Source organism: Plectropomus leopardus, chromosome 10 (assembly GCF_008729295.1).
Source record: "Plectropomus leopardus isolate mb chromosome 10, YSFRI_Pleo_2.0, whole genome shotgun sequence".
Taxonomy (NCBI): Eukaryota; Metazoa; Chordata; class Actinopteri; order Perciformes; family Serranidae; genus Plectropomus; species Plectropomus leopardus.
This window is the reverse complement of record NC_056472.1, coordinates 27,417,376-27,489,464: the sequence shown is the minus strand read 5'-3', so window position 1 is coordinate 27,489,464 and position 72,089 is coordinate 27,417,376. Positions and strand designations below refer to the sequence as shown.

General features: G+C 39.3%; 3 protein-coding genes across 3 annotated transcripts in view; 2 read left to right on the top strand and 1 right to left on the bottom strand.

Moving 5' to 3' along the window:
• Nucleotides 1-15,727: 15,727 nt before the first annotated feature.
• fhip1b (FHF complex subunit HOOK interacting protein 1B) lies at nt 15,728-36,499 on the bottom strand. Its single transcript, XM_042494325.1, has 11 exons — nt 36,209-36,499; nt 31,320-31,724; nt 29,790-30,020; nt 25,128-25,373; nt 23,604-23,771; nt 22,888-22,967; nt 22,104-22,273; nt 20,188-21,570; nt 18,856-19,034; nt 18,234-18,396; nt 15,728-17,505 (listed from the first exon to the last, which is right to left on the bottom strand). Exons 1-11 carry the CDS (start codon nt 36,335-36,337, stop codon nt 17,195-17,197), a joined length of 3,465 nt encoding a protein of 1,154 aa, XP_042350259.1. The 5' UTR covers nt 36,338-36,499; the 3' UTR covers nt 15,728-17,194.
• Nucleotides 36,500-45,792: 9,293 nt separating this feature from the next.
• On the top strand, nt 45,793-50,086 carry cnga4 (cyclic nucleotide gated channel subunit alpha 4). The gene is made up of 7 exons (XM_042494038.1): nt 45,793-45,962; nt 46,049-46,155; nt 47,041-47,624; nt 47,742-47,987; nt 48,106-48,271; nt 48,657-49,202; nt 50,082-50,086. The coding sequence occupies exons 1-7, from the start codon at nt 45,793-45,795 to the stop codon at nt 50,084-50,086; spliced, it is 1,824 nt and encodes a 607-aa protein (XP_042349972.1).
• Nucleotides 50,087-51,111: 1,025 nt separating this feature from the next.
• trappc10 (trafficking protein particle complex subunit 10) overlaps nt 51,112-72,089 on the top strand; it is a 25,242-nt gene continuing 4,264 nt past the window's right edge. The window contains exons 1-16 of the mRNA XM_042495293.1: nt 51,112-51,276; nt 56,444-56,525; nt 57,799-57,934; nt 62,542-62,741; nt 63,204-63,399; nt 64,153-64,264; nt 64,365-64,612; nt 64,770-64,916; nt 65,117-65,231; nt 66,376-66,452; nt 66,669-66,760; nt 68,076-68,216; nt 68,375-68,484; nt 69,191-69,723; nt 69,824-69,965; nt 71,490-71,648. Of these exons, the coding sequence (XP_042351227.1) occupies nt 51,216-51,276; nt 56,444-56,525; nt 57,799-57,934; nt 62,542-62,741; nt 63,204-63,399; nt 64,153-64,264; nt 64,365-64,612; nt 64,770-64,916; nt 65,117-65,231; nt 66,376-66,452; nt 66,669-66,760; nt 68,076-68,216; nt 68,375-68,484; nt 69,191-69,723; nt 69,824-69,965; nt 71,490-71,648 (2,551 nt within the window). The 5' untranslated portion in view covers nt 51,112-51,215. The remainder of the gene's footprint in view (nt 51,277-56,443; nt 56,526-57,798; nt 57,935-62,541; nt 62,742-63,203; nt 63,400-64,152; nt 64,265-64,364; nt 64,613-64,769; nt 64,917-65,116; nt 65,232-66,375; nt 66,453-66,668; nt 66,761-68,075; nt 68,217-68,374; nt 68,485-69,190; nt 69,724-69,823; nt 69,966-71,489; nt 71,649-72,089) is intronic.

Sequence of the window (72,089 nt, the reverse complement as noted above, 5' to 3'; positions counted from 1 at the left end):
CCTTAACTCTTGTTGGAAAGTACCTGCTTTTGTCGCTACACAGTAAAAAATACTTGCTTTTGTTGCTACAAACATGGCTAGAAGTGTCACAAACTCTCATTAAAAAATACCCACTTTGGTCGCTACAAACACTCCAGGGCCAGTCCAGACCTATTTTTAAAAAATGCCAGCTTTTTTAGTGTCAAATAGTGATTCGCTGCTTGGCAGCTGTCACATCAAGGTGTCACACCGTCCACCATCCCCTCTTACCGCTGAGAAACTCGCCTCATATACTTGTACTCTGAATTACTTTATCATGTACAAATCAGTGGTTTGCGGAGACGTACAACGTCAACACTTTATTCTGGGGACTGAGCTGATTATATTTTGATTGGTGTACCTGAGCTAACCACGGTGGTAATATGCAACATTTCACTCCGATGAATCATGAGACAGGATTTTCTTTTCGGGTATTTGTTTGGCAGACTCTTAATCAAAGGATGTACCGAATCTGACACACTGTAATTGAATCTGGCAGAGGTGACTGAGCAACCAGTCCTTTAACAATTTACACAAGATGCATCTTTTTAAAAGAAGCCATTTCTCTGCTGCCAAGTGAACAGATGCTTATGGAGAAGGGATGCAGCCATGAAGGCAGGCCGTAACAGAGACGAGTCAGTGGGCAGAGAGAGCTAGCATAGAGGAGGAAGAAAGTTTTACACTGAGAAATCTATTAGCATTTCAAATGGCGGCAGACAGCCAGAAGCATCCAGAGTGAGGGCGAGAGTGGGAGGTAAAGAGACAGCCCAAGTGTCAACACAACAATACTTCTCAACTCCCCAGTTCTGCAAACAGACTCCGCTTTGATATTTTATTCATGAGGAGAACAAAGTGATGGAGAGAAACGGTCGTGAAAGATGTCTGTCCTTCTCATGTGATGTATTGTGATAATAGTGGAACCCCAGGGAGCCTTCTTACAGGGAATACATTAGGAGGTTTATGGCCCCAAACTATTTTTCATGTATAGGAATGGGTGGGTTGCCACTCCTGAATACTATATAATGGTTTTTTTTTTTCTTTTGCTACTTTATATTTTGAGAAGTATTTCTAAAATGGGAAAAAACAAGCTACTTTTGCAAATTAGAATTTAACACAGCTGTATAACAACTTTGCCTATAATAAATGCAGACTGAAATGAACAAATGTGTGACTCAGCTGCAAAATATCTGTTTTAGTATGCAGTGACGACTTTTGGTTATTTTATAATTTTATTACTCAGTGGTTTGGACACAATTATACACAGTGACCTTCTTCTTATGTTGTAGTTTTGGTTCATCCCATGCTACTGAGGGCTTATGTTTTAGTCTGTATGTTGAAATTTAGAAAGTACTTTCAGGATACAGACAGCTCTGATATAAATGGCTAATACTGAAAGGTAAACAACATATTGTGGTTTATATTTACTTCCTCATAACTGGTGATTGAAGTGTAAATGGTATTGGTGTGATGATAATGCATATAATGAGTTTGATATACTGCTCATTTTGAATACGCAATGAAGATTATAATAAGATTAAAACATATTAGAGCAGTACTCGGGCTATGGTATAGTAATTAAAATCAAAAGCTTTCAACTATTAAATTATAAAAGAATCCAGCTTCTCAGGATGTCAATGTAGAAATGGGCTTGTAAATCCCCAAAGGTACGATTTTTAATACCTTGAAAAATACAGACGTCTCTCTTGATATTAAACTGATATGTAGATGCTGTATTGAGGTGACGGGTTGAGTGCACAGCTTGCACCATCAGAGGTCTGGGGATGATAACAGTTAATCAATCAATTATTTAACTGAACATGTAAAATTTAATCGATAAATTGATAGGCTATGCAAATTATATGCAATATGCTGCTATGAGCTTCGATTAAGGAAAAAACACATTTGTTATTGTTTGAAATAATCAAAGTTTTAATGTTTTTTTTTAGCTCAGCTGCCTGGTCCATCAGTAGAGACGAGGGTTGTAAATTTTAAGCACTTTGACTTAAAATGTAGGGATCATAGTGTGTCTAGAAATTTTATGATGATACCTGATGCATGCAAGTCCATCTAAGGCTTGAGCGTGTTCACTTTCCTCCATTCCCAACGATTCCCGGTGTTTTTCACTTCCTGCCTACCATCTGACTTTCACACATCATCAGGATCGTGTGACTGAAAACAAGCTATTAAATGGCACACCTCCAAAAATACAAACCAATATGTGGTAGCAGTTGTCATTTTGATGGGCCGCCACAAATAAATGAATGCGAGGGAAGAAAACGCTTCTGCCCCTATTTGGAAGTATCGCCACATACTGTTTAACTTTATCTCACAATCACTTCTTCCAACTACAAAAGCAGTTTATTTCCCACATAATTTAAGTCAGCACATCATCTCTGTTCACTGAGATGTAAGTATCCACTGCGGCAACAAGTGTCATCCGGTCCTTCAGTAAGCAGTGAGCTTATTTCCATATATTCATTATTCTGTGCGCTGTACCACTCAAGCCCTTGAAGAAGTACAAAGTGTGGTTTATCTTTAAAATTCAGTGGTACAAAGACAGTTTCCAGTGTCTGGTTATAGATGCAGCAAAGGCTTACTTGATGATTATTTTTCGCTGGCTCCCTTTCACTGACTAAATATGAAACTCTCCTTGAAATGTTGCTAACAGAATAAGCGAGCAGCTCTGCAGGTTAACACATGGATCAGACAGTGTGTGCTTTGTTACATTTGTTTGAGAATTTCTTTGTGTTAGGGTGCACCCTTTTGGCTGAGAACAGAGCACTTGCCCACGCATTAAGCCTTTTTCAACCAAATTGCTTTAAAGAATGAACAACAGGTCTGAGTTACAACAATAGCAATGTTCAGCACAAGTGAAACAATTTGAGCTGAATAAGAAAAAAGAGGAGGAAGTCATTATTTTCTCTGTATGTAAAAATGAAATGAATTCATGGATCCAAAATAATAATGGCACTTTTTAATAAGCTATTAATCCTTAACTTGACCTTATTTTTATTCAGAAATCTAAATGGTAGCTGCACATATTACCAATGTGAACCCTGTCTAATTGTGCAAGAAAGACACTATTGGTTGTCATTTTCCTCTGCTTTATTTCTTGCACTTTTATTGGCCTAACTCCACATGCTGTATATCAAATTAACATTTTGAATTTTTACTTTTCAGTGCTACACATCTTTACCCTGACCACCAGAGTTAATTGCCTGCAGCATTACAGAAAGAGCTATCACTGATTTGGGATAACATGATGTTTGAATGTGCTGCTGTGGAAGTCTCAATGTGGGTGAGTCTGAATTTAATATCTTTTTAGTGTTTGTCCTGATTACCTTGTTGTTCAACCTTCTTTGTAGTTTGATGTTGAGTAGGCGGAAAGGTATTTTAAAGGGGTGTAGCGTCTGGTTAAAGCGTGGGATACCTGCTGAGTTGGATCTTAGCTTGGATACCTGGATCAGGGGGTGTTTCCTGGGAATCAGGATGAGCCATCATCAGCCTCAGGCTCTGCTTGTACAGACTGGAGCTCAGTGTGTTTTTAATAAGCCTTATTTATCTGTTTTCTCTCATCAGATTTACATTTACAAAGAAGCTGTTGGAGTAGCATCTGATGCAGTTTAGGGACTGCATCTGACATATTTGAATGACATTTCTATTACAGGTATTGATAGTTTAAATCGCTCATACTGTAAGAACCAAAAAGGAAATTGCAGCGCATACCAGGATGCTTAAGTTGACACTTCATTTATTGATGGCTTGCATTTAAAGAACAAAAAAGGTAGCAAACTACAGACATTTTGCTTCATCAGATTCCTTCTGTGCTTAATTGCCATCATGTTTGCTTTTTAAATAATCATGCGCTTAGAAAATGATCAAACAGGTGCACCACAAAACGTCAGAGAGCCCGTGTGGTTTATCCTGTACCAGTCTGTACCCAGGAGAGAGGCATGGTTGTGCATATTTACTCTCTGTGGTATAAGTTACTTAAAGAAAGACTCTTTTGACCTTGATAATCTTGTAGTAATAATCAAATATTGTGCCAGCCCTAGCACAAGGTGTGTGAGATTTTGCAAACAGATGTTTTGATATAGTTTTGCTGTTGTTTTTAGATTCTTTGTTACTGGGAGGCATGTAAATAAAGTGTCCTTCATTAATTCAATGTAACACAGGGTGAATAATTCATATACAAATAGTCATTTTGGGTGAGTAAAGTATTCCTTTAACCCATTACTAATTCAGCATTCTCTATTCTTCATGAGTTACTTGTGATTTTGATACTTGAGCACATTTTTGTTTACTTGTATTTGGGTAAAATAATGTCTACACAACTTTAAGATCAACTGTTTTCATCGTGGTGAAGCGACTTGAATTTAAGGTTTCATCCACCACCAGTGCAGTGGAGTTATTTAAAGGTGTATCTGAGGCACAGTGCCAGTCCCTCCTCTTTGTGTCACCAGACCAGGTTTCCACTCAAATTACCAAACTGCATTATAGATGAAGAGGGCCTAGTTTCTCATCGTGTGAGTGCTGTCAAATTAGTAAAACTGTCAATAAGCAAACTAGAGTTAATACTACAAATCTGTCTTAAAAAATAAGACTAAACTTTAGAATTACTCAAAAGACATTCAGGGTTGCCGCAAATTCTTAAAAAGTCTTAAAAGGTCTAAAAATAAAATCTTATTTGGCATTAAAAAGTCTTAAATCAGTCTCTCAAAAATGAAGACATGGGAAGTAGGACATTTTGAATGTTTTTTTCTGATGTTGCATCATAAAATCTCAAAATATTTGGTAATATCTATTTTTTTAAATAATTTACCGAAAGCCTCTCACATTAATGTCACACAGATCAGACTAGAAGAGCCAAAAACGCTCCTTTACATTTATCACATCTGAGCAAATGACAGATAACAAGCTTTTCTTTTCTGATAATATATGTTCATTGTTTTCCATGTGTTACATCCTAGAACGTTTTTTGTTTTTGTTTTTTTCAACATTTGCAATCGATCATCAAACTGTTTAACCACAGTCATGTTTTTTGCTACTATAGACATTTGGGCAAAATTGTCCCTAACAGATGGTTATTAATGTTAGTTCATGTTTTTTTGTCCCATCAGTATTTGTTATTGTTGAGTTGGTCTTAAATATCATTTTGAGTTAAAAATCTAGCTCTCCTGAAGCTGTAGGAACCCTGATTTTTTAAAAATTGTTAATAAAAGCACCTTTTTATGTTTGGATTTTCACCCAAAACAGAGAATTATTACTGAATCAAGCTATATTTTATAACACAACAATTGAGACTGAGTTAATGGTAAACAAACCCCCCCCAAAAAAAACTTTTGTATCTCACCTGTAGTCAGGTACCAGTGCTGCTACGACTCCATACTCTGCTCCTCTTCAACACACCAACCTCTGGTCCTCCCTCTGTGCCGTTTCCTCTCTTGTTGGCTGTTGCTAGGAGACCGCCAAGCCGACTCCAGTTTCCTCTGTATGCAAACTCAGAACATTCATCTTTTCTTGGTCTTCAAGCTGTGGACTTTATGGTTTAGTGGGAATCCAGCTGTTGTGCTTCAGAGAGTACCACTTTTAAAAAAAATACTGATGCAGAGCGAGGAGCACATTTATTGAAAACACAGACCACCTGAGGATCCAACCGTTCTTTTTGTTGTGAAATACATGAAGTGCTTTTTTGTAGACGTGCTGTGGGGATGTTGCATAGAAGTGTTCCTGTTATGGTCGATTGTAGGTGTTTACTTGACCATCTGTATTAAACATTGGTTTCTTGGGGCGGTTGGCACGCTGTGTTAGTGTTCGGCACATATTCAGATCTGGGTTTGAGCCAGGTGTTTCTGCGTTAAATATGCTTTCAGACATGCTTCTTGGATGTTCTGGTGACCAGAGCTGCGCTTACAGTTATCTTTATCATTTGATTTACAGATTATTTTTTAACTGACCGATTATAAGCAATGCCCATCATAAATTACCAGACTTAAGGAAATATTTTGAGACATTACTGAAGATTTTTAGTCAGAAAACCAGCAAATATTTGCATTTGACAGGCTTTAACCAACTATTTTTCGCTTGAAAAGTAGTTGATGGATTAACTGGTGATATGAATTGTTGCAGATGAATTTTTTATTGATTTGACAATGTTATTTACCTCTAATTGTGACCACTCCATGGTGTCTTATTGAGTTTATTTTTTGTGTAAATTGTTATCATGATCACAAGTCTTAGTAAACAAGTTTAAACATTTCCTCTTTGTAACACCTTAAATAGTGCATATTATAGTATTTTGCTTTGTTTTTGTTCTGACCTGCCGAGGGACTGCAGATTTGAATTCGCTCTATACTATGATCTGGTACGATGCATGAAATATGGTAACATTTATGTGCTAAACTGTACACACATAGACAAATAAACATATCCCTGTATATATAATTCTAACATTATAAAAAGGCTACAATGACTGATTATAAGTCAGTAAATCTCCTAATTATTTGCTCCATTAATTGTTTGGTCTGTAAGATTTCTGAAAACAAAGAAAAAAAAACAAAAATATTTATTACATTTATTATATTATATGTAACAAATATATAAAACACAGAAAAGCAGCAAATCCTTGAAAAGAAGCTTGAATATGAAATATCTGGCGGGCCTATAGTGAACGCAATTTTTTTTAATTTCAACTCAGCAGCAGAACATCGTAATTGAATACCATGAGCCAGACAGGTGTACATGTATTTTTGTTTGTTTGCAAATAGTTTATATTTTGTTGTACTTTATCTGAGAATGTGTAGTCCTAAAACTGAAGGAATACACCCTGCCTATAAATTGTTTTTACATTTGGTAAACACACACTGGACTGAAATATCTCCCATTTGTCCAGGACACTGAAATCTTTCAGGTCACGTGGACTGTCACCAGATTTTCCTAATTGAAACCCTGGATGACTCTTTAGCTCTCAACATTATCCAGGTGTCTGATCATATGTGCGTCAGTGCAGGTGTGTTTTCTTTCACTCCTCGACATCCTGTATCATTTCTGTGCTGACTTGAGTTCCTTCAGCAGTCAAAGATGAACTTGCGTTGCTTTACAGTTGCCTGGACACCGCTGCATTAATCACTCTGCTGTTTTCATCTCCATCGCTTCACCAGAAGTGGAAGATGGGAACAAATATGACAAGAATTACCAATTTATCACCACATAACTGTCATGAGACATCATCATGACATTGTGTTATAATTAGATGTTTTGCTTCATTTCACTATGACAAAACCTGATGGAAGATTCCTAAACACACAGAAGGCAGATCAGAAACCTGGTTATGGTCTTACATGACACACTGTGTTTGTTTTCATCAGTAAACCTCATTATAAAAATGGGGCTTCTGGCTTCTCCAGGTTTCTGAATCAAGGATGAGTAAATGTATAAACATGATACTACAAAAACTTGAAATGGAGATGCCTAGTGTGCAGGTTAACATGCTCAATACATAAGATAAGCTCCAGCTCCCCAAATGGATAAATAATAAATGAACACTGCTCACTGTTTGTGCAGTGAGCATGTTAACATGCTTACTAGTTAGGTGTGTTTTCAAGGCTTTTACTACACTGGTACCAAGCATGATTTCAGATTTATTTTCTAGTTGTTGCTGTTTTCACCATAGTGCCAACTATTTAGGCCTTGAAAAAAATTAAATAATTTAAGAAAATTATTAAGAAAATTATTCTTTGGTTGAATTTCTGGCTACATTAAAGGTATAATGTGTAGGATTTAGGAGGAAACATTGGCACAAATGCAATTAGTGTTTTCTTTAGTGTATAGCCACCTAAAAATAATGTATTTTTGTGTTTTCGTTACCTTAGAATGAGCCATTTTTACTCCCTTCTACATAGGGAGCGGGTCCTTGTTTGTAATGTCCGCCACGTTGCACCGCTATGTTTCTACAGCAGCCACCAGAACGGACAGACCAAACACTGGCTTTATAGTGGACCACTTGTGTTTTTTGGTTTGCAACCAAAGTTAGCATACCCTCTGCAACGAGAGCTTTATTGAATTTCTATTATGAAACTGCTTTAATCAGTGTTTTTACTGGTTTTAATCGCCGGGTCAGTTTGTTTTGAAGAGGAGGAGACCTCTTTGGATAATATGGCTCCGAAAAATACGAAGATTCAACAATTTGATTTATTTTCCATATAAAGCTTTGAAGTTTGAACGTGTTCAGCAGGATGTTAAGCGTGACAGCGACATTCACGTCATACAGTAAACAAGCTAACAGCGTGAATGACGGGTCGTAAATGTGCAAATGTTTTTTTTTTTTTTTTTTTTTTTGCTGACACAAGATATCAAACAAAAGCCAGAAACTGTATCTTATTAAGTTGCTGCGAGTTTTAAATTCACCACTTCTATGCAGAAAGTCTCTTCCGTTTCCCCTAGAAGTCGACTGAGGGTCTTCGAATCAGCCCTAAACATTATCAGATGCTGAATGAGCAGCCCATCTTGACATGACAACCAGTATCTGAGAAATACTGATTTGTAAAATGAAACTGCTTTATTCTGTGTTTTTTTTTTTACTGGTTCAAATTACCTTGTTCATTTGTTTTGGCGAGGAAGAGGCCTTTCAGATAATTCAGCTCCGGATAAAAACACCCTGAACAACGAACATTGAGGGAATTCTAACCGGTAAAAGTTTCAGCTGGTGGCAATCTGCAGTCCTCACCACTAGATGCCACTAAATCCCCCTAAATCTTGCACACTGGACCTTTGAAACCCATAATCTGGCATGACAGGTTGTAAGTCTACGTTACTTACTGCACAAGCTAAAAAGGTTGGGAACCAGTGTTATACCAGACTGGAGATAAGATGTTTACCTGGAACATAGATTTGAGTTCAGAGTCACCAGACTACAAAGAAAAGACACCGGGACAAATGCAATATTGCTAGGCAAAGAATTTATAAATTAATAAAAACATTCCCTTTGTAGTGTTCTTCTGACAGCTTTTTCCCACTTTGTATTTTTGTCCTTTTTTTCTAATGATTTCAAAATATAGAAAAATATTTCTGACAACATTCATCATTACATTATTTTTAGCATGATTCTCATTCTGTCCTGTTGGTTATTTCACACACCTCTGCATTTTTGACCCATTGCTTTTTCTTTTTTTCTTTCTTTCTTTTTTTTTTTTTTTTTTTTTTACAGTATTTACACAATAAATCAGTCTACATCATCTTTCAGCCTCAAACGGGGGACACCAGAGCATGTTTTGCATAGATCACAGGGGAGAAATCCATCAGGGGGAAAGTCGAAGTTTTTAAAAAGAATGAAAAGTGAGAAAATACCGTACATCCCGTGATATGCATTACAAATCAACACATTAAAAATCAATTTCAAACGTACATTTTGTGTTAAGAAATCAGCTGTGAAAACAAATTCTAATTGCCATCCGAGTCCCTTCAGATGAGCAATATTTTCAAAGCTAAAAAGCCAAAACTGTTGCAGTTGTTAAAGTAAAACAGTAAAAAATCAATTGTAGAAATAAACTGTAACCGTACATGCATTTGAAACCAAATACGAAAGTGGAAAGCTTGTTGGAGCGATGAAACAGCCGATCACAACCCACACTGAAACAAAAGGGCATGCTGTAATTCCAGTTTAAACTAAAGTTAGTGACAGTTGAACACTTTGGCTTGCTGTTTGCTTTCACCCTTCATAATACAAAACACAACACACTTTTAATTTAACCACAGCTAAAAAAAAAAAAAAAAAAGTGTAAAATTGGAGGATCAAAGATTCTTTTTTTAACTCGTTGACAGATAAATTGTAGTGTTCAAATACGATAAAAAAAAAAAACAGGAAAAAAACAACACAAATTATTCTCAAGCTTAGCTTTTGGTTTACCATTCACCACTATATTTGTCAGTTAACAACTTCAGAAAATCAAAATTCAATCAAGCAAATAAACTTTCTGAGCAGAGCTGAAGTGAGACAAGACAACAGCAACCACCACGGCTGAAACGCCCGTTTATCAACCAACATATTCACAAGAATTTTAAAATTTAACTTTAGCCAGGCTCAGACTACAGGAGGGGTTCTGATACGGGGTTGCATAATGCACAAAAGAAGAAACTTCACAGATTCCCACTAAATCTCTAACACACACACACTGCAGGATTTGAAAATAACTTCATGTCACCCACGACAGGATATTAAGATTAGTAAGATTTGTGCCAGAGGGAGCATGAATGCACCACGTCATGGTGCGACAACTTGCTGTAATGTCAACAGTGCATTGAGAAAAACTAAAGCAGATGACAAAACGAGTCTGGTCTGAAGACAGTGGTCAACATGATTTGTCTATTCTTGAGCAATAACTGGAAGTGACATTTTAACTGTCAGATTTAATATCTGTCAACAGCACTATGCCAACTGACATTAGTCTCAAGGGCTAGAAAGTTTACCGTTACTTTATGTTTGTAATCATCAAGATTTTAAATCCTAAATGTCAAACATGTTTTTTATTATTATCTTGGGCTCCCAATGAGTTGGCGTGCTGTTTGGGAGGTTTAAGCAATGTAATCTTCACACATTGCCAGAAAATCTGGTCTGAACATTGGTACCGACCAATGTCCCACACGTGATTTCTCCTGATTGTTAGGAGGGATGAATCTGCCCAAAACTCCTGCAGTCTGAGCCCCGCTCACTCTTCTTAAGAGAGTTCTTCAATTTGGTTTTCCCCTTCTCTTAATTACAGTTTCTAGTGGTCATTAAAGAAACTGCATTTGGGGATATTTCTGCATTTGCTTCAGCATTCAGCCATGGTTGTTGCTGAATACCCCAACCCCAAAATCCCTTTCCCAAATGTAAATATAAAGAATTTAAATCAGTATTGGTGTTTGTGTGTTTTTAACAGGCTGCCCCCCTATCCACGATCTCTCCTGGTGCCTGAACAGTTGGAGGGCTCACATTTCCACCAGCACTGGAAGCCATTTGCTGCCATTCATTCTTGTGGAGTGTGAAAAACAACTTCCATAAAGCTAGGTAATCCATCACAGTAACCACACAGCCTCCGTTATGTTTGTCAAACTCGAGTTTCTCCATATCAATGCTGCGCTAAAATATTCTCTGCTTACGATCTGTCACTCCAGGAAGAAGTCAAAGTCTCTGGTGGGAAATAATCCCTTATAAAAACGCCTTGTTACAAACTTTGTCAGATCAATGTCTTTGTGTTCTTAAAAATGAAATACAAGTAAATATTGGAAAAAAAAAACACAGACAGCAAGCAGTGAAAAAATGACTGCAGGAAGTGTAGACAGGTGAACGTGGGCTAAAATCCAAAATCTGGAAGTAATTCAGTCACACAGGACCAATGCCAAGTTTTGCATCCCAGGGTAACTGAGCAGCTCCCTTTTTTAAATTGCAGCTGAGTCTCAACAGCTCACCTGTTCAATAAGCTCCCGCTGGTAAATATCAATGGTTTATTACAGCTTTGGTCTTATTTCTACAGGTTTGACAATCAGTTCTATCATCTGACAATGTTGTGGCAACTTGAGAAAATTTTAGCAAAATGTTTGTTTTGTATTGTCCTTGTATTTAACTTTTCCTGCATCTCTCTTGTGTTAGGCACTGGCACCTTTTTAATGGGGTTATTTGAAAGCACTTTCAGCATTTAAGAAGTGCTACATGAATAAAGGCCCTGACACACAAAGCTGAAAGTCGGCCATTGGTGAGCGTCCGTCACCCTTGTTTTGGTGGTGTGTCCCACACTGTTAGCACTAGACAGCCCTTGTAGGCTTTTTATTTTGATGATGATTGCTCAGTTAAAGAAACCAATTTGATTGGCAGCTCAGCTCAGTTCACAAGAACAGAAACAGAAGTGAGGAAAGCAAACAAACTGATGATGTAAGATTTTTTTTTTGCCATAGAGCTCTTTGTGACAAAAAATTTGTAACTGTGTTGGGGAATTTGTTCTTTCAGCATCAGGTTGTATTGTTAGTGTGCTAACTAGCATTTTGAATCCGGTTTTTGAGTTTCCCTTTTTGAATGACAAATACAGTCTACCGCTGCCCGTTGCTATGGAGAGTCATTTCCTCTAACAGGCGTAGAACGCACATGCTAGTTGGCTGTTGGCGGTGTGTTCAAGTGCAACTTTATAGCCGAGACACAGGCGACACAACAGTCAGCCTTTGTTGCCACTTGTTCTCTGATGTCGGCTTGGTGTGTCCGGGCCTTAAAGTTAATTAAAGATTGTGTGCTGTGAAACTGTTAGACTGCTTTAACAGAGAGACTGGGAGTTTCAGTATTGTCGAGAAAAGATTGTCTTTGGTGTCCACTAATATTTAACAGAAATACAGATAACTGAAACTGCTTAGTTACAATGTAACTAACCAGGTAGGTGAAAGCGCTGAGAAAATACGACCTATCTTTAACCGAGCAGTTTATAAAAATAGTTCTTAAAAAAAACACACAATTTTGAGTGTAGAGGAACCTAGTGTGGAATGAGACCCTCTGGCCCTTTTTTCTGTGCGAGGGAAACATTAATCAGACTAGGTGAACAGAAGGATGGACAGATGGCAGTGGGTAAAACACAGAAGTGATTTCTCTACCAATGAAATTAACTGAGAGCAAACATTCAGTGTGAAACGTGTTCTTTGCCGTCCCTGATCTCAGGCACCGGGATGACTCACTAACAACTAAATCCTCCTGCATGGGGGCTAATTTAAGCTCAGCACTATTGCACAAACCAAAGAAAACTTACTCTACACTATTTAATTATCGTTTCATTATAAACCTGGCCTAAATTGGCATGCAGAACCTCTCAACTAATGGTATTAAAACTCTGAGGTGTTACGAAATGTTTCTAGAAATTCCTTATAAAAGTGATTTACAGCAGTGATGAAGCACTACATTTACAAACGTGACGACCATGGATATGGCTTTGACAAGTTGAGAAGGCCTTAACTTGTTCAGATGAAACAGTTTGTCTAAAAATGATGTGGTGTTTAATCTCAAAGATTAAGACTTTGCAGGATGGCAGGCACTCTCAGCAGTTTCTCTACTGCTAAAAGTTGAGAGAAAATGGCTAGTATGTGCAGAAATTATTCACAAAAAGGTGGGTCACAATTTTGCAAGCAGTCGTACAATAAAGCTTCATTCTACAGGTTCTTAATTTCCTAAGAATTCCCTTTTTGTTTTCTGAGGTTTTACAGAAGAGAACATGAAACTTACAGACCTGTAAAATGAAGAATTACCATCTTATGAAACAAACTACCAACACAAAACAATTTAGGCTTTATCCACATGGACACGGGTATTTTTGAAAACAGGGTTTTTCTTCTCTCCTCAAAAAATGTTCCGTCCACACAACTACTGCTATTAAACAATCTCAGTCCAACACGAAACTCAATTGAGGCCATGCCAAACCAACTTGTGATGATAAAACCATAACCCTAAAACCACACAAAGTAGAAGAACACAAAGACGAGAATGAGGATGACGAGAACGAAGATGACAAAAAGAAAATTACAAAGAAGACGACAACAAAAAGAAAAATATCGCCCACAACAATGAAGACAACAAAGAAGGCGACAACAACAAATAAGACGAAACTGAAGAAGACATCTAAGAAAATGACAACAAAGAGAAGACAACAAGATAAGACGACAACAAAGTGAAGATGACAACATGGAGAAGACAACAACAGAGGACCACAACAAAGATGAGAGAACAATAAAAAGAAGACGACAGCAAATAAGATGACAATAAGAAGAAAACGACAACAAAGAAGAGAAGACGACAGCAAAAAGACAACAAAAAATAAGAAAACGATGAAGATGATAATGAAGAAGACGTTCACAAAGGAGATGACAACTAACAATGAGGAAGAAGACAGCAAAGAAGATGACCACACAGAATTAGACAAAAAAGAGGAAGGAGAAAAAGAAGACAAGGATGACGATTTTGGCCAATCAGAAGCCTGAAAAAAGCTATTACCGAAAGGCCAGCTGGAGCAGTGACCTCCGTGGTGCATTCAGACGCCTTTTTTCCTCAATATAGTGGAAGAGTAACTGTACATTTATGTGTAAACACGTAAAAAGTCCTGTAAGCAAGGTTAGATCCAGCACTATTTGGTCACATCCGCCATTGCAGGAAATTTCGCCTCATTTGTGATGCCTCACAAAGGAGATCAAAGGCACACACTCTGAAATCTCAAGCCAAAATCTCAACACTGAAAATGGCAATTCTGAAATTCTTCACCCTGGACGGAGTTTTACAAAAGATCCATTTTCAGTGACTTAAAATGCAGTTTGTGTGTGGACGAAAAGCTAGAAGGCATAGAAAAAGGTATGTTTTCCAATTAACCCATGTACGTGTGGACAAGGCCTCAAAGCTTCGAAAACTTGCCTAATGTTGAGAAAAATAATGTTGAAAGAGAATTTCATCTTGGCAAATGCTGTTAACACTGTGTGGTTGTGACTTCATTCAACCTCAGACACAAGAAAATAAATTAAATGCCGATCGCAACACTGGCCTTGACTCTGGCACACCCTCACATGCACATTTATACTTGGTACCAAACAATGAAATGAGATAGTAGCTATTACACTAATAAAAATGGGTGTTAGTGTTAAAAAGAAAAGAAATAGCAGCATGTTAAGCTCCAAGATGAACAGTTGATTGTTCAGTTTGGCCTGTCTCACCCAAAAGAGACGATGTGAAGCTAACGAAAACAAAAAAAAATGGTAAAAACTGAAATTCGGTTGCTTCTTACAAGCTTCATTTTTAGCTCAAAAAGATCTGTTTAAAGAAAAGTGAGTGAATGCCTCCTCATGAAGACCTTTTTTCAAAATGTCAGTTCAGAGTAAATGGAAATCATGCCAACGCTTCCAAAAAAAAATATCCTTCCCTTCTCGCCTTTTTCTGTCAGACTCTAAGGTCTTTAAGACTACATGACACACAAAAGGTATGAATTGTAAAGCAGTGCTGCCTTTTCAATCCCACAGCCTCTTTTATGGCAACAGGTGAATGGCTTACTGATGGCCTAAAGAATTGGCGTCACCTTTTTGGAAAAGGAGTCATTCATCAAAATAAACCTCACATACAAAATGACACACCTGCTCTCACACGCTGCTGATATGTCTAGAAAATGGTGCAAATGCAAAACACAAACAAAACAAAATATTTTAAAAAATGGCATTCATTACCCAAAGTTTTCCAGTATGTTTGTGTTGGCCGTGCTGATTCACAGGAGATAAAGTGGCGCTCTCTCTCCCCTGTGAGTTCCAGTTTTCATCTCATTCGTTGATGTATGGTCTTTGCAGCCTTTTTAAAATAAAATGGGCGCTTGAGTTTCTCCTAGGAACACTGATTCTCTGTGAGCTTTCTCTATAGGCCAGTCCTTGATAGAGGACGAGAGCAAACATAAGCTCGTCGTACAAAGGCGGCCAAAGCTGATTGGATTACTTTGTAGTTGCCTGCACTTTCAATGTTTTCCTGCCAAACTATTTTTGGTGTTGGTGTTTGTTGGTGTTGGTGCTGTGACAGCTGAAATGCCCGGAGCATGGATGCCACATGTCACGTAGGTGGGGTAAAGCTGGGTGTTTTACCTGCTACACAGACTCTTTTTGTGGCGTGTGGTTGCAGCTTCACTGTGTGCAAATTGAGTTTCACCAAGTGATAGTGCAGTTGGTTATGCAGAATTTAACAGGTATTACATTACATGGATTGTTTTAACTAGAGGATCATTGATTTGATTTATGTTAAGCCCCTTTTAGACTGCCCTTTTAAGGCGAGAATATTGCGCCATTATGCCGCCTCACACTCTGTATAAGAGGTAAGATTGTAGAATGGGGAGACAGTTGTCCCACCTTTAAGCCAGCAGCAGAGGTAGTAACGCCAAATCTGTGTAAAAAAAGAGCCAGAAGGACGGTTGTGATGTTTTGATGAGGTGTTTGGTGTGCGACCCGCCAGAGGGGATTTAAAAAGCAGCTAGAAGTAGTTAGCAGCTAATTAAAACAAGGAGAACAACAGCCCAAAATGTCCACGACTTGGGAAGACAATGAGGGCCAGGAGCTCCTTGCCCTATGAGCAGAGGATGAGATCAGCATAAACTAGCAGATGACAGTTCTGGTAAATGGATGTTGTTGCCATGTTATGCCATTGTTATTGTTCAGGAAGCCCTGCAGATGTGTATGTTATATGGCACAAGAGAGGCTGACACTGTTGTGTTAAATGTCACAACCGCCACGCCTCTTTTGTTTCTGCAATGTCAGCATGCTGTCTAAAATCCCACACTGGAGCAACACAATGCTGCTGTTTTTTGGTTTTGTGTAAAAACGCAAAGGCGGCATAAAGAAGTGACATCGTAGCGGCCCTGTAGATCGATCTCTGTTGAAGGGGGGTTTAATGTGAAATTTAAAAACATCTACGAGGTTGCTTGTGGATGTTCCTCTGTTACGATGAGATATTAATTTCTTTAATTTTTAAACAGATTGTATTCGTTTTTATATTTACTCATATCCACGTAGTTTTTACCTGTTTAAGGGCTGCATGAAGAAAAAAATAAACAAGCCACATAAAAATAAAGATGAGCAGGGGGTTGTCAGTGTAGCAGCTTCAGTTGATTCTAATAGACGCGCTCTGTTACAGCAGACGTGTCGCGCCGCACCCGTGTCCAATGAATCTCGGCCATTATTATTTTGTTGGGGACAAAACCTTCCTCTCCTCTGTGCCGCCTGAAAGCACCCTTTCAACTTAAAATTTAAAGAGACTAGCACCAACATGTGCACCTATTTCTTTTATCTGTGGCTTTACTGTGTCACTTTATACCATGACATGGTACGTGTATGTACAAGCTCCTAAATCTCAAGCGTTTACTGAGATTTTCTGTGTATAGAATGTAAATATAATACATGATATGCACAATATCATATAAGTTTACAGGTGAGGAAAATGCTTCCAGTCCTATAGGTATCCTATAATGATTTTGGTACAAAAATGACACTGTTTTCATCACGCTTTTTGTCTGTGTCATTGCAGACGACCCACTTCAGTGACAGAAAAGTCTCAGTGCTCCAGTCTGTCCTCTGGTGATGGGAGAATCCTATATAACTCGTTTTACAGCCTAATCAAAAAGAAACGGAGGCTAAGAGCTGGATTTGAGGAGTTCAACATCTATTCCTCTGCCTCCTGGCTGTGAGGAAAAGGCAGATTGACGGCGTGCTCTTGAGCCAGCGCAGCCAGCTCTTTGAGGAACTCACAGAAGATAACGGCACAGTAGACGGCGTTCTTCACTCGCAGCGCCTCCGCTTGCTTTTCCAGGCCAGAGGCCCCTCCGCCTCCTCCGCCCCTGAACAGAGCGCTGTGCAGTGATTGGCCGCCATCTCGTACATGTGCAAGAGCCAGCTGAGCAGCGTGTCGAGCCCGGGTCGGGCTGTTGGTGTGTCGAAGGATCAGGTCTCCTAGAGATGGCTTCCGACTCTTCACTGGAACAAAAAAACATTGAGATTACAGGTCAGCTCAGAGCTAACAAGGATACATGAACTTAAGGTCCACATGTTGGGTTTTATCCAGGTTTTTCACAAACTGCTGATGGCTCAGTTAAAAAAAAAAGCTACTTAGCAGACCCTAAGTTCAGATTATTTTCTTTAACTGATCTTTCCACTAATATTCACTCTTAGAACTACTTTTTCCCAATAGTTTTCCCTTTTTTTGACAGAATTTTTTGTCAGAATCTTGAGACAAAACAAAATCAGAAATTAGTATTACAAATATTACATTATAGCCAGAAATTCTTTAAAGATATCTTTATTAGATTAAAGGTAAAACGTGGACACTTTTTTCTTTCTTATACATTTGAATAATTTTATTAATGTGATATCTTTTTTATTTATTTTTTAATCTGTTATTAATTCTTCTGTTTTTAATTGTTGCTGCTGCCATATTGTTAAAAAAATAACAAACCTTTATTACGTCAGTCGCCAGCAAGAGCGTATAATGTTACGGTGCGGCAGAGTGTGTTACTTTAATTGCAGGTTTTCTGAGCAAAAGCCAATGCCACAGCCCTTTTCATTGTTTTTCTCTTGTAATGTTGCACCGATTTCAAAGCATTTGCTTCTATTGCAGACAGTCCAGTTTTACGAAAAGACCGTATTTCCAGCAGGGACATACTTCTTTAACTGAACCTTATCCTGTTTTTTTCTTTCAAGCTCACCTAATGAATCGGAGCGCCGCAGGGTAGGAACTGCTGCAGGTGAGTCAGACCAGTCTACTTTGCCTCGGGCCACCAGGTACTGCTGAGCTTTCCTCAGCATGGCAGGGAAATCTTCATGAGAGGCGGCAAACGCCTCGATACGGTTCTTCACAGAACCTAGAACCTAAAGATGATTCGGGGGAAAAAGGTGTATTCATCTTCAAAGGCAGCTGGTTTGTTGATGACTTAGTAAAATTTCTTATCACTGTGCCCAAACGGAAGTGCTATTTCTTTTTTTCACTGCCCATTACAGTATTAGTCACCCATTTACAGTTTCTTAGAAAATGGACAGAAATGGAATATGAAAAAGAAACTATGCAAATGCATTGTGGGCCTGAAGCTTTTGGAACAAAAGCTAGCACAGAAGTGAGGTGGGCTGAAAGTGGACAACTATGCCTAGAGACAGGAGACTAAAAACTGTCATCACTTCAGGAGGAAATGTTGAAACTGTTACAGTTAACTATTCACCAGTTTGTGCTCAGCCTCTCGTTTCGAAATGAACTGAACTTAAGTTCAGTAGAGAGCAAGACGATCATTGATGGGTCGATCCAGTTTATCACTGGTTTAGCATGACGCAGCATACCTGGATCAGTGACTTGACGCTCGGCTGGAAGACCATGTTGGTGTTGAGCAGGAAGGAGCGTAGGAGCGGCTGAGGATAGCAGGCCAGCTGGGCCACGATGCCTGTGAGCAGGATGTTGACGTACAGCGAGTTTTGGAGCATGTTCTCCAACTTGGTAAACAGAACCACCATGAACGGACCTGCGCAGAGAAAGATTGATGGATCACTGAATGTAAGGATACAACATGCAACTTAAGCTCATCTGCATGCGAAACAACTGGGGACGAAATCAGAGGTGTCTTTACAGCTTTTTTTAATAAGGGACATGGCATAGAGGCTGTCAAACTGTGAGAAACAAGCAGATTTAACAGCATGTAGAAGTTAAATGAGGATAATTAAACGCTCCACTGTGGCAACTAAAAAACTCTGATCTGTCCCCTTTGCATTCAGGAATCTGGTTTGATCTGTTCCTGTAAAGACAGATTATTGCAAAGAAAAAAAAAGTGTCTTGTAGGGGATAGTGCTGCTAGTAATGTTATTCAAGTGCTGTTGGGGCATGAAGTTGGTGCTCAAGATTACCATGTGAATGTAGAAGAAGCAGAAGTAGTCTTAACCTTTTTAATGATTTTTTAAAAAAAATCTGCTTGGGGATAATTTCTATGGAATTTAATATTCAGGGCTCAGTTGCATAAACCACTTTAAGTTAAAAAACTTAATTTTGTCTCTTGTGCAGAATATGTCCCTAAGCTGAGAGGTTGCATAAAATCTCTTAGGTTGTCTCCTTACCCACGTCTAAAGACTAAGACTTTCACGTTAGTTACTGTCATAATTCAGCACATGTGCACCTCAGTTACTGTGATTAGCTTCACTAACATCATCCATAAATGTTACATAACAGCAGTACTGTCAGTGTTAGTTATCTTACAATGTGCATGCTAAATGGCTTAAATTTCCTTTAATATACAGTATTGTTAAATTTAACAGAGAAATATTCAAGGACAACCTTAGTGGTTTTATGCAATCAGGCATAGTATTTGAGATAATATTGGAGGAAATAATTTATCTATTTTAGTCACTTTTATTCATAAAGAAGTAAAAACATTCTAATTGCGACTGAGTTTTGTTATGTAATTGGAGGACAGTCATAAAACATATCTGTATTGTTTTTGGACCTGGAGTGTGTACTCAGATATGTAGTGAATAGTCAGACAGATGCCCACCACTAAAAAAATAATAAAAAACATAGTTATCCAGAAGTGCACAACTAGTCTTTCAAAAAATACAAACAATTAACAGTGCCCCTCCATGAAAACACACCCAGCAACAGAATCGCATCATTAGTGTGAGTCTCACCTGTGTACGGCTGAGAGGAAGGCTGATTCAGTGGTCTTGCAGGACTGCAGAGGCCGACCACAGGCCCGTCTCCCTTCGTGTCACCTGTCAGCTTCGCCTCCAGCTGCTGCTCCTCCTCCTGCCGCTCAGACAACAGCGCCTCTCTGGCAGTTTCCTCCAGCTGGCAGGCCGCTCTGCTGCGCTCCTTCACCCGATCCTCCAGTTCCCTCAGCTCCTGCGTGAAGGCCTCGATGCTGATGCCCTGACCGTTGGAGTCTGTGGGGAGCTGCGGCTCTCCTGGCGCCTGCTCCAGCAGCTCCTGGATGAGACTCTCTACAGATTGTTGATTGGCTTCTGGAAGATCTGAAGACGCACTGTGTGGGTTCGAGGTGTCGCTGGTCAGCAGTTTGGTGTCAGACGTCGGCTGCGTGACGGGACTCTGAGAGGACATCTGATTAGAGCAAAGAGATTTTGCATCATTCATTTCACTGTTGCTAAAAATGGACTGTGGGAGGGCGGTGCAGCTTTGGGAGGGGCAGGTGACGAGGGATCCGTTTTGATTCGCGTTTTCGTCCAAATACTGCTGCTCCCCCAAGTCTCTCTTTACTTTCTTTACCTCCAGTCCTCTGTCTCGATTGTCTGAGCACCCGTCTCCCTGCCCCATGGTTCCGTTATACATGGCCTGGTAGTTAACAGTGATGGCGGAGGCCGGATTGTGAGGAGCCGGGGACGAAGCTGGGTGGGAAGTCGATAAAGGGGTGGCTGAGGAAGAAGAGGAGGAAGGGACGAGATGAGGTACAGGCTTTGGCAGGAGCTCCTCTCTCTGCAGGCTGCGTTTCTTGGAGCGTGGTGTGAGGCTGATGCAGTTGTTTTTGCCGATTGTAACGTCCCACTCTCCGCTGTCCCGCTCTGAACTGCTCCACTCAGACCGCGCTGCAGCCACGATGGCCGCCCTCTGCTGGCCTGGAGGGGTGTTACTGCTGCCCCCCTGCTGGAAGGAGAAGTGCTCAGGGAACATCGTAATGGAGGGGTTGGAGGTCGGGGGAGGTGGGGGTGGAGGAGCAGCATTCGGTGAGGGGTTTTCTCCATCGTAGGGCGCTGACCAGTCACGGCAAGCCCAGGAGCAAAGCTCGATGCCCCGCCGGGCGTCTTTGAGGTACTCCAGGTAACCCGAATCCCAGTCCAGACACTCTGTGCTAGTCTGCTGCTGGTGCATCGGGCTGTCAGGGGACAGCGGGTGGGAGCCAGAAGGACCTGACTGCAGCGACTCCATGCCGGTCGGGGTGGAGGGGCCCCCTCCTCCTGATCCACCTCCGCTGCTCTGTTGGCGGATGAAGAAGGATAAGCGGGACGGGGTGCTGGGTCTGGGTGGGGCTGGAGACTCTGGGCTGGGACTGTTCAGGACTATAGAATGACAAAATGCAAACACTTAAGTTCCTCACACCACTGTTATGTTTAATTCTCATCCCTCAAACTGTTTTTAAATGCCTTCAAAACTTAGCACCTGTGATTTTATATAAATTATCAGCAGGAAAAATAGTGGTAGGAACATCAGGGCCACAGCACGCAGCAACTATAAAATCACACATCGTAAGACGTCCTTGGGGCAGTCAGCTTTTTTTGCATAAAAGTCCTTAAAATGTGGAACACACTACCAGCCAAATCAAATTAACACAAGATATATTTTTAAGAAGTGTTATATGATGATTTATTGGCTTTACAAGGTTTAAAGGTATGTCTTGCTTTGGTAATGCAATAGTGTAGAAATTTGGTCTTTCCATGGGGCCCAGCAGGTCTCATGAGAACATAAAATAAAAATAAAAAAAATTATTTAGCTTTGAGCCTTCAAGTAGATGTAAAAAGTCATTTAGGTGTACACATATTCATAAATCAAACAGTTTGAATTGTTTCTTTTCACACAGGTGTTTGTTGCTGACCTTTGCCCCAGAATGCACTGTCGTCGTCCCGCTCAGCAGAGGACGCCGCATTCAGCCGGCAGCACTCTGGGATCAGAGACAGGAACTTGTCCGCCGACTTCCCGTACAGGTCGGTCTCCCTGATAGCACGACGCTGACTCAGCATTACATGGGTACAGGGCAGTAAATACCTGGAGCAAACCACATACACACATGCACACAAACCATTTATAAATTCAGTCATTTTCAATATCCCGTTTTCTTTGGAAAGGTTGGCTACTTTATCTTGCTTCGAGAGTTGGCAGTTACAAACTTCAGTTAACATGTTAATTTCAATTCTCACTCATCATGTTGATAAAATACCAAAAAGTACAAAGTCACAGGCAGCGGGGCGAGCTGTTTTAGTCCTGAATACAAAAAAAGGCAAAACTGGCCTTGGATGTTCCCAAAATTCTAATAAAAAATAAATGTGAGCACAGTTTGTTCCCTATCTGTGACGAGTAGAGGAAAAAAAAAAACAACTTTTCATTTAATTTTTCAGCATTCTGAAAGGAGGACACACAGGTGTGTTGCTTTAGCAAAATGTTAATGTTTTTCACAGAAAACTAAAAGTATTCATGCAGAGGACCCGAGCAGTGCATCTGAAATATTCTGAGACAGAGACTGACTTTGAGACACTTAGATTAACCTTCAGCTAATCTTAATGAGTATGAAAAAAGTTACTGCTTGATGTATGTTTTGCATATTAAATGAACCTATTAAAAATAAAAAACTTGGGAGAATTTGCTGAGATGTGCTGACGTACCTGAGAACGAGCTGCAGCATGACGTCTTCACAGTTCAGAGACAGAAGAGTCCTGAAGAGACTCAACGATACCATGCAGAGCTGCAACACGGAGATACAGAAACTTTTTAGAAAACAAATGGAGACTACTTAAATGGAGAAATAATATATGTAAATACCAAATTGCATATGATATGATGAAAAATATGGATTTTGTTAAACCACATGGTCTTATTTTTGTAATTTTCACATTTAACTTTTCCTCTCAATTTTCAGGTGTGTTTCGGTAATTAAACAGCGCTCAGCAGGATGTGGGAATCCTGTGTTCACCGTTATTTTTACATGTTACCATGTGAGTAATGGTCATAACTACACAACAAGAAAGCAGTTGTAAAAATCGACAGCTTTTCTTTGTAACAAAAATCTTACTTTCTCCTTTGTTTCCCCCAACAGCAATAACGATTGTGTCAGAGCGACTAAAATTTCAGATGTACACACATTTCTCCGTGGATTGTTTTTCCAACTACAAACAATATACGATACAACAGCTGATAGATGCAGCAGACTTGATGACATTTACTCTCCATGTTTGTTCTGGAAAAAACAGATACTTCTGTATTCTGCCAGACTCACTTTCAATCAATTTTTGTTCTCAGCCCACGCACCACCCACACACCTGAGTTCATATAACGGCCTCGACGCTCCATCACAAAAACACACACAAATATATTTTTATACCCTTGAATTGCTGCTGATGCGTGTGAGCAGCGTGTCCAGGATGGTGTCGTTGTCGTGGCGATGGAGCAGGATGAAGCGCAGGAAGGTTTTGAGGAGGGATGTCTCCGACACGCTGCGCAGGAAAAGGTCCAGGTAGGCGGTGCTGGCTATCATCTCGTCCACCGACGACTACAAAAACACACACACACACACACACACACACACACACACACACGGAGAGAGAAATGTGAATCAAAACTGCGAGAGAGGGCAGTGAGACAACTGTCCTGTGAATAAGACAAAGTCTAAGATTAAAAACAGTCAATAAGACAATTTTCCAAATATTGTGGAGTCTTTTTTTTTTTTTTGCTTTGACTCACACTGAGTTATCTTTTGAAGAAAGTCCCACAAACAAATAAGTTCACACAATTGTTCTTCTGCTTATTCACTTCAGATATGATAAAAAATATCTTCAGTTACTCAAGAGGAGCCATAAACAAATGGTCAACTTCCATCCGTGTGGTCCACCGATCCTGTTTGACTTTCAGGGTAAGTTTACCTAAATTACTAAATACTTTTTTTCCACACTGACAGATATTGCTGGTAGTTATTTGTTTTAATAGAGTTGGGGTTTTTTCAGGATTATTCATCCTGATCCCAGCAGGAAGGTGGATTCAGGGCTGATTTCAGGAACAAAATATAATAAAAACTTTTAAACTGTTCAAATAAATTTACATTTTTTAGACATTTAATTTGTCTTTTAATTTTATCTTTTAACTTATCTTTTTATTCTGTCTTGAACCTGCTTATAATTATTATTAATATTCTGTGTCTACTGCCTTAAGTTTGTTATTGTGTTTTTCTAACATGTTTCTGCCTTTAATCTCCTGTTTAACTTTACCTTAACTCTTGTCTGGCGTGTTTTCTGCATCAAGGACTAACTTCTATTGTTTTACCGCCTCTGAGGTTTCTTGCCTCTGCTTTGCTTTTTTTATCAAAGCACTTTGTACACTGTGTTTTAAAATGTGCTATATAAATAAAAACTATTATATTTTGCACTTGATTTGTTTAACCATCACAATGATAAAGTAGATATTAAGGGATTTTGTCCCTAAATAGCTGTCAATATCAAAAAGAAAAAACTAAATTTTACCTCTCAGTCATTGATTTTTAATAGTTACAATGACATAGTCAAAGGTAGTTTTTAACAAAAGCATCCCCCATGCTGTTTTCTGTCTCTTTAAACATAAAGACTAAAGTGACTCCCCGCTGGCTGTTCTGCCTGTCGTTCTTTACACAGTCAGCCTACATTGTTTTGTTTTATGTAGTTCTAGTCCCATTTAGAGAGCAGGTTATCTGGATTTCGTAATCTTGAAACATCTGTATCAGGATGAGGAAGATCCAATCCGATGCTTTAAAAAACGTGGACACAAGTGCAATGGATTAGCTGATCCTGAACAGTGAAGCGTGGAATCTGTGATTCTTACAGTTTGTGATTATCCAAAGTAACCGTGATCTTCCTTCTGACTGTCACTCCTTTCTTACCTTATGCAGTGCCGGGCCCATGACGGGTACGAGGAAGCCGTTATGGAGGTAGTCCAGGAGCTGCGAGCGGACCAGGGGATGAGCGACCTGCACCACAGCGTTGCAGAACTCCAGCGAGTTCATGAACAGCACGAGTGATGACACGCCCATCCAGTCCTCCCGCCGCAGCGCGTGCCAGTCGTCACCCCGGACCTCAATCTTCCTGGGCAGCGAGGAGTAGAGAGCGCTGAGGCCCGTCGCCAACACCTGAGAGGAGACGGAGAGGCTTCAGGTGAGACAGCTGTGGGTCAGAGGGTGACTGTGCTGCTTGAAAACACTCAGGAAAAATGTGCCGGTATCCTTCAAGCCCAATGTTTTGGGTTTTTTTCCCCCAGCTTTTCACAAACAAATACATTGATTTCTTTTAAACATGAAAAAAAAACAAAAAAAAGACCATTAATCGATAAACAGATTAATGGAAAATTAATCAGCACCTATTGATAATAAATTAATCACTTAAATGAATTATCAAGCAAAATATTTTGGGTTTTGGATGTTTGTTCTGACAAAGATAGCTATTTTAAGGTGTCACCATGGTCCGCGTGTCATCCGTTCATTCATTATTCAGTTCCCTCTGGAAAACTAAAAAATGAGTGAGAATTCGATTTATTAGTTTTTCTGTATATAAAGACACAATAAATTAATCAAGAAAATATCCAGGACTTTACAGTAATAGAAAATTGCAGCTCTATAAGAGATCCTGTAATATATCTTATGGTCTGAAAATAGAACAAAACCCTCCCTGTTTTAATTTCAGAGGTGGCAGGTTTATATTGTACGTTATACTTGGCAGTGTTGTCGTTTCGTAGCTCAAACATGTTGTTTTCATAACACCAGTAATGACTCTACGGATATGTACAGCAGCTCACCTACCTAATGCAGTCTAGAGGAGGGAGTTTGATAAGCAAAATGATTTCACAGTATATAAACACATGAGTGGAAAAGCCTTCATTTAACGTAGTGTTTTGACAACAGCTGATGACATTTATGAAACTGTTTTGCTTGAAAATATATGATAGAGAAATCTGAATCTGTTAGTCCAGCAAAGCAAATGCAAACAATTCACTGATCGAAGTTCATCAAAAAAGAGCTACGCACTGAGGATGTAGGATGAGTGAGTGTGTGATGAGCACTGCTTACAGTACCACACAATAAGAAGGCTGTTACAGCTGTCCCAGAATCTGTCGCTACATCCCAAAAATGTCAAACAAAGCTGATTAGTATGTGTGAGCATGCACAGAGAGAAAATAGCAAGACTCGAGCAGAGGGGAGCATTCGGTCCTTGATGCCACCTCCACTGGTCCTTCTCGCCTGTAAGTAGGTCAGACTGAAGCTGCTGGAAGGAGGGCGAGCAGAAAATAGCTGAGCTGGCTCTTAAACACCAAAGTGAACAGGCAGAGGAGGAGATAACTACTGACCACAGCATTAAAATATGATATACAGACATACTCATCACGCAACACCGTTCACTCTCATTATGCAGTTTGGAAGCTAAAATTCTGCTGTAAATTGTGAGTAGATTTAGTTGAGATCTAGAACGATGGTCCTGACGTTCAAATTAAATCCAGCAAGTTAGTGCACTCTTCTTTAGCAGAAAAACATTATAAAGTGCAATCAGCAACATATGGCTCTGTAATACCAGCTAGTGGCAGCTGGAAGAAACTACAACAACAAAGGCAATCACAGCTCCCTCGTTTTCCACAACAGTCTTTTATAACCTTTTTTTTTTTTTTTTAAATTTATTTATATGTGTCTGCCCTGAAATGGGCAGGAACGTATATTTTGAAGAAATTAGTTAATTGCTATTTTCTAGGCTAAATTAACTGATTTTCTTTCCTTTTTTTTTTTTCAAAATATGACCTTTAGTTTCCACATTACAGTTTATATCTCCCAAGATACATCGCCCATTCAGGGTATAAATTTAACACTTTCCCCTTTATTGAAAAATGAATGTGCCAACTTTGTAAACATTTTATAAACAAATAATTACTTATAACTACTTTCTTTTATGTTTGCATACAAAATTTTTAAAAAGTAAAACAAAATTTTAAAAAAAACTGAGCCATTGTTATTTACATACAGTATGCTTTGAATGCTCAAAACAAGTCAAATCTTTGAGTAAACGAAGTCTATTAAGATTTATAAATAAAACATTAAATCACTGTTTTTATACTATCGTCTTCACTGTGGTGCCGCTACACTATCAATATCCTATCACAGATAGCCGTGGTTAGTGGAGTGGAAAATTTGTCTGGTGCAGTGACACAAATCTGTTCAGCCGCCTCCAAATCTGATGAACCATCAGGAAGAAAAACAATACGAACAACAAATAAATAGCAATCAGTGCTTCACACCTATATTATTGATTATTTGTAGAGAACAGGCCTAAAAACACAGGTACATCTGTGAGTTATTATTGCTGTTTTTTTTACTCTTATCTGGTCAACGTAGCTTCCAGGATTCACACACTGAATGCCTAATTATCAACGTTATGATAAAGCAAATTATTATTTTTCAACAAGAACATTTAAAATCATCCTTATAAAACCTTTTTTTAAACAAAATTGCCCCCAAAATATTCTGAACATAAAAAAAACAACAGCAGGTACCTCATGGCCATCAAATTTGTTCATGTAGGATGACATTTTGAACTTTGATACCAGTGACCAGTACATTTTTGAATGCTGGCATTAAGTCACATGACCTAAGTAGGTGACCCATCTCCCCCCTCAGAGTTTCTCAATGACAGAAAGAGCACCCACTTAATGCTGCTCCCCCCACAGCCTGTCATATGACCGTATCTCACAGGATACATGAACAATTAAAGGGTTAAAATCTCCAATTAATAGAAGATCATTTCTGTTTTCATTGTTTTGTAAACCTGCTACATGAGCTGCTACATTTTATTATGTGGTTTAGTTTCATTTGTTGATTAGACATCCTGGCAGTTTAGTTGTTTTGAGTAAAGCAGCGGCAGCATGAAGGAGTCTGTGTGATGCGGAGGATTTTACAACATCAGAGCGTGATGTCGGCCAAGGCGCGTATTTTTCAAGAGGACTACAGGAAGCCGTCTTAGTTGAGGCAGATCTGATAGGATGTAGATAAGGATGAAGCGTCTGTCAGAGTGCAAAGTCACGTCCTTCCCCTTACACTACCACGCACCATCACTGATGCATGAGAATTACACATCTCTCTGTCACACACACACACACACACACACACACACACACACACACACACACACACACACACGCAAACCACATCTCTTTTTTTAAAAGCTTTGTCATAAGCGGGCAGGGATCCCAGATAACATGCGCTCCTCAGTTATAAATATCAGGCCATGTTCATGTGTATATAATGTTTGTGGCGCTTTTCTGTAAAAGCTAAAAATGACTTTCAATAATATGGATCAGTTTGATAATATTGTTTAGGTATGTGAAAGAGTGGCGTAAAAAGGTTTTTGACCTCATAGTTCAGGGTTACATAAAAGAAAATGAAAGACAGATGTCTGCATTTTTAAATGTTTCTCTTCAGAAGAAACTCAGGTTGATTTTTTATTTTGTGGATGGAAAGTGAAAACTAGACAGAACGCCGAGGAAGTTCAAAAACCATCAAACCCACATGATGGGATTTCTGCCCTACTTTTAGGATTATTAACAATTGAACAGGATAATTAATGTATGCTTGATTATGAGTCGGGACGTTCTACCTCGCTGGCTTTTTAAGAGGTTTAGATTAAAGCTTCATTTTATCCCTGTGAGTTCAGCTCTCAAAGATATGCCAACCAGGATGAAAATAAGGAAACAACAAATCAGGGTAACAGCGGTATGACGGTATATACTGCACGACAGTAAAGTTGTGTCCACTGGTAGAGACTTGGCAATATCATTTCTACTGCAGAAGCTTTTTGTGACAGGCCATGAAGCAAATCAGGGCAGATTTTCTTGTGATTCTTGCATGATTTAGCTGCCTCTTGAGGTAATTTGGGCAGACATGGAGTTAAGTTAAGTTAAAAATATATAAACTTGCAATATTCAATAATTATTGTTCTCAGGATCCCTGAAGCTTCCATTCAAAGAAAAATAATTTTAGTTTTATTGTCCTGAGTCTTTTTTAACTCATGTTTTTTTATGGAAGGTTCAAATGAAAGAAGAAAATAATTATGCGATTAAGTATGTTTTGGTTATTGTATACCATTATTTATTTATTTATTTATTTAAATGACAACCTCTAACCTCATTTTCTGTGGTCACAATATTAAAAATTCTCCTTTAGTTTTACTTTAAGTTTAGAAAACACTAAGTATACTAAAAAAATATATATACTACAAAATATATAACCCACTGTTGTGAAATAAATACAGCCAAGTCCAGTTTTTGTAAAGCCCAATATCACACACACTGTGTCAACAGTCAGAGCCACAAAAGCATTTGTAGCTGAAGATCTCTTAAAGGAAAATCGACAAAATTCCTCTAAGAACCTTAAAACAAAAAAAAACTCAGGACAGGAAGAAAACCTGCTTTACAAGCATCTGTAACCACATCCTTTACTAAAACCCCAGTCAACGTCCAAAGCAAAAACACTTTTCATAACGACATAGATCTTATCTGAACCATCACTCACCGGGCAGAAGTAGGAGTTCTCTGCGATGTAACGTGCGACGGCCTCGTGACTCGCCGACGCCGCCATAACCAGCAGCAGCGCGTCTCGAGCCTGCTGTCCGATGGCTCCGTCCCGGTGGATGAACGGCACGAGGAGGGAGAAGATGAGCAGATTGGTGGAGCCCTGCTGAGCCGGCGCCGCACGGAACAACATCTCGAGAACCACAGGCTGCCGGGCCATAGACACACAGACCTGAAGGGATTTATAGAGTTTAAAAACAGCACTGTAATGTAAGCAGGACAAAATATAACAAAAAAATAATCTTATTTTAAGAAATCTCCAAGTTTCCAAGTTATCAGCCAGGGAAGCCATGAAAGACAGGACAAACATAACGATTGTTGAGCCAAATATATGTAGTTATTTGTTGTCATGTCCGATTATCTCAAGTTGTTCTGAGTCTTATAGGGTCTGTGTGAGTCGGTGATGACTGTGTAGCTATTGGTCTATTGTCTGACACGCCAACAAAAAAGATTCGCTAGGATCCAAAAAATATGTTCAAAAAATGTATTAATGAAAAGGAATCGACTCACTGTGATGGTGACAAACTTAGAATCAAAATAAATACATCGATCAAAAGAAAGGTGCGGTCAACAAAAAATACGGCAACCCACTTCACCCTCTCTCCTGTCAACCTCACACAGGTGAGAAGCAGATACTCATATAGATTATAAATGTCACTGCCCAAATCCATGTGACACAAGTCTCCCAATTACCATAATCATGAATCTAAAAAATAATAATATCCCAAAACACTAACAAAAGGCATGTAACAATACCAAAATATAAACCACCCCAAATCAATATTAATGTAACAAAATTCTCTCCTTTATAAATTATTTCATGGCTCCTACATTAACTGTCGAGACATAAAAGCCACAGTGTGTGGTGTTTAATTATTTTAGTAGTTTGCCTTCTGATCCAGTGGCTACTTTTCACCCTCAGGAATTATTTTAAGTAAGTTTGATTTTAGGACTAGAACTAGGAAAAAGGAAAACTGTCCAAAAATGACACAAAATCTTTAAAACAGTTTGGTTCGCAGCGATTAAGAATTATTTTATAATTCGGTTCATGAGGTTTTAGTGCAGAGCTCATATAAAATTAACAACCAATTCACCATTTCATCCAAATTTAACAATTTCTGTCCTTTTGCCCTTTACATGCATACTGCAGCTGAATTAATAAGGTAAACTTCCTGCAGTGCAAACTTCCCCCTAAAGTGTGCGACTGGAATTTCTGGAGTTGCCTAGCGACACGACTCTAATCATAGTCGAGCTCCATCCTGACTGTCAGGACAAAAAAATCTGTAATGGTGATCAAAATAGTGAAGTGTGTGTTATCTGCTCTTTGTATGCCTCAATAATCATATATGTCTCTTCTCATCTTCCGATTACATTTTGCAAATTTGTCTTGAAGTCCAACTAACAACTTCTCGTGCAGATTGTAGGTAAATAGAGAACATTAGAGAAACATACAGACTGAAGGTGAAAGTACCTGGTTGAGCAGAAGTACCAGGCTGTTCTCCAGAGCTGAAGGACAACCGAGTTCTGGGTCAGCGCAGGCTCCCAGCAGCCTCAGCAGGGGGTGGAGGACGGCTGTGTGCTGCAGCAGAGGCTGCTGGGATTGGCCAATGAGCATCTCAAACAGCTTGAGCAATGCCCCCTGGCTGTCCGGGTCCAAGCCGCGGCGGAGGTGCCACTGAACCAGGCACTCCAGAATATTCTCTGTGACCACTAGCTCCAGTATGGGGCCCATGGGTGTCACACCGGCGCCGCCCTCTGGGCTCTCAGCAGGCCGCTCCTCTGCCAGCAGACATAACATCTGGTCGGTGTGATTCCTCACTGCCGTCAGGTCGTCACTGGAGGACGAAGGCTCGTGCTGCTCTAACACCCAAGAGACCTGAAAAAGGAACAGTGTTTAAGCGCGATGCTTAACTCCTAACAGTTCTGTCTTTGTATGCAGAGCTAAAGAGTAACAAAGTTGGGCCCTCTTAACTACAGGTGGGAATCCCCAGGGGCCCCATGATACCATATTACCGCGATACTTAAATCAAGATACAATATTCTTGTGATTCAAAACATTTTGCCATATGCTAAATATTCTGCTAACATACTTTGTGATTTATTACCTTATGTCAGCTGTAAATTATGAGAAATTTCGAGTAATTTTCTGTAAATTTCGAGATATGATGCCGTATCGATTCCCCCACCACCGCTAACTTTAACTGGATGTTTGATCGGGCCCAAAAAATCCAGCTCAACCCTGCATGACCCCCGCATAGTTTCTGTCTAAGCCCAACCTGAGTCTGAAACACCGAAGCAGTTGTGGGCCTGAGGCTTATCGGGGACCCAAACTTTTACTGTAAAAAAATGTATATTTACAAGCTGAAGCTAACTTAAGTCTTTGCAGTAACATAATTTGTGACACTGGGTGCGATGGTCAATAGTCAGTTTTGTGCCAAAGTCAGTGGATGTGAATTTGTAAATTTGAGCACTGTAATATACCTTTCAGAGGACGTTAAAGTCCATTTTAACCTTGTTAATTCATACAACAACAGGAAAATTGGTGAGAGCCTGATGGCTGGTGTTTGTGTCGGGCCCAATCAGGTGCATTCAGAGAATCAAAGGTCTGTCTCTAACAGGCTTTTCAATCCAGTTCTGCAGTTTGTAATTCAGCATGCATATGACAGCAGAGTCATCGGACTGGTTAAGTTCATTTATTTGGACAGTTTGACATGTCACAGTAGGAACAGCTCAGTAGTAAATAAGGGCATTAATGATGGCTGATTTCCATTTAGCTCCTTCAGTTTCAGGGTATCATCTGCGGCTTATTGTCACAGTGGCTGTGCCCGAAACCACCGTGTTTACTGTCTGCCAGTTTATTTAAGTCTCAAGTGTCTAAGAGTGAAATCAATACTCTGTTGTGCCCTCAACATTTCCAAGAGGAAGGAAAACAGTAACATTATGGCATGTACAATTATTTCTGCTAACATTCCCATAGTGCAATGTGGAACATTTTATTTAAAAAAAGGAAAATTTAGGCTGTGACACTCTGGCTGTCGGTGATGACGCAAAATGACGATTCACAAACACTTAGTTGCTCACTATTGAGTAGTCTAAAAAGTGTAATATAGGGAGAAGTGAATGAGTGAAGAAAGGAGTGATTTCTAACAGTGTCATAGCATACTGGGCCTTGTGATCACAGTTAGTAGTAACGCCCGTGTTTTTCTACTAACAAGCCAAAGTAGCTGCTGCGAAAAAGACCTGCTGTCATGGATAATATGTTAGACTGTCAAATCTGTAAGCCTTTGCCCCTTTTAATGAACAAAAATGCATTAAAAATATGTTTTATATGATCCTTTACTGTTAAAAATCATTATGTGTGATGTGCTAAAATCTAAAATAGGGTGACAAATAGTATAAATGCAATGTTAAGTCATTCCTGGCACCGCAACACTTATTTCTGTAAGATAAAATGTAACAAAATTGCAGAATTGTGGTGTAAAAATACTAGGCTTTGCAACATTTCTCAAGTGGTCTATCAGTCAGCATGACTGCAGCAGTGATGAATCAGTAGATCTGCTTGTGCAGATAGGAGATGTGCTTCTCTGGGTTTCAGCAGCTTGAAGTTTGTGATAAATGTATGAGCTGTGAATTTCTGTGAATGTTGCACAATACAAATTTGTGTTTGTAAAAACACACTAGCCGACAAAACCACTTGTTTTCTTTTTTTATTTTCTCATATCCATTTACATGTAACCAATCTATCAAGATGTAAACCTCTACCCTCCACAGAGAATTTATATTTCAGAAATTTGATAAGGTGCTTCAGTTTTCCATCCACCCCAAACAAATGTAGCGACATGTAGGAGTACTTTTAACATCTTATGAATATGTTGCAAAACAGTTGCAACATATTCAGCTATTAGACTCCCATCTGATTCTTCTACAATGGATTTCTCCTTGAACATTTAGTCAGCCTCAATGCAAAGTGTCTAGACAAACACACACACACACACACACACACACACACACACACACACACACACACACACACACACACACACACACACACACACACACACACACACACACACACACACACACACACACACACACACAGCATGAGCCTCCCACAACAAATAAGTATCAATCAGACGTCTCGTACTGTCCGGCCGCGGTAAGGCTCTTAACCTATAAAACGTTCAGTCAGTGATTGGGCAAAAGCCAGTCACACTTTGTAAAGTACACAGACTGACTGACCACTCTCATCAGCGGCATCGGCGAAGCCAACTGAACGTGTGAACATCCACACTTGCTGTCAGATAATCATTCACTGAAACACAGAAAGAGCCTTGAAAGTCTAACTGGTCTCACTATCATTTACTTTTGTCTCTGCTTCTCAACACAGAACAGAGGACACAACACATGCAGACATTTTTTCAGCCACTCTCAGTGACTTGCAGGATGTAGCAGATTTTGTGCTCAGAAAATAAGTTTAGTTTTTCAGTTTTCTGCTTATAGAATAAATATTTTGGGAATCAGTTAATTAAGACATTTATCAAGCAAAAACTTTTGCTGAGTCTCTTGTATTGTGAAAAATTTCTACTTTCCTCTCTTTTATGAATAACTTAATTTTGAACCAAAAATTAAAACATGTTATAACCAAACAAAAGTACAGTGTCCGGAAAGGAGTAGGTAGAAGTAAATCTTGTACATCTCTACCCTTCTCACTTTCTTTCCCTTTTAACTTGTATATTATTTTATTTACAACTACTGTACAAACAACCATACCCAATTTACTTACCATCCAATTTAAAAAAAATTAATTACTATCCCAGGTTTATTTACTATCCAAATATCCCCCCATGTTACAAAATAAACAGAAAAAGCCCTAACACAGCCTTTCCTCATCCATAAGCCTGTTCTTAAAATTGAGTCTGACCATAAAATAAATGAAATAATTATTCAACACAATAAAAAAAACTGTAAAATAATTAGGTTAACGCAGAGGCTTGCAAAGCTTGAAACTGTGGTCGTGTCTTTTTCATCCCACCAGAGGTAATGATACTCCTGTAGAGTGTCACAGTGAATCTAAACTATGAGTATTATGTCTGTGTGTTTAGGTGTGATGAAGTTGCGATGCAGAGGAGTGAGAAGTGGACAGCTCACTCAGGGGAGGTAAGCGTCACAGTTCAAAATGGACACTCTGTTTTGTAGGAATTGAGTCTTGATGTCACCCTTTTGATCGTTATTTCTAACACTTGCGAAAAAATTTCACTCAGGTCACTGCAGTCTGAAGATGCAGTAATAGTGTCAGCCACAGCTTTGCAATGAAGTAGTTGAGTGATGCAAGCAGTGACACATTTACATAAGCTATTTTTAAAAAAAAGCCCATTTTAACATAATAATCCAAACCACTGAAGTACTTTCAGATAAGTGGGGATGTCTTTAGAAACCTTCCCGATGGCCTGTGTGGTTGCTCTGCACAGTTTATTAGGGATGCTCAGATTGTTACATTCTGGGTCAGTACTGATGTTTAAAACAACAATTAGATTTTTTAAATATATAATAGTTATTTTACATTTACCAAAACAATAAATGCATTTTTAAAAATTAATTTTCTTTATTTTGTTTTTGTTATATATTCATTCTTTTGTGCCAGGGAAGCAAAAACAATTTTTATTATATACTAACCTTACACTATCTTTTAATAAGCACAGAATTCTTCTTACTGTACATATTATGAATCCTTGTCATTTATCTCTTTATATTGCTGTGAAAACATCAACTAATGTTTCCATAAAACCGTATTTATTCATGTTCCTCGCCAAAAAAAGAGTCGATTTTAGAAAACACCATTTGAACACATCATAAAAACCTTATAATTATCCACCACTTAATCATTATTTTTACTGAATAGAGCTTAAAGCCCTTATAATGTAACTAAATGCAGCATTGGACAGCTGTTAGCTCAGGCCACGGACTGCTAACAGCTAACTGAGCTAAAAGCTAAAGTTTAAACTCTCCTCTGCAGATTTCCACACCGTGATGTTGTTTGTAATGTAGCATTATCAGGGGAACAATATGGTGCATCCCCTGACATGTCAGTAGTGAATTTCACTGCATTCTTTTGTCCCAAACATTGTCTCCGGGACAATAGGACAGCGTTATTCTTTGCGTCCTGCTAATTAGCCTGCGCAAAGTTGATGTGACACATCAGAAGAATATCAGCCACTGCCGTCAGTGAATGTCATCTTATGTGCTGATGTCAATCAGGAAGGCGAATATCATCCAGTGACTGACGGTGTGCAGTAAGTTCTCATCCCAACAAAATATGGAATTTCATCAAAATTAAAGAAAAGAGGCGTGTCTGCGGCTCACCTGTCTCCAGTGGTTCTCAAACACCATGAGGCAGGTCTCTGGGTCAGCCGTGCAGGGGCTGGAGGGGGTTGCACTCCGGCCGGACCGACTCCCAGGACCCCGTGGGTTCAACCTGCTCAGCCAGCTCATACTGGACTCAGTGAGAGGCAGGTCAAAGGTCACAAGAACTCAAAGACGAGAGAGGGAGTTCCAGTAAAAATAGGTCAGAGTATAAGAGCAACAGCAGGCAAAAAGAAATAAAGAGGGAAGAAAAGGAAAAGATGTGGGAGGGAGGAGGAGGAGGGAGGAGGAGGGAGGAGATTTTTGGAGGATTTGCGTCATGGGAAGAAGTAGTGAGAGGAGGGAGGTGAGGGGAGTTAAAGTGAAGGAGGGAAGGAAGCGCAGGGAGCGGGTGAAAGGTGTGAGGGATGGGGGAGGAGGAGGAGGAGGGAGGAGGAGGAGGAGGAGGGAGAGGGGGGAGAGGAGGGGGAGAGAGGGGAGGGAAAGTGTATCCAAACAGAGAAAGGAGGGGAAGGAGGTCGGCTGCAGACGCGCTGTCACTGCCAGTCAGTGTACATCGAGAAAAGCCGCCGCTGCTTTAGAATCGGTGTGACCCTGTCCGCCCTGTAGACCCTGTCATCCAGTCTGAAGCCAACACCACTCCATAGCCAGTCAGGACGGCCACTCTGCTCTGTGTACACAAAAACATACACATCAACATGGAAACCTGACCATATTTTCAAAAATCCCCCTTTTAAAGCTCATATAAATAAGGAATCACCTTTTTTCATGTATATAATTTGAATATCTTCCTGTATTTACCTTAGTTTGGCTCTGAAAATGTCGCGTAAAAGCCTTTATATTCATGGCAGTCGCTGTGCATGTAAAGCCGGCAGTGGGTCACACTAGGCTTTTAGTTTTTGTCTTTTTGCCTTTATTTTATAGGACAGCTTCAGAGTGAAAGGGAGACAGAGAGGGGGTGACATGAAGCAAGAAGCCAAAGGTTGGAATCGAACCTGCGGTCAGAGAAGCAAGGACAAAGCCTTTCTACACGGGGCTCCCGCTCTACCAGGTGAGTGACTGGACACCCCAACATGCATTTTTTCACCATGTCTAAAACTGACTGGAATCTGGATGAGTCTGAGCTTTTGCAGTGTTTTACCCTTCAGATATACATGTCTGAAGCCCAAAACATCAATACAATTCTGAGAGTGTATTGGTGGTAAACATCATGTCACTGTACAGCACAGGGTTGACGTTGATGTTCCTAATGACTAATTTCCCTGATGTTAATCAGAAGTTAACACTTAAAACTAGTTGAGCAGTCTAAAATAACAGAACACTAAAAGCACATAAAGTATTATTCAATTTATCACAATATGATCTACAGGGTTAAACATAATCAAAAAAATGCGTATAAGAGCCTTTGGAAGTGTTTAATCACATATTTCAATAACCAAGTCATATTTTAATGCTGCTGATATATGAGCACAAATAACTAATATTTATGGTTCTGACTAGCAAGGCTGTGTGTTTATTTTAACTTGTGACTAATTTGGGCACATCCCTAAATTGCACAACAAAATGTAGTCAATTTATGCATACAAAAAAGCAAAACAAAATCAAGAGTGCATTTGTGTTTTCTCCAGACTTCACAGGGATCATTTCTATAGATAAAATAACCACAAATGTTTGTTTTGTACACTCCAGTAAATTAAATGTATATATATTATACAAACTTAAAAAAGGAGAAACAGTGAGAACTGAACCCAGTTTTCCCATAAAGCAGTCTTACTCATTCATTTGCAACATAGCATGAAATGGTCCCATACAGACGTGCTGAAGTTATAGCTACCTCAGTATAAAATGTATGCACCCATTCATTCAGAAATATATCATTAGTGCTGAAGCCTATACAGTATGTTGTTACCAAGGAAACCACTCCGTCCTCATGAGGAAAAGCTATTCTGCTGTACATGGGAGTAACTGTTTGTCCTGAACTGAGGATAAAAGCTAAGCATTTTCCTTGCTTTAAAGTAGCCCCCAGATTAATTTGTAGTAATTCTAAAAATACACAATGTACGCTTTCCCTTCATGATTTTTGCCTCACAATCATTCAGTTTTTGAATCAAAAATATAACCGCCCACTCACCAACCATTCCTTTTTCAACAAACTGGCCAAAAAACATGACAGGTTAAAACATTTTTTACTACTTTACATGCAAGGCACCTGAACCAAAGTGTAACCCTTTCTTAAAAGGTTGTAGCAAACAAATGCTGATTTCAGGTACAAACTTCAGATAGGCTTTCTGAATCCTGACAACAGACTCACATCTTGGTAGTTTTAATATGAGAATATGAGGGAATTCACATGGTCAGAGCTGAGGAGTATGTAAAGTGTGCTCTCTCTGATGGAAAAACATCTGGTGGACCAGTTTTGCATATTATCACAAGATCAAAGATTTAAAAAAAGAGAGGCAGAAGCTACAGTGAACTGATGACTTCAATTTGGGCAAACTCTAACCTCCAACTTGTCATTTTGCTAATAACAACTTTGCCGAAATATTGAAAAATGGAACTTAAGCATGCAAGTCTCCTGTTATGAATACCTACATGTATTGAACCAGAGTCCAGAGGATGCACACCTCCTCTTCCTCCACCTTTTTGCGCTCACAGCTAGTTAATGTCTTCATTAACATTAACATTCACTGATTATTAACACTCCTAAGCCCTTACTTCACTGATCATAGATTCGTCTGAAAGAAAGCAGCGTGTCTTTATGTGTTTACATGCATTTAAGATACCAGATTACCTAAACATTATGTAAAAGAGAAACTGGCTTTGTTAACCAAGGAAAGGAACTATAAAAAATAGTATCAAATATTCTCAACCTGTTATGGCTGATAAACATTCAGAGTTTTTTCCATAATATACTTAAGCTAAGTACACTACTAGTGCTATCACATCCTAATAGCTCAAAAAATATCTGCCGGAACTGGTGTATTTAGTGATTTATTGTGAGGATTATTTGGAAAGGACTGAACAGATGGATCAACAGCGGAGAGGTGGATTATGCTGCAGGAGTGTTTTTGATGTTTTGATGCCTTTTTTTTGCTGTGACCCAACATCTGAGACCCACCTTTTAAGCCGACAGCCCTTTTTGATACTTAAAAGATAGGTTTTCCTTTGGATATTTTCTCAAAAGGAAGTCGCTTATCAAAGTTCAATTTCAGCTGGAGAAAAGTGATTTCACTATGATGCATTTAGCTCAAAATGAATGTCACAGGCGTTGGTTAGTTAAAACAGCCTGAAAGATCTTTCTGTGGATCTGCTTGCACCCCTTCAGTTGGTCCAGCAAAGTTCAAAAGGGGTTATGGGTTAATTCCATATTTTGTTAACCACGACTCTATTTTCATGTTTTTCTGTCTATGCGACTAAAAGAAAAGACTTTTTTTTGTTTTAAATTAGTCCAGTATTAAGCGTGAGCATTGCAGCCAGAAATAACAGGCTGCAACGTAAACGCTCAAAGCATGTGCACACAGTCAATTTACGTCTGCTGAAAGTGTTTGTTTTGCCACTGACAGGCTCATATTCTTCTTGTAAGTACTGACCACATTATAGAGAGGATCGAATACAGAGATATGTTTTTGTTAAGAACTAAGATCCTTTTTGTTTAACCAGAAACAACCCTGAAATAGCGATCGCCACACCCACAAGATCCCATTTCAATAAACAGTAATTGCATCTTTTTTAAAAGCATTTCAAAGTCGACAGACACAAAACATAACTCACAAGGACTGTTGTCTTTTCACAGCTCTAACAACCACCAGCTCTGGTTTGGTCGTAATAAAGCGTTAATTCATTCGGTTAGATTTTAAAATACGCTCGCTCTATAGCCACTAAAATGTTATTTAAATAGAGTCTGGTGGGTTTGGCGATTGCATTTTGGAGCTGTTTCTAGTTCAAAACAATTTCACTCTTTAATTAAAAGGTCTGTCTCTGTAGGGATCATTTCCATAATGTTGTCATACACTTGTAATAACAATCTGAGCATGTCAATGGCAAAAACACTTTTAGTGCAACAAATTAAGGATGCATACACCCCAAGTGTTTACATCACAGCCTGTTTCCCAGCTGCAGCGGTCTCTGTCAGTACTAGACCAATTTTAAAACTTGTTGTTCCTATTAGTCACTTTGACACAAAACATGGAGAGAAGTTACTTTTTAATGAGTTCAATGGCACACTGCTATTAAGGAAGTACAGAAACTTAAAGTAGATGTTTTTATGGCCTCATAATATGGACTCGAGTCACATGACTTGGGTCAGACACGAGTAACAGATCTGATGACTCCCCTCAATCAATAACTCCCAAACTTATTGTATTTTTCAGCAGCTATATGAGTATCTAAAAAGGCAGGTAAAATGTAACATCTGCGCCTAGTTTAATGATTCACCAGCACTCAGCAGGTGAGTCACAATTAATGATAGTCAAGTTGCTCAGAAAGAGTCGCAACTTTTCTTTAAATGTACTAAATGAATCCATAGCCAGGCTTAAAGCCGAAAGAAACTCAACCCACAGAGTCAAAACACATTTATCTACATCAAATTGACGCACTGAAAATACAGTCTGCTCATGATTCAACATAAATGCAATTACCTTAAATGTACGTCTGCCTCGGCATTAAAGTCAAAACTTTCTGACCTACATACAGAAATTAAAAATGTGTTTTATTTTCATGTCTCACACAGCGCCATAAAAAGCAGCAGTAAAACGAGTTCAAAGTTCAACTAGATTCCACTAAAGGGAGGCTGCCTTCATAAAGACGAGAGAGTTAGTCAAAGGTTAGTGATCAGACACTGCGTACCACAGCTCATCATAATATCACACCACATGTCTGAAGGCCAAAATATTCCCTCACAGTTTCAGACAAAATGAAACTAAAGAAAAGCTCACTTCTTAAGTTTCAGTGACTTCTTACAATGAAAAAACAGCCACGCCTGCTTCTGCAGGAATAATCCAGGTGTGCACAGGTGTCGAAACGGGCAGAGCTTCAAGTCTCTGCATAATCTCTGCTTCACGTTCCTCACACTTATGTCCCAGTTTGTTCTTACTTTTAAACGTTTGTCTTTGCAATGGTAGACACTTTCATAGCAGCAGCTCAAACAGATATGAGCAGATACAGACTCCCCCTTTCATATTTCAAGTCAGCGGTAAAGCTGATCTTGAAAAAACACGCCCAAAAATGTGGCTACCTGTGTGCTTCTTGTTAATGTATTAATATATTTCCAGCAGCCTGTTAACTGATCTCCCGTACCGACAAATATTTCCACTCTGTAACCAACACTGCTCACTGTGAAAACCAGCTTTTCAATGTGCATTCAGAAGTGTTACTTTTAGGAATGAATAACTTGTCTTTTTTCTGTATAGTTAACAATTCATAATCCGTACGTATTCTGAAAGACTAGATTTCAGCCTTAAAAGTGAACTGATCAGGCACGACACGGTAACAGACATCTACACTGACAAAAACTTTCCAAAAATGTAGTCATGCTCTACTGAGGTATGTCACTTTCAATGAGAGGTGTCAGTGTAAGTGAAACAGAACAACTTCAAATGCACCAGATTGTCATTTTTGTCTTAATACAAAGCAGCTGTACAGCAACTTGGGAGAAAGTTCTGGTAAAAGCTTGTAAGATAATTGTCAAAAGAACAAATATTGATTTGTAACAGGAAATGTAACCAAAGACGAAGTACAAAAAAGCCTCGGCTTTCTTGTCAAGCATTTGTTGCTTCCCGTCTGAACTGTGCAAGAATTGATGCAATAATTACAGCAATTATTCAGCTGTGCAATATTCTATCAGTATCCTAGTTTATACTTACCAACTTCACTCCTAACAATCTACATACTGTAAATATGTCAGATTATTTCTGTTAATGTATGTGTGCTGTACATTGTAGCATAAAGCACATCTTTATATATTTCAAAACCCTAACATAGGAGTTTTATACATTGAAATGTAACATAAGGCAAATGTTTTTAAACAATGCTCAACATATTATACATATTTTAAATTAACATTAAGATTAAGATTGCACAAAATAAAACAGAAATACAATGAAAGATAAAGGCAAGATTAAGAAACCTCTCTGGGCTTATAAGGAATCGCACCTCAATAAGCATAATAAACAAATACAAAAGTAATGTATTCAAGAAGAGTTAACAAAGTCTAAAAGCAAACATAAACGAAACCAAAAACATATTTTAAAAAGTTTTCAAACTAGAGTGAAATTTTAAGCATTATGCACTTTTTTTCTTTTGCGTGCTTCTTACCTTCTGCATTTTTCTATGCTTTTCTGAGTCGGATACTTGAAAGTTTTTAATACTCTGTTACAGATACATTTAGGCCAACACTCATCAAATATTAATATTTAATACCCAGTCCTTAACTTTAGTGAATTCGTATCTATACCATAATGTCATCAGTTTAAGTACTTTACAATTAATTACAGTTCAACTTCTGCTATATGCCTTTGATAAAGAGAGCTGATCTGCTCAATTTTAGATGTAGTTATGACTGAATAATTAAGCACTTCTGCCACTACCATGACTACCAAAGCATTTAGTTTCATGGAAAACATTACTCTGATTAAATTTAGGATGCAAACATTCACAGATCCTCTCCATGGAGGTCTGATCCAATCATGCAAAGTCAGCCATCAATCACTGCGGTGTTTTGGGGTCATGTGTTCCCTTCAAGTCTGACAGCCTGTTAGCGCATCAAGCTCCCAACCATCAAACAGGACGACCTTGCCTTCAAACTGATCGCTTAATCAACGTTATCTTAATAGCATTTGAGCTTTACACCTGATCCTGTAGTCATCATCCTGCGCCAAATCTTATATTAGCCAACCGAAGCGGCTTACGGTCGCCGGAAAAACAACAATCAATGCATTTCAATAGCGAGATGATGTAGCAGGCTAGTTGGTGCTGCAAAGATAATTAGCTAGCTTAGAAATGTCAACTATGTATGTGGTTAGTTTATCGTGTTGACGTGTGTGTGCGCGTTAATAGTCGGTAATTAAATAGTAACTCACCGTTTATAGCTGTAGGAGTCTCAACAGTTGTTGCAAGCTCCTGATTTCCACGGATACCTGCTAGCTGGTTGCTAGTAAGTTAGCGCTGTTATGTTGCTAACGACTAGCTGCTAATGAATTCCACAATGTCAGAGCAGTAAACGGATCAACAGCACGCAAGTAACCGGGAGACAACTGCAGAGCTAGACCACACTGAGCCGGGGAAGCTAACACATTAACCACTCCTTCATTCGGGCTGCTGTGCATCCTGTTAGCGACAGATAAACATCCCATTTGATGATTTCTCAAACACTCTTCCCTCTCCCGCAGCCATCTTACTGGAACTCCTCCCACACGACTCCTCTGACTCACACCCACAGCGACGCTGCTCCCCTCCCGCTGTATGACGGGTTTAAAGTGCCGAAATTTAGGCGAAAACTGTGAGCCGTTACTGTAAGAACACTCACAAAATACGCGCTGTGTACCAACGGCTCTGTTTTGGCCGTTAGTGCACGAGAAATAGACGTAAAATGAGGAAATCAGACCTTAAAGCGACTCAAGATGACAGAGCATCAGTCTGGATCTCGGAAACAACAGTTTGACTACAACAACTGAACTCAAGACATTTTAAAGTCATTGAACAAGCTTTACCTGCAAGTTTTGACCATGTCTCATTTCTTCATCAGTTGTCATGGTGATAGATGCTGACAATGACATCACCAGTAGCTGTGGAGTTCTCATCCATATGACTTTGCTCATCATATGTTGGCTTAACCAACCTCATAAAAAGCTGGAGCAGACTCCGTTAAAGGGATAGTTTACCCAAAAATGAAAATTTAGTCATTATTCACTCACCCTCATGTTGATGGAAAGTCGGGTGAAGTTTTACAGTGCTCAAAACACTGCCGGAGATTCAAGGGGAAAAAGCGTTGCACTTATCTCCCAAACAATTGAAGCAAATAGTGACCAGGATTTAAACGTTAAAATACATATACATATATACGGAGACATTTAGTAGTTTTATTATATATAATAAAACCACTAAATGTCTCCATACTGCTCGTACAAAATAGTCCAAGTGTCCTAAAGCCCCGACGTGCCAAGCTGTTTAGGAAAATGTTTGTTTTTAGCCTTGTTGTAGCCTGTAGCACCTAATGTCGTTCACATAAGTGCGCTTGCACAAGACCAATGAGAACTTAAGGTATCTGCACGCCATTGTTTACATACCTGGAAGCCTGCTAACTCCACAAGAGGGGCCAGTGTCTAAAAGTACATACACACTGCACTGTGTATGTTTAATGACAGTGATGCATTCCCTGTCATTTGAGCTCTACACGTCACTTACTGTTTGTTGTCTCAAACAGCCTCTGGGATGTGCAGAGGAAGACCGCTCTGGTTTTCTAGGTGAAGGAAGAATTCCCAGAGGACTCATGACATCTGTTGTGGTTTTCTTCCATGGAGACCTGCATCACCAGGCAGTGCTCAGGTAGACCTGTTGTCAGGTGAACCACGTAGTACTGCCTCCTGATGCAGGTCAACAAGGTCATTTAAGTCATAATCCAAGAAAGAGCAGCGCTCGTGCAGGAGGGAGCAAGATCAGGAGAAAACGCCATGCTCACTCGAGAAATGTGTTAGTCTAAGGCTGCTCTTTGGAGGATGGATAAAACAGAAGATGTTAGAATTAGAGGTAACAAATGGCAGAGGCTGCTCAGGTGGCAGCGGCGGCAGCAAGTGACTGAGGAAGAAGGAGAAGACGAGGGTGTCAAGGATGAAGGGAAACGTAACACCAGCCTGGATCTGAAATTAAAAGTTAAGTAAGTAATTAATGGATAATAAACATGGAGTTAATTTGACTTCTGGTAAGAGTAATTTTAGGTAATTATTGTAAGGACAGTTATCCATTTATTCAGACTTATTAACTTCTGAATTGGTGAGAAACTAACAAGCCTCATTGATGAGAAAATGAATATCCAGCTAATGTACTCTACGAGAAATCATTTTATCCACAATTAGAGATTATCTAGGGGCTTTTAAAAAGCATCTATGAAATCATAGTTTCTAAAGTATAGGTAGATGTTTAAGACCTTACAGACAAGCAGGGACAGACAAAATGGACAAACATGAATGAATAATTACCACAAAATCTCAATGATTTGTTATAAAAGCGTCAAAATCACTTGATAAAAAAGTTTAAATCATCTTTATTATATTAAGACAGATGTTTCACATGACCTTGTATTATAGTGTTTTCATATATTTATATATGCTTTTAAAGGGACAGTTCACCCCCAAAACAAAATACATATTTTCCCTCTTATCTGTAGAGTTTACACCAAAACAATCTAGATTGATAAAAAGTACTAAAAGTAAAAGAAAAAATATGTATTTTTGATTTTGGCATGAACTGTCCCTTTTAGTTTTGACAACATGCTGTGACAGATGTTGGTGACATAAAGCGTATTATTCATGTAGTCACGAGAGTGATGAACCTCAGTCATAATGTGACAGTTCTCCGCATGTCACACCATCATGATTATGACTGATCTCCTCATCATCATCTTCCTCTCCCCTCTCTTCATCATCATTTCCCCTCTCAGCTGGAAAGAGTGGGTGGTTGATCCGGCAGAACAGTTTTATTATGTCTGGCTACAGATCATGATCTTTCCCATCGTCTACAACTGGGTGATCATCATTTTGAGGTACAAACATAACGAACATGATGAATATCAAAACAGCAATAACATCTCTGAGCATAGACCTTTTTTTTTTGGTTATATTTTCTCAGGACATGTTTCACTACAATTGCCCTGAGTTACCTGCCTGTGTGGCTCACACTGGACTATCTGGCAGACCTCATGTATATGGCTGACATGATCATCACTGTTCACACAGGTAATTTAAACATTTGTGTTTATTCAAAGCATATCACACACAGTACACAACACGCAAAACATAAAGGAGATGTTTACAATGATATTCATGTACTTGTTGGACTTTGAATCTTTTTATGTCCATATTTATAAGTAATAAATACATCATTAGTGGTGGTATTACTTTTGGATCATAACTCATACTTTACCTGTCATAGTCTGATGAAAAGAGCACAAGAAATATACATCCATACATGTATAACAGAACAGTAGTAATAATATGATGTAGAAAAAAGTGATAAAGATAAAATAAAGTAAAATAAAATATAACACATGGTGTATAAAGGAATGCTAGACAAAAACATGTTAAAGTCATACAGAAGCATTACAACGAGCAGACCACAGTCCAGTAATATAATAATAACAGTTATATAATATACTTAAAAATCTCAAACTAGTTCCAAACTACCAGACCTAACTCGAAATAGCCCAATATAGACTCGAACTTTTTTATAAACACAACCTAAAAATGATTATTCTTTGAGTCTATAGTGTGGGTATGAAGATTTTTTTAAAATAAAAATGTGCCTGCATCTAGCCAAAAACAGACTGTTAATTACAATGATGTGACAACTTCACACCCTGACTTCACCATTCTGTTGAATCCGGATGATACTTATTTTATGGATCAACGGTTTCCCAGTCCTCCTGAAAACTTCTAAACTCATTCTGAAGTTTTCTCCAGTCCAAAACAAGACTGGATGAAGTGATGTCATTCAATTTAAGAATCCTTTTTGTCTTTGGAGCAACCTTTTTTCAAGATTTAATCCAATCCTATAGAAGAAATCAGATTACTTCTAAAATACTGTGTCCTGGGTTTTGTTAAACCGTGTTCTTCCCTCTCCAGGTTACTTGGATCAGGGCATCCTGATCAGGGACCTAAATCAGCTGAAGAAGCGCTACCTGCGCTCCAAACGTTTTTTAAGAGACTTGGTTTCTTTGCTGCCCACCGACTTCCTGTACTTTGTCTTTGGCATCCAAACTCCGATGGTGAGGATCAACCGCCTTTTGCGCATGCCACGGCTGAACGAGGCTCTGGATCGCATGGAGACGAGAACCTCCTACCCAAACACCTTCCGCATCTCAAAGCTCATGATCTACATCTTTGTGTTGATCCACTGGAATGCGTGTCTCTACTTTGCACTGTCCAACTACATCGGCTTTGGAAGTGATCGTTGGGTTTACCCCAACATCACCAATCCGGAGTTTGCCTCCATGCGTCGTCAGTACTTTTACTGCTTCTGGTTCTCTGCCCAGATTTTCACCACAGTGGGAGACACCCCCCTGCCGAAGAGGGAAGAGGAGTATTTGTTTATGATTGCAGACCTGCTCATTGCCGTTTTGGTGTTTGCATCGATTGTTGGCAATGTTGGAAATGTCATTACAAGCCTAAGAGACCGTGATAATGTCTTCTTTCCAAACCATGAACTGGTAAGTTGGAAGACCTCAGTTTTTGAATTTAGTTTTTTTTTTTTTACAGTTTCTGTGACATATATCATACAGGACAAAGAAATGGTGGATGGCTTCATAGCTTTTTTCCTCTTCCAGGTGAAGGCTTACCTGCGTAGCCATCACATTAGCAAGGAGCTTCGACAGCGCATTGACAACTGGTACCAGCATCTTCACATCAACAAGAAGATCATGCGAGAGAATGAAATCCTGCAGCAGCTGCCCATACACCTGAGGACGGAGATCGCTGTCAGCGTTCACCTCCCCACTCTCTCCAAAGTCACCATCTTCCAGAGCTGTGAGAAAAGTCTTCTGGAGGAGCTGGTGCTCAAACTAACACCTCAGGTCAGGCAGGAAAAGAGGTGGCAGCCAGACCAGGCCACATTAGCTTTTACATCACAGACGCTTTTAGAAAAGAATTGTTTAAGGATAAAAAGGTTTCTCACACCTTTTCTCTTTGCAGGTGTTCAGTCCAGGAGAGTACGTTTGCAGGAAAGGAGATGTGGGCCATGAAATGTACATCATCAAAGAAGGGAAACTTGCAGTTGTAGCAGATGACGGGGTCACACAGTTCGCTGTACTGAGTGAATCGAATTTCTTTGGGGAAATTAGTATCCTCAATATCAAAGGTAAGTTAGATGTCAATTATGTTGCACATGGTCATACAACATTTATTAAAGAAACATTTCACCTCCCAAATTATCATTTGTATATCAATTACTCACCTGTGTTACATTGAATTTGTGAAGAAAACTTTTTCTCATATGCCTCTGGGAAAGAAGAAACCAAAAACTGAGAGATTTTTTTATTAATTCAAGTAAAAGGGTCAGTGTTTAACAACGGAAAAACAATGTCATACATCTGTTTAAAAACTCACAACTCGTGCAGTATAGTCCAACACTCATAAGTCGTATGCTCCCAAACAGACAGCACCTTCCAACAGGGAATTGAACTAAAAATGAAATATCTGCTTTCTTCAAAGCAGATACCTAAAAGCAACGTGTTTCCTTTTAGGTAACAAGTCAGGAAACCGTCGCACTGCCAACATCAGAAGCATTGGCTACTCTGACTTATTCAGCTTGTCCAAAGAAGACCTGATGGACGTGTTATCGGAGTTCCCTGCAGCCAAACGTCACCTGGAGGAGAAAGGCAGACAGATCCTCACCAAGATGGGCATGCTGGAGGATAGCGGGGAGGGAGAGGAGTGGGAGACAGAAAAAGTCGAAACCAAAATAAACAGGCTGGAGAGCAACTTGGGAATCCTGCAAACGAAACTAGCTCGACTCATGGTGGAGTTAGAGTCGAGCCACCGCAAGATGCAGGCCAGGGTGGTGCAGCTGGAGTGGGAGGTGGCAGCGCTGGAGACCCAGCTGCCAGAGGACAGGGAGGAAGGAGAAAGAGCGCAGGGAAGAGGTGAAGGGGTGGGAGGGGAGGTTGGATTGGAGAGGGAAGAGGCGGAGGGAGAAGAGGAGAGGGACTCAGATGCAAAGGTGAAAAAACAGGGACAGGGAGAAGATGGTAACGATGTGACCAAAGAGGGAGATGGAGAGAGCACCAAAAGTACAAAGGAGGATGTGGAGAGGATGGTGGAGGGAGATAAATCTGGGCTTACAGACACGGATGATACGAAAGAGAAAAAAGAAGGCGATGGGGAGAAAAACAGAGAGAAAGGAGATGACAGACCTGGGAAAGGAGATGGAGCTGAGATTGAACCTGAAGATGGGAAAGAAGAGAAAAGTGGAGAGAGAGAATCTGAAGAGGGGAGAGAAAAAGCTGAAGAAGACTCAGACAATAAAGAGATGGAACAGAAAGATGAAGGGCAGAAAAAAATGAATGGAAAGGCAAAATAAATAGAAAATAAATCTGGGTGTGTATTTTTGTCTGTATGCATTTGTTTTGTTTGTTTTATATTAATAAATATAATGAAAACCTCAGCATGTCATTGGCTAACGTCCTGCAATACAGCTCTGTACCCCTAGATAGCAGCATTGTATCCGTCACAGCTGATAAATGTGTCAACATGTTGATACTGTGTCAGATGGTATTTAAGTTTTTAATTCAGTAATTAATATTATATACCAAGAATCGAACAATAGCAATATTAGTAGAACATAACAGTAAATAAATTACATATAACAGAAATTAAAAGAACAAAATTACAGGTGTCTTTTGGATGAAACAAGTTATGGAAAATACATACACTTTTTTATTTATTCATTTATTAAACATTTGATTTCATATTTAATTTAATTAGTAAAACAGTAAAAAATGTTTCCGCCTACATGCATGCATGTGGAACTTTACCATTGGAATTACTGTATTAATTACAGAAGATACATGATTGTTAAAATTCATGAACATTGTATAAAAATCTGTAATTTATTAAGAGTAGCATTTAATACACTTTTGCACTTAATACACAAATGCACGTTTTTGTAGGTTGAATGCTGATTATTTTTTTTTTAATGAAATGGACAAAAAAATCTATTTTAGCCTTGAAAAACATATCTTTGAATATGTTTGTTATTGAGTGTAGCTTAAATTATTGTACCGCAGTGTTGTTTTAGTAGGTTTACTTAAGTAAAGGATCAGAATACTTCTTCCATTACTGTGAGTAACACAACCATATTATCTTACTTATTACCGGTGGTGGAGGAAGTATTCAGATCCTTACACAAAAGTACTAATACCACACTCTGTGAAAACATTCTGTTATAGCATGTAAAAGTCCTGCATTGAAAATGTTAGGCTTCATGAGTAAAAAGTAAGTTGGCTTATTTAATCAGGAACATTTACTTAAAGTAAGAGTACCCAACTCCGGAAAAAAAATCCACCGTGCATGTTGGTTATTTCATATTATATATATATATATTATATATATTTTTTTTTTTTTTTAAAAAGACATATAGGCCTAAAATAAAGTGACTGATGAAAAAGGCACAAATAGACATAAATTTATTTTTTGTTTTTTTTCTGATGAAGTGTTTGTCACAAATTATGTGTCAAGGAACTGTTGAAAATTCAACAACAATTTTCCGGCTATGACAGATGGGTTAATTTGGGCAATTAAAAAAAACAAAAGGAAAAACTACTCCAAATAGGGGTAAAATAAAAATGACATACAGCCACTTAAAGTCGTATGCCCCTTCCATAACCCAAAATAAAACAAACAAACATTAGGCTTTTGTTGCTTAAAAAAAAAATGTTTGACATGCCTCCCCTTTTTTGCCCCACTACCCCTACCCCATAAGTAACGAACAGTCCCTAAAGTGGAATTTAAAAAAATAATAATACAAGTAAAGTTCAAATACCTCGAGATCGTCCTAAACTACAGTAATTGAGAAAATGCAGTTAGTTACATTTCATTACATTACTCTCAAATAAAACACCTATAACGGGTGTGATTTTAAAAAAGCACAGTTTGGCCCTTTAATGACGCACAGCTTACGCACTTCCCGGAAGTGCGGTGGGGACACAGGCCCCATCGATTCAACACAACTGCATACATAAGCATTTACTAATAATAAAGCTCGGTTTGTATATAATTTTCATGGAGTACTACCGCTAACACATATGGAGTGTCAAGAGGAAAAGCCGATCATCTATACTATGGAAAACAAGCCGATTGTGACATGTGAGTGTTTATTAAAAGGAGACGTTGTCTTATTTTTCTGGTCTTGACAGTTAGCCAGGTGGCTATGTTCATTAGCTCGTTTTAGCTAAGCTAACTGGTACCCTTATATTATCCAGCTGTGAGACGTTTCGTGTGTGTGTGGAGATGCGTTGTTTAATTTGTGAAAGCATTAATAGTGTCTTATTTGTATGCAGTAATGCTGTCTGCGATAAATGTCCTCATGGGAGACGGTGTCTCTGTCAGCTAGCTTACAGATCCACTGATTAACAGGCCTGACGGTAGCTAACGATATAACGTCACGGCTAGTTGCTGCAGTTTGGGGAAGGATATCACCTTGTTCCCCGGTGGACAGCCACGCTTTCCTCCGTTAGCAGCTCAGACTGGAGTCGCCGCATCATGTTTAGTCGGTGGGGTCAGTTTGCCATTCATAAATCCCCAGGAATCATGTGTTGGCTTTCTCGGAGGGGTTATTTTGGGAGCTGACTGTGGTAGCGGGAGTCAGCTTCATCTCACACCGCAGGCTGCTCCATTTTTAGGACAGAGAGGTCCAGAGGAGCGGACGGAGACACCGGAGGGTTGGTGTATGAAAAAAGCATGAACGTGACAGTTGGGTTTATTGGGGGATTCAGACTATAAGTCACAGGTTGCCTAATGTGGGATCCTGAGTGTCCTTAGAGGTTATCAGGTGTCCTAACTCCGGTGTATGCCTCTGAAATCATTGTTTCGCTATTTCATTTCATTTATTATATTTTATTTATAAGGACAGCGCACATTAATCAGCATTTCTGTAAATGTGCCAGTGTTAGCCACCTGACTTATTTTCAACTGTAATCCTTTGGCATTATATTTTGAAATCTGTAAAATGGTAAAATTCACAAAACAATGGCAGCAGGACATCATAAAGGCAGAAACGGCAACAACAAACAGGAAGTCAAAGACATAACACAAGCCATGTGAAGCAACAAGAAACGGTAGAACAACAGTACAAAACAATAGCACAGGAACAACATATAGCATTTTAACATAAAATACTCATGCACGCATCTGGGCTTTTGTGCAAAAAAATATATTAAAAGATTAGCAGTTTAGTAGAAATTAATTGCTAATAAACATTGAAAGTTGTATAACAAACATTATAGGACACATCCGTATTCCCCAAAGAGTCTGCAAGCATGATGTGCAAAGACGCAGACTATCAGTCCAATTCTCCATTCTCTGACGGCAACTGAGCAAGTAAACGGTTCTAGCTGCCAACTTTGTTTAGACAAGAAATGGTTAAAATATATGTAATGGGGAGGGAATCTTATATTTTTTTTATACAGTTTTTGGCTTTAAAATCAAATGTCGGAATCTCCCAACATGCTCATAATATTGGCTTATCATCACTATCAGCCAAAATCTGCTTTAAAATGAACCATCAGAATCGGCAAACATGCTTTTTCTTTATTTTGCGCAATTTTACTAAGAGGTGAAAAATAATTGATAGATCAATAATGGTATCAGTTATCCGCCAAATGAGTTGTTATAAATTTGACATTGGGAAAAACATCCAGTATTGTGCATCCCTAATAAATAGTCTTAAATTTGACTTTGTGATGTCTTCATTGCCTCAAACACTATTGTATTTCACTTTCTCATAGGGATGCACAATATTGGATTTTTTGCTGATAGCCAGTATGCTGGTATATAACAACTCATTTGGCCGATAACCAATATGGATTTATAAACTTTATTACCCACCTAATTTCAGTGATCGTCAAGTCTCTTCTGCAGTCGAATTAACATTATATTGTCATGATTGCCCACCAGCAGGTAGACATGAAATACAATACTTTTCAATGCATGCAATAGTCATTTATTGTGCAAAATAAATGAAAAAATACTTCAGCTTCGGGTTGATGTTTTGTATATGTTCGCTTTATCAACATAACAAAAATATCGATTCATATTCACAGAAATCAGTATGTTGGCCGATTCCAATATTTCATTTTAAAGCCAGTATCTGTTGATACCCATGACATGTAGATATGATCATGCATGTTAGCAAAATGTGGATTGTCCTAACTCAGTCTGACAACCATATTCAAACACATGTCTACATGTGACTGCATATCTAATACTCACCTTCATACTTACAGGCAATGCTTGAATAAGAAAAAGATGATCTGTCCAAAATCAGTCTTATATTTGTTTAAAAGCCTTCGATTGAAGTATCTGTAGACCTCCTGTCTTAGGCTGAAAAAGCTAGAAAAGGGCACTTGAAATTCAAAATATGTAAGAAATGTAATGTATTTTTTTTTTTTTTAAATCATTTATGTTAATCATTGACTTAAACAGCTTGCAGACTTTACTCTACTTGTCACTCACATGAATTGTGGTTTAAACCTTAAAAAAACACAGCATGTGTTGACACATTGATTTATAGATTTATGAATTAAAAGCTGGCATCTGAGTTATGAGTGTGCAGCTCTCTGCTCCTTCTGCTTTTTACTGGTTGGTTTACAAGATGAGCCGAGCTGTACTTTCACTAATATTTGACGTGTGTTAGATTGACTTGTACAGTCACTGGGATTATACTGGTGTTTGCTCTGCAGGGAGGTATTTGATAGCAGTTTTTGATAGCTTATATGAGCATTCAAAGTTCAGTTTTGTTTTTGACTTTACTGCTGGAGCTTTAATTCCAAAAAATGAATAACATCAACTAATGCACTAGATCTGCACTGACTACAACACTACATTGACTAAATGTGTAAAGTGCTGCGTTATAAAAATGGCATTGAGCTCCCAGTTTAAGACCAGAACACTGAATTGCATCAAGGTGAAAAATTTACCAATTCTTTTTTTTACTGTGTTGATTGTACATGCAAATTACTCAATTATTTGTACATAATGCCTTTTGCAGCAGTTACGTCATATGCCACACAGCTAAGCTCTACCCTCAGCATGTCTTGTATCTGTCCAGGTGGTTAACAGTGGGCAGCGAGGCTAATTGATTTACAAAGCAGTCAAACTGTCAGCACAGGAAAAAGTGTTGGCCGAACTCCAGCGTTCAAATAGAAGTCGCTACGAGGTTGAAGTGCTGACGTTCGTCTCGCAGGATGTTTGAAGGTGTTTACATTAATGCTTGGTGAACAGTGCAGGAGTTGTAGTGCTGTTTCCCCTGGAGGGGTGGCTCGTTGGAAGTGGCCCAGTTCCAGTGTAGCTTGAACAATAACCTCTTCAGCCCTGCGAGTCACTATTTATCAAAATGCACACAGCTAACAATGGATGACAGTTTGAGCTTTTCTAAAATTGGGTGTCAGCGATGACATTGAAGTCTCTTTACTGTTGACTGAGGATTCAACAATACTCCTCTCAGTCCAGATTAGCTCTAGTTCTTGAGGTGGTGTCGTTTAAGATTCGATGAATGTTAGTACTGTCTGGCGCAACAGCCCGAGCGTCCACTAGTTTTACTTGGAGCCGTTGTAATCAAGTATCCATCATCAACATATTGCATTGCACAATGTATAATGGAAGTAAACAGTAGGAAGACGGCAGATCGCATTTATTACTAATCAATGAAAAGTTTGCGACACTGGCCAGTCAGCAACAGAAATACTAGTCAGTTAAACAAATTTTTAAAATTATTGTTGTATTGTACAGTTGTAGATGCAGTGCACTGATATGATGTTGTGATGAAACAGGATAGAAGGTGTTGTATGTTGTGCAGATTGTAAAGCCCTCTGGGACAAATGATGACAAACCCCACGATTTTAAACAGCTGTGCAGAAAACTGTGTCTGTCAGTTCAGCCACACATTTTCAACATGAAGCTCCCTAAAGCATTGTAACAGTAGAAAGCATGAAATGTGCACGGACGTATGAATCGAATGTAACACAGAGCCGTTTTCCAAAGCTTTTGAAAATAGGCATTTGACAGTCGGACAGCAGAAAAGACAGAAATGACAGCTTTAAATGAGTATATGATCAGTTACACAGTTTAAATGAAAACTAATCTAATTGTGTTAGTCTGCGATTTCAGTTGAATGAAATCTTTCCCCTAAATATGGGCAGGGGCCCTGAAGGTTTTTCGTTCATTAGTTTGGAGCCTCTTTTCTCTTTTCTCAAGAAAATTGCCAAGACAAAAGAGGTGTGGACTCAGCAAAATTTGAGAGTAAAAGTATCTCTGTGGTTTGGAAAGAGATGAGAATTTAAGCTGCAAACCTGACTGATGTAGACCTGCATCAACGTAAAACACATTTACTAGTTCAAGGGACACATCGTAGAGATCCACAGTGCTGTTAAACAGGAGAGAGCCGATAAAGACACAGAGAGCACCGCAGGACATCGACCCCTCCAGGGTGTGATGGACTCTGGGCGGCAAATCAGACTGTCCTGCCAAAACCTCCACATTCTTTACTGCGTTCTCAAAAATTAAATATCACATCTCAGCCTCGCCTCGTTTGATGGATGCGCTTTTATCTCTGTGTTTATGTGTTATTCTGCACAAACAGATTGTGGTGAAATCTTTCACCTCAGTTTGCTCTCGAGATGCTGCTAAATGCACCGGCTGACCGCTGGTGTGCATTTTGTTCTGAAATTTTCTTCTTTTTTTGTCAGTCAAGTATGCACTTGTCATGTCAGGGTGTAGCTCATCTGGACTTTTATTTGTCTTGTTTTTATGGTTTACTCGTAGCGTACATTAACAAACTTTGTAGTCCTTTCTTGTGGTAACTTTATTTTTTGTTTTTATATTGTTGTTTTGGAGTTGTATACTTTGATTTTGTATTTTTGTTCCTTGTTGTGTGTAAATTGTTGCAGCCTGTCTTGGCCTGGACACTCTTGAAAAGAGATTTTTAATTTCAAGAGGCTTTTCTGGTTAAATAAAGGTTAAATTAATAAAACATATATTTTTCTCTCAGAATTACCCATTTCATGTTGCAGCCGTGCTTTCCACATGAGTTTTGGAGGATATTAGTTGCATTTGCATCAGTAAGGCTGCAACACGGATTTCCATTTAGGTGTTAATTTAATTTTGCCCAAAATATCCTCCTTGTCCCTGAACACTGAACCCTAGGACACTTACATTTTTATGACGACATAAAAATGGGCAGATTTTAGGTTTCATTTTCAATTCTCGTTTCTGACCTATTTTTGAAATGCTCTCTGTTCTGTCCCTTTCGTCACAGGTGCTGGAGACCAGGGCTTGTTCACGTCTCTGTATACCTCATTGGCCCAACAACTTCCCAGGGAGCCAATGGAGTGGAGGAGGTGAGTACTGCCCCACATTAATACATATATCTCTGTAAAGCTTTTCATTTTTAACATTTGACACCATCACACCAAGGAATTTTTAATTTCTTAAAAAACAGTCAAATAAATGTTGCATGAATGAAACATTCACAATAAAAGACAAAGGTGCGCGTAGGAAGCAGCGAGTGCAGGATGTACATAAATATAAAAAAGTGTGAATAGTAGTGACAGTAAGCAAGAAATCGAGACGTACTTTGGTGTGCACGATCCGAGACTCACTCTCGTTACTATAATCTTCACTTTCTGATAGAGACATTTAATGACAGGATGGGAGTGCCGGTGATTTTGGATGACTTATTGATGATGTGCTGGAGTTTAATGCAGGTCAGACAGTACAGGCTGCAATAACACGCCGCTGAGTGTGATGTAAGGATGCTTTCTGTGAGTGGAAATGGAGCTGGAGAAACTGTCTCACCTTCAGTTTTATGAGCTAAAGTGAGTTAAGTGATTGTCGAGCTGTTTCATCTGCTCGCTGTTTCATATTTCATCAAAGGTTATTATTTATTGTGCTGTAAGAACAGTGAGTGAGCAAATGAAGGATATCAGAAATGAGTGTTGTCGGGGCGCCTGGAGGATAGAGCGGCGGTCCATGTGCAGAGGCTGCGTCCTCGCCGCAGCGGCCTTGGCCCTTTGCTGCATGTCTCCCACTCTGTCACACTTTCCTGTCAGTTAAAGGCAATAAAAGCCCCAAAAAATAATCTTTAAAAAAAAAATTAAAAAGAAAGAGTGTTGTAAGTGACATGTTTGTGTTTTGATGTGTTTAGACTGAATTTATCTACACGCTGTTTGTCTCCTTTGTTTATTTATTTGACTTTTATTTAATCAGAAAAACCTTTTGAGGTTTAAAATCTCTTTTTCAAGAGTGTCACAGTCAAGACAGGCAGCAACAGAAGTTGAAGACAAAATGGAACAAAAATACAAAATCTAAAATATACAACTCCAAACAACATTATAAAACATACCATAAAACCATAAAAACAAGACAATTAAAAGACCAGCTAAGATTCACCCTGACATTGACAAGACTTAGATGAACAGCAGTGAATGAAAACAGCCCCGGGTTGCCTGCGCTGAAGGTTTAAGAGGATCTACTTTGCTCATTTTCAGGTTCATACTTGTATTTTGGGTTTCTGCTACAACATGTTTACATGCTTTAATGGTGAAAAACACTTTATTTTCCTCATACTGTATGTGCTCACCTGTGTGAAACTCTGCTTTCTGCTCTGTGCAGGACTTACGGTCGTGCGCCAAAAATGATCCACCTCGAAGCTAATTTTGTCCAGTTTAAAGAGGATCTCCTCCCTAAGGAGGGCAACAAGGCTCTCCTCACTTTCCCCTTCCTCCACATCTACTGGACCGACTGCTGTGTGAGTAACTACAGACACACACACACACACACACACACACACACACACACACACACACACTTTGCAACATATCCTCAATCAGTCAGCCTCTCAGTAATTGATTTAACAATTCTGGGAAACATTAATTATTGCACTGTGCGTTATCAGACCGTGTTAGGATAGAAGGGAGGCTTGTTATAAAATTTGGCAACTCACAGCTCTCCCAAAGACAAACTTTTTGTTCCACAAGAAAGGACTGTTCAGTTAAACTGTGTTCAGCTCTACTCTATTCTGCTGGCAGGTCAGATGCAAAAACTCGACTGTTTCAAAGAAATAACTCTCTGTCAACATTTTTGTGTTTCAGTGTAGTCGAACACTCGCAGATGAGTTTATTGTCATAACTTTCTGTGTGTTGCATAAATAATGACTTGATTTGTGGTCATAAAAGCTTCCTGTCAACTATGATTGAAGAAAAATATGCCGCTGCAGTGAGAGTTTGGATTAAATGACTGTTTTATGGTCATTATCATGTCTGACACCATCAATATAAAAACACATCAGTGGAAACACTTTTATTGTGGGATCAGTTCCATTTATGTACAAACTCATTAATCATAGAGATAGAAGCGATACAAAGTCTGCTTTTTAATGTTGCTGCTACCCGATAGGCCTGTCCCGAATACCATTTTCTGGGCTCTGGAGCTTTGCCATCAATCAACAGCGAGTAATTCGGAGCTTTGGTTGGCGAGAGCATCAAACTGACGTCGCGATGGCTCGACTCATTTAATAAACCTGTCAATAACCGTTGGGTAAAATGATCATTCCTGTCACTGTGTGTGTGTGACAGGCGCTGCTGCAGTATCACGAACACTGAAATGGCATTAGTCCGCTGCACAAAAAAGTGTGTGTATATATATAATATATATATATATATATATATATATATATATATATGCCTTATATATATATAAATGCCTAAATTGAAAACCGAATAGCTACCCAATTAAAGAATACCTGAAAATCTGAATATTTGGGTCCAGCCCTACTACCTGACTTTTACTGTCCAGGAGGTCACAGGAGCAGAGTCTTGATACAGTTGTTTCTCTTTCACGTGTTCTGGAGGATCAGCAGTGTCTGTCTGCCCTCTAAGAATAGATGAATACTTATGGGCATCCTATCAGCGCAAAAATAGGTCACAGACAGCTCCGTATGCAGGATATGCAAACTCATAGTGTGTGTTTATAGATAGATAAGATATCCAAGTTCACTCAGTTTAGATCACTTTGGCATAACTCCATAGCTGTGGAGGTTAACAGGGACACGGCAGTGTTTTTGACTTATTTCTATCTTTTAAAAGCAAATTTCAAGTGAATTCAAGCATTTTTACGAGTTCACTTTGGTGGAGTAAAATCAGTCAGTGGATGGAAAAAGACAGGAATATATTTTCAAACGTATCTGCATTTTATTGTGCACGCAGCTGTACTTGATGCACTTTAAGGAGCCTGTAGCCTAAACTGAACTTGACATCTCCTTTGCAACAGTGCTGCAGCTCAGGGAAAGCAGACGGGAGAAAAACAAGAGGGGAAGCAGGAACCTGCTGCTGCTGACTGAGCAGCTGGTTAGTTTAAGGAAGTGCTGTCATCAGCGCGTGACTCATGACATTTCCTAAGGACTGTGCCTCTAGTGTGGGAGTAGGGAGGCTGCATGTGTTTGCAGTATGGACACAGTGACACTGTCACCTGCGCAGTACAAAAGACCTGCAGCTGAGACTAATAAAGACTGAAATTGACACTGTTGCAGTTTTGAGACCGTCAGAGAGTGATCACCCCTCATAAACAACTGTCTGAAAGAGAAAGGACTAATTCATTTGTGGAACTTGCACAATTTGTCAAAATATTATTGAAATCGCAATGTGGCCAAGTGCAATATCCAAATAGCAGGAGCTGCAGTTTTTGATAAATGTAAGAAGCGCTTCAGCATACCATTATAAATGAAGCATTGTGGTGCTCCAAAGATGCCCTCGTGTATCGATCATATTTCAGATGTGAGGGAACATGCTTGTTTGATTTAAACCTCAGCAAACATTATCAGGGTTGGAAGGTAACTTTTGGGTCCAGGTGCCGCTGTGTCTGGTGGATTACAGAATCTACCAGCAACTCAATATACATTACCATCGTTTTATTGGCTGGTGAGTGAAGCGACTCAAGCATCCACTTGCGTATTTTATCAGCATTTGGCTGGTGGCTGGTGCTAAATTCCAACCCTGATCATCATTATTTCTATATTTATTTCAATGAAAATGAAATACAAAAATGACCATTTCTACTAAAATTGCGACTCATATCACAATCACATTATCTCTCAAAATAATTGCAAATTATTATTGTTACGATTATTTATATATTTTGCCCAGTTTGTTTTAATCGTCTTTTTTTTTTTTGTTTAACTGTCACGGTTATTAATTGCACCTTAGACACTGAAAAGTGCATGGGTGTAGAAAGAGAACTGGATACAGCATTGAAGGCGGGGCCCGCTTCATTCCTATGAATATTGTGCAGTGATGCATGAAGCCAAAAAGGTTTGTGTGTAAAATTACCCAGATCTTCCTCTCTGCTTCTGCACTATGTGGCCCGAGCAGGTGCACCCAAACCTCCACTGGACCAACAGCTAACTTCCAGTTTAGCCCTCCGCTATGTTGAATACAGTGATTTATTCATGCAGCACTAAGAGACTTATATACCGTTAGTGAAGCGAGTCATTTCACAGGGGTCATGACGCTCACAAAACTGTCTATGTTAAAAAATATATTTTTGGGCCCAGCTGTAATTCCACAGTTTGGCCACTATGTCAGATTGTCTTCAGAGATTGGCTCTGTACCTGGGTGGTAGGTCTAGAGACTGAAACTTTCTACATTTCTAAACTAAAACTATTCAGGCAGTATCTCATTTTGTGCTTGTTAAAAATTCCATGGTGAATATGCTCCAGTTTAACAATTCTTGTTATGCAAGTTTTAAAATGTAAAACACAAAGATAAACGTTCGAGCTGTTCAGTGCGAAAAGGTGATGAAGTACAAAATCTAGTCACAGTCTTGCGAATAATGAACCTGTAGGATCCCCACAAAGATCTTTTAGTGTGTGACTAAAAAATCACATTGTCTTTAGATGTGAGAGGGTGTCAGACTTTAGTCTTTTCAAAGTCTTTTCAAAGTCCTTTAGGGTATGGCTCGGCATGAGTGGACTGAATGTGGCAGCCAGTTTGGGCTGCAGCACTCCCTTCTTATTCTACAAGGAGCAGTAAATCCTGTGTGCACACAGCATGACAATATCACAGATGGTGAGGACAGGTGGGCTGTGCAGTAAACAAACAGTGAGCTGTGACCTGAACAGACTATAAAATCACACTGCATCAACCACTCACATCTGTATTTATATGTAAATAATACAAATTAAAGGCAGTTATTTCATTGAACTAAAACTATTTTCACATGCAGCTTCTGCACTGACCTGTTTACCTTTTGAGTGCAGACTACAACCAAGGAAGGTGAACAATAAAAGACAATCAGCTGAGTTTTGGAGGCAGTTGCACTTCTGTCAAGGTCAGTCAGGCTGTCCGTTTAGAGAACAGTAAGCTGATCAGTCGCTGAAAACACCTGTGGGGGTTTTTACACGGGTGTGTACAGTCTTCAGAAACTGTAAGTAATGCAAAACTCAGTCCAAACCCTTAGCGACACAGTTAAATAAATGCTTCAAGGAGAACACACCAAATGTGTTCAGGGCTAATAAGTCACTTCTATGAACACGTGATTGCACGTGCAGTGTCGCTCTACTGATCGCTAAGACTCGCAACCCAAAAATCCTACAAACTGTAGCTACAAGTTCACTTCCAAAACATTGTGAAAGCCCGGGGCTTCAGTTCCTCTCTGTCACTGGATACTGTTACATAATAACTGACACATCTTATTATATCCCCCTCTACTCAGCTCCAGACAGTTTAAAACAAACACGGCTCTCAAGTAGCAGTCAGTCACTGAGTAAATCACTGTCACAGCGTTCAGTGGCCACACAGGCGAGGTTATCTTGATATGTGAACTTGTTGGTCAGCATTTTTTCTGTCGTTTCCCTGCTCTGATATTTTCTGATGTGAAAACATCCCCAGCGGGTGCAACAGGCAGGTCACATAAAGGAGAAACATCTTTGCCTCTTCCTTCAACATTCAATCAGAATTTTGTCTGTATGACATATATTTGTGATATTTTTACTCTCTCTCTCTCAGATGTTCCTAAATTTCATGTGTGATTGGTGTGTTTTAACATCATTTTCAGGTGTTAACTAGGCTGTCACGTTAACTACTGTTGTTGGAAAATACACTCATCGGTCACTTTATTAGGTGCACCTTGCTCTTCCACTCAAAAAATGCAGCTGCTGACTCATACAAGTACAAACAAGCTTGTAAACACAACAGGCAATATGGAGGTCAGCAAAATAATTGAGGTCACGTCCATATATGATAAATCAATAATGTACTTATCATAACAGGCTGAGTGTTTAGGTGAAATAGCCCAAGTGAGAGGATCATTTTAATAACCTCCCGGTGTAATGAATGATTATTGTTTTGCTCTTCATTGTAGGACACAGAGGTGTATAAGAGCACGGTGAAGGAGGACATGATGCGCTGGCAGAACAGCTTGCGGGCTCACGGCTCAGCAGACTGGGTCATTATTGTCGTGGAGACCAACGATACAAAAAAGAAGAACAAGACCAACATCCTGCCACGGTCATCTATCGTGGACAAGATCCGCAGTGATTTTTGCAACAAGCAGAACGACAGGTGAGGACACGAGTGGACTGAGGTAAAATTAGCAGCAGAATATGGTTGAGACTGACTTGTTGCTGCTCTTTTATACTCAAACAGCAACCGGCATAATCAATAATCTGCTGAATATAAGAAACCATATTAATTCAAATTCCTTGAGTGTAAAGAAAAGCCCAAAACATCGTGAACATGAGCCTCCTCGTGCGCTGTTCTCGCTCCTTCCATCTTAAAAAAACGTTACTGGAGTGTCAAATCACACACCACCGTCTCAGTAACAGCTTCTTTTCGCAGGCAGTCATGTCAGTGAACAGTAGAGGCATCCATATGCTCCGAATGTTTTTGCTGTAATGTGTCAATAAATATTGTATGTTATTATCTTTTTTTGTCGTTTTCATGCATACATGCATTTTAATATATCTTAATACCCATGACAATAAATTTGAATTTGTATATAAAGGTTATGTCCCTGTGACGCAGGTGTGTGGTGCTGTCAGATCCTCTGAAGGACTCGTCTCGGTCTCAGGAATCCTGGAATTCCTTGCTGCTTAAACTGCGAACTCTCCTGCTCATGTCCTTCACCAAGAACCTGGGCCGCTTCGAAGACGACATGCGGACGCTCCGAGAGAAACGCACCCAGCCCGGCTGGAGCTTCTGTGAATACTTCATGGTCCAGGTACACAGAAAAGGAACAGGAAATATGCTGGCAAAGAAAGAGAAGTAGAAGTTTTGTCATGAGTAAAGGTGACGGGACTGAAAGGACAAAAAAAGTGTCTGTGTTGTTTCTGCTGTTACAGAGTTCCCATAGTCATGGAGAACCTGGAAAAGTCATGTCATTTCACAATCATGTTTTCCAGGCCTGAAAAAATCATAGAATTAGTAAAAATCATTGAAAATTTCAGAAAATCATGAAAAAGTGTGTAAGAAATTAATTCATATTAATGTAACGTAATGATGAATTTATTTAGGTGAGGGGCATACAACTTTAAATGGCTATATTTAGTTTTTATTTTACCGCCAATTTTTTAAAGAAAACATGCCTTCCAAATTCGTTTTTGGCGATTTTTACAGAAAATGTAAACATTGTAGAGGACTTTTTCTTTTCTTTTTTTGACATTTTTTGGTGATTTTTATGGGTGAATTTTTTTTTTCTTATGCATATTTTTTTAAGAAAAGTTTTGACCTTTTTTTTAATTACATTTTTGAAAGGCATGCTTTCTTTTAGTATTGTCAAAATGTCACCATTTACCATAGCCAGAAACTGAAAAAACAGAAAATATAGTTATAGAAAAATGTTTTGAAATTTTGTCTGTGACAATATATGGGAATCCTGCCTCTAACTGTCTCTTTTGTGGATTACGCTGCTCAAGTTTCACAGTTTTGTTGTGTCTCATGTGTGATGTGTGTGTGTGTGTGTTTTCTCTTGCAGGAGGAGCTGGCCTTTGTTTTTGAGATGCTGCAGCAGTTTGAAGATGCCTTGGTCCAGTATGATGAGCTAGATGCTCTTTTTACACAATATGTCCTTAACTTTGGAGCCGGAGGTAAATAACTACTATGATTACTTTTATTATATCCTCAAGTAAAATAGACTTGTACACTTCCATTTTCTGTTTCCAAGATCAGTTTTGTTTCTGTCCACAGATACAGCGAACTGGCTCGGCTCATTCTGCGCCCCGGTGCGCAGCTGGAGCGGCTTGCTGCTTCGCCGGCCCATCGACATGGAGAAGAGGGATGGGATCCAGCGCGGGGAGGCCAGTCTGTTAGATCTGAGGAGCTACCTGTTCTCCCGTCAGTGCACCTTACTCATCTTCCTCCTGAGGCCCTGGGAGGTCACACAGAGAGCGCTGGAGCTGCTGCACAACTGTGTCCAGGAGCTACGACTCCTGGAGGTAAACAGACTCCTACAGTGACATTTTTTTCATGTACTCTTTAAACTCTGTTGCTAAATATAGAAAAAGCTAATTGAAAATGAGAAAATCCTCAAACGTAAATTGAAGGCTTGAACAGACTGAACTGAAACTGTTTGTTGTTTTTCTTGCTCTTCAGGTGTCGGTGCTGGAGGGGGCGCTTGACTGCTGGGTGTTTCTCAGCTGTTTGGAGGTTCTGCACAGGATCGAGGGCTGCTGCGATCAGGCCCAGTTGGCTGCAAACTGCTCCCATACTGTCGGGCTGTGGGCTTACGCAACTGACAAGGTAACAAAATATACCAAGTCATGTCGTTTTTTTGCTTTCATCAGTTGTGTCACCTCCAGGATGTGTAATAATTTCTTCAGTGACTTTCTGAGAAATTATTTGCTCATTCATTAAACAGTGGCCAGTCAGGATCTTTCTTCAAACAATAGAAGAATTTTCCAATTAAATTTTGAATTGTTTTGCTTGTCTTCGTCCTCCAGCTGAAGTCTCTTGGGGAACTCTGTGGCCTGGTGTCAGAGAAGGGACCCACATCTGAGGACCTGAACAGGACTGTGGATCTGCTGGCCGGACTCGGGGATGAGAGGCCCGAGACCGGTGAGTTTCAGACTCGGCTGTGAAATGAAAGTAGTGTCATTTTCAAAAACTTATTCAAGTTTACAGATACTCCCAAAATCTAAGCCCTTTCCACTGATGACATCAGTGGAAGCAAATGGCCACTGGCTTTAAACACCAGCACATCAAAAAAAAACACACAAGTTTTTTCAATTTTTTTTATGTGACATACACAGTTGAAAACGCCAACAGTGACCACATATATCCCCGTCAAATTGATCACTAAATGCTGACACGCATTTTCTTCTCTTTCTTTTTTTTCCTCATGCAGATCATTTTCCATGTGATATTTGTATTTTTTACTGTTCAAATATTTGCACTCTACTGGCTGTTTAAAAATATGGATGCAGAATAATTACCATAATGCAAGAATCATGGGAGTAATGTAAAAAGCAAAAATTTTCAAACATTTGAAAAGGAATGATTCTGTCCAAACCTTTTTGATCCATATAAGCAGTTGGTCACTCATCACATATACTGTAGTGTGCATTTTCAATTTAAGTTCATGTTGTCCTTGGGGTCAATGTGACCCCGAATAAAATCTTTTTTCTATCAAAATATGTTTTTTATACATAGAAATGTAGAGGTCTATTGGCCCTAAATTCCAAAACAAACGTGTGGTAATGGGTTGGACTGAAGTGAGACTAAAGGTGTAACACAGAATTGATCGACAATTTATACAGTATGCTTTAAATAACAGTCAAAACAGGGCGGGGTCAGAATGACCCCAGTCGACAAAAGGTGTATGGCAATTGGGAGGAAATTACGAGGGTTAAGTATCATTCTTGTCCTGTAGTCAGTCTGATTTGTTTGTTTGTCTGCAGTGTTTTTTGGGTTTTACATACAAGCATGCGCGGAGTATCTGAGAATGGCGGCCCTCAGCTGTAGTTTGCAGTGTGTTAAAGTGCAGCTTTTAAAAACAAAGCAGACATGAAGCAATAAATACCTCTGTTTGTTTATGTTGGTAATAGTCAGGCTGATGTGTCAGGCGCCTTCAGGGTGGGAATTTCCTTTCCACTGACAGAAGAGTGAGCTTCTTTAGCCAGTCGTGTTGATTCAGGTGTAATGAAGACTGCAAATAAACAGTCTGTGCCTGGTTTTACTTTCCCTTTGTTTTCCTCCACAGTCAGCAGTTTGCAGAGCCCGTACAAAAAGCTGAAGGAAGCCTTGTCGTCCGTGGAGGCTTTTGAAAGGCACTATCTTGTAAGTCACTTCCTTGCTGCAGTTTGGTGGTGTGTTTCAGTAGTTAGCAAAGCAGTAAGTTAACAGACATTTTCAGAATTCCTGTCCAAAAACTTAAATCAGTTTTTTTTCTGATGTAATCTCCTGGAAACCTCAGTGGAAACAGTTCAGTTGATTATCTTTCTCCTCTCCTCATCCCTCTCCCTCCTCCATCTTGTTGGCCACTTCTTGCATCAGGAACTCTCTCATGCTGCTATGGAGATGTACAGAGCCATCGGCCGGCTGAGGTCTGCCAGACTGGTGGGAAAAAGCCTGGCTGAGTTTTACATGTGAGGAAACCTGCTAGTTCCCTGGGGGCACACAGGGGTCCCAGAATTATCCTGAAGCCCCTGCACATCCACACTGCTGTCTTTTGTCATTCTGGCTGATTAGCTCTCAGCTCCACAACTGTCAATCAGTCACTGCTTGTTAACACCCACACACTCCTGAGGAGAGGTTTGATCAGGCAGAATAAATGGAAACACTAATGTGGTGCGACGGGCTGTGACAGGGTTTTTAAATAAATGTGAAGCCATAAAAGTGCAATTAAAGTAACATTTTTAATACTTTTATTAGAGTCATCATGTAGTGACAGATTTCTTTTTGCTGCATGTAGACAAAATGTAGATTAAAGCAGCTTTAAAAGAGGAATCAGACCCTTAACCAAAACGTGTGTGAGGGTTTACAGCAAACAAAGTGAACTTGGCCTCTGCGACTGGGTGTTTTTTTATGTTGCATGATGTCACTGTTTTTAAATACATAACATGTCCTGCCAAACATCATTCAGTAGCAGATGCATAGTTCATCATTCTCTGTCCACACAAGCTGTCAGCCTTTAAACATGTTAACATGACCACAAGAGTAAAGTTTGTTTATGCTCAGTACTGACATTTTTTAAAAACATGTTAGTTTAGGTAAAGTTTCTTGCAGTTTGTGGGACATTTATTACCATGTTGGTCAATTCCTTTTTACATATGTTTTCAAAAGAAATCAAACCAATTTACTCAATTTTCAAAGGTTTTAATACTTGTGAAAGACGTCTGAATGCAGCAAGAGAAAACTGATGTGTTAAAGAGTGAGATCCTTTTTGTTTAACCAGTAACAGCCCCAAAATCACCATCGCCAAACCTCCGCAGCACATTATCACTCCAAACTATATGAGTTAAGGGTTTATTTGAGCCAAACCACAGTTGATTGTTGGAATGGTGGAAAGATGAATGAAGATGAGTTTTGTTTTGTTTCTATTGACTTTGAATGAAGTGAGTTATACATTGTTAAAATGAATGTGTATTTACATAGAGGGGGTTTGGCAATGGTTATTTAGGGGCTGTTTAAGATAAAAAAAAACCAAAAAGACTGATAAAGGATAATCAGTAGTAAAAACAAAAACTTTTAGCGGATGGACGGTTTGAACGTGCCTCAGGTGGTCACATTGCAGCCTGTTTTGCTGCTGCCAGCTGCAGCCTCTCACTCAAAGCTGGACTCATTTAAAAATCAGTGCTCCATGTAGTCACAAAAACTATGACAAGAACACATTCTGTCAGTAATCTCTGTGCTTTTCCTTCAATGTGAGAAACAACATGATGTGTTGTGTGTATTTCTCAGGAGGAAAGGGGACCCCGAGCGGGCAGAGACCTTCTTACAGGAAGCGCTGAAGTCATACGTGTCAGAGGGATGGAGCCTCCCCGTCACTCACACCAGGAAACAGATTGCTGAGTGTCAGAAACTGCTGGGCAGAACTGAAGAGTATCCTTCAAATCACCAACACCAAGAATAAGCATGAGACCAAATAAGGGCAGAATATGTGAACTTAACAGTAGTGTCAGGATTGAATTTTCAAAGGAAATAACCTTAAAGATTGTTGTTTTGCTGTGTTGTTCAGTTTCCTTTACATCCCACCGCAGCTACTTGCAAACCAGTGCCTTGTTGGCTGGTGATGTGAATCTGACCACAGAGGAGAGGAAGCACTTTTGTCAAGAAATCCTGACGTTTGCCGGCAAGTCTGGAGATCAGTGTAAGTGATCATGTTAATGAAAAAAAGCCTTCCACCTCTATTTCTACTTTAGATGATGATGTCCAGGATTTCCCACAATGCTCTCATCTTGTTGCTTTCATTCAGCAGTGGGTGTTTTTTTTTTGTTGTCTGGGATCACTTGAAGTTCACGCGTCGTATCTGCAGGTTCTTAGAAAGTCTGAAAATGTCCTAAATTCTAAAAAATCCTTTACTGCCACAATCATTTTATCAAATTTAATTGATTCATTGTTTTCTGTCTTTTTTTTGTCAAAATGAGTCCAGTTCCTCTGCATGAAAGTCCACATTTCTGATGTGACAAATCTTTAAAACTTCCACTAAAACTAACGTTGTCTTTTTACTTTATATTTGCTCATACCTGTTGGCAAAATGTAAATGAACCTGACTCACTCCAATAACCATATTCCTACAAAAACACACTGCCTGTCACTGCTGTTACTTACCTGCAATTCTTTAACAAAAATCAGTCTTATATTTGGTGAAAAAGTATCTTGAAAAGGTCTTAAAATGTGTTAAATGTAAGTCCCAAGAGCAACATGTATGTTTCATCTTACATCAGCAGTTAAATATTACTGATGAATCTCACTTAACAGTTGTTTAAAACCATCTGCAGTATTCGTCTTGATGTAAACTAAACTGCAGAAATCTGCATTTCATTGACACCAAATGTTATTTTCTTCCTCCTCAGCTCACAAAGTGACTCTCAGCATGGGCGTTTTCTCTCAGCTCACTCGGCTACAGTTCCATCCCGCCACAGCCTCGGTGCACTCTGGAGCCGTCCTGCAGGTGGAGCTCACTCTGCGATGTTTGATGCCTGTGTCGGTGCACATACAGCAACTCGCCGCCAGCATCCACTTTGACCTTGAGCGTGCAGGGACTAATGGGAGGTCGAAGGGAGCTCAGAGACAAACAAACCCAGGGACAGTAGAGTTTAACCAGGGTAACGGGTCAGCGGGTCCTCCCTCCTCCTCAGCCGCTGGTCCTCCTTTAGAGCTGGAGGAGATTCAGGACAGAAGCCCCTCGGACAATTCTCTTAACTCTACGGGAGTGGTGTGTAAAAACACTCATCTGGTCATGCGTCGGCACGACAGCAACTCGCCGCCGGAAACGCCCAACTGCATCAGCCCTCCCACTGTTACCATGAAGGAAGGAGCACAGATGCTGAAAGTGCAAGACGTTACGTTAGAGCCCGGGAATAACAGCATCATATTCACAGCACCAGTAAGACACACTTTGCTGCTGCATTACATGGAGAAAAAAAAGTATATTTTCAGTTTCCATCTGTTGTCACTTTTGTGTTTCCTCTGTGTTTTCTCTGTAGAGCGGACAGCCAGGTACGTACACATTGCGTCAGCTGTTTGCCACCGTGGGTCAGGTGCAGTTTGTGCTGCCTCATATCTACCCATCGGTCCAGTATGAAGTCTACTCTCAGGAGCCCCAACTCACAGTGGAACCTCTCTCAGGTCTGAATTTTTTATTTGATGGATGACATTCTGTAAATGCTCGAAATCTGAGGTCACAAGTTTCAAGTTTGTTTGCTAAAGGGGTAGGATTTAATAGAGTAGAATATCTTTATTGTCCACCAGGGTGGAAATTTGTCTTCGGCCCACCAGACACAGAAGACAACATGATAAAGAGCAGACAAGCAGTTAGTTAAACAAACACATGAACAGTTCTTTAGCGACATTTTGCACACTCAATCAGTTCAAATAACTGTCCGTCTGTGGTTTAACACTCATCAGTCACTTGTTGAGGGAAGAATAGTGATTGCACTTTTTATGTTTTTAGGGCATGTCTTTTATGTATTTTATGGTGAAACTGGCAAATTTTCACATTTGTGGAAAAAGTTTTTGTAAATTTGTAAATTCCTACTCCCTTTCGCACATTTAAATTTATGCATTTTGCAGATGGAATTCACTGTAGCTTTTATTTCTATTTCTTTTGGTATTGATATGTTTTAACTACTGTTTTTGTTACACATGTATTTTTACTATTGCAAATTGATTCCTCAACAACAGTCACAACTATAATTATAAATCACTTACTTACATCAGGAGCTGCACTCACAGATTTCTCTTTTTGAGCAAACCAAAAATGCAGCTAGCAAACAGACATGATTCATACGTTTTTACGGTCATTCTGTCATCATCATCATATAGTTTAACTCGGGATAAACTGATTGGGAAATTTTTAAATTATAAAAAAAAAAAACAACTAAAAAACCTGTTGCTAAGTCACCCAGTCCCTCATTACAATATGTTAATAAGCACACATTTATACAAACTATACAAAATTGACTTTTTATACTTGACATATTAAAACTTGTTATATAACCTTTCGAGTATTTAGCTGCTTCAGAAGTCTTTTTATTGTACATTAGCAACTTCAAGCAACGTTACTTCATCAAGTGCCTCACCAAAAACTAAATTTTACAAGATTACATTTGAACACATCATTAGATTGTTAAAATTTTAATTTGCCGAGTAATTTTACTGTTGGAAACTTAAATGCATCATAATGTAACATAATGCAACCTCTGTCAGCTGTTAGTTTCAGCCTCTGGCTGCTAACAGCTAACGTTAACTCTGCTGGTTTCATCACAGATTTGTGGTTGACAGTGTAGCGTTATCAGAGGAAAAACAGGTTGTCTCTCCCGACACATCTAGAGGACGTTTAACATGTCCTTTTGTCCTGAAGACCACCTTGGGAAAATCTTTGCTTGTTCCAAACACTTTTTTGTTGTCCCCGGGACGACAGGACGGCGTTAGTTTGTTAAGCCCTGCTTTTTAGCCAGACGAAACTGATTTGACACAACAGAGAAACATCAGCCACTGCAGTCAGTGAATGTCATCTTATTTACTGATGTGCTAATAGAAATCAGTGCATCCCTCGTTTCTACTGCTCTGATTACCTCCACGTCATGTTTATGATTATTTCTAAACCAGCGTGTGATAATGGTGCTCACTGTAGTTGTATTTGTGTTTCAGAGCCGCTGTTGGCCGGTATGCCTCAGATGGTGAAGTTCACTCTGTTGACGGGTCACTACGCTGTGAAGAAAGGAGACGCTCTGCAGCTCAGCAACACAGACACCATGCCCATCCTGCCCTCCAGCAGCTGCACAGCCCGCATCAGCAACCCTACAGCTGGTCAGTATGCGCTTCTATTTATTCTGCCGTCTCCAGCACAGATCCACCTTTGGTAACTGGTTTTCTCTCAACCCTTTTAAAACTGGGAAAATGTCTCTATTTCTTTCAAAAAATGGGAAAAAGGCAATGAGCAACTTAAGAAGAAATTACCATAAAAATTTGACAAAAAAATACAAGACAATTACCTGAAAATGAGCAAAATCAAACAAAAACAAAGCAAACACCAAAAAAAAAAAAAACAATCCATCCTCCCATTTTTTTTGTATTGGAGTCGGGGCGCGGGGGCAGCAGCCTAAGCAGGGAAGCCCCGACTTCCCAAAAAAAAAATGGGAAACTGAAAAAAACCCACACATATTCAAGAAAAAGAGCTGTAAAAGTGCTTAAAATTTATAATAATTCTGTAAAATAATTTCAAATATGTAATTATCATAGCTACAAATG

Excerpts from the sequence above, each read along its gene's own strand:
- fhip1b (XM_042494325.1), bottom strand. The coding sequence starts at position 36,337 with ATGAGCTGGCTGAGCAGGTTGAACCCACGGGGTCCTGGGAGTCGGTCC. Across the intron at positions 25,374-29,789 it reads AGAACTCCTACTTCTGCCCG|GTGTTGGCGACGGGCCTCAG; the intron begins GTGAGTGATGGT and ends GTCTCCTCTCAG. Across the intron at positions 22,274-22,887 it reads ATGCTGCAGCTCGTTCTCAG|GTATTTACTGCCCTGTACCC; the intron begins GTACGTCAGCAC and ends GGTTTGCTCCAG.
- cnga4 (XM_042494038.1), top strand. The coding sequence starts at position 45,793 with ATGATTATGACTGATCTCCTCATCATCATCTTCCTCTCCCCTCTCTTC. Across the intron at positions 45,963-46,048 it reads TGGGTGATCATCATTTTGAG|GACATGTTTCACTACAATTG; the intron begins GTACAAACATAA and ends ATATTTTCTCAG. Across the intron at positions 47,625-47,741 it reads TCTTTCCAAACCATGAACTG|GTGAAGGCTTACCTGCGTAG; the intron begins GTAAGTTGGAAG and ends TTCCTCTTCCAG.